Consider the following 72089-nt stretch of genomic DNA (forward strand, 5'->3'; position numbering starts at 1 on the left):
CGGTTTACAATTTATCCGGGTCTGACCCGGATTGGATCACGTGAGAAACGAAATTGTTCGTTTGACGACGTGGAACTTATAAACGCCATCGCGTAGCTCTTTCGTGAGCCACGCCCACTTATCGCATTACCAACATATGCTCAGCCACGCCTATTTGTTAGTAAGTGCAGTATGTAGCACGAAACTGAGGGTATCTATGGTGAGGGGTAGCTATTGTCAGTAGGTGAAGACCCTTTTTTTTTTTTTTTTTTTTGGTCTTCAACCTACAGCTAGGCTGAAGTTGCAATATTTACTGAACACGAATCAAACGCTCAAAATGTAGACTTGTTCGCTCGCCCGAGACTAGCCGAAACACGTCTCGGCTTTAATTAATCCGGGTCACATCCGGGTCAATCCGGGTCACATCCGGGTCAGCAGTAGTGACCCGGTTTCAACGTTGACACAAATAATTACCTTTGGTCAGTGTTAAGGGGTGGAGTGTGGTTAAGGAAGACAAACATCATAGTTTCATTACTGATTAAATTTTGTATATCTACTATGTCCTTAATGTACTTGTTCAGTAAGATTTCAAAAATAGTTAATATTATATAGCTATATCCTGTACTCTTTGTCTACTGCTTTCTCTCTGTTGATAAACATTACTTTAAAATGATGTTGCATGAATCACAGTAAATTTTCTTAGTCAGTAGCTACGATGTCAAACCTCTAATTTGTAGTGGTATAGTAAACAAGCTATTAATTATTGATCAATTGAAGATTACGTAGATTATTTCACTCTAGCATGTCATGTTTTATTTAAATAGCAGTACAACATACTTTTAGAACTAACTGTATCATTTGTTATTTATGGCCAGCTGGACTCCATCTATAATTATGTACATGAAGAATGCTAGATAATTCTCCATCAATTGTGCATGCTTCATGGATAAGGTATGTAAGACCAAAAACACAATTGTAAGTTATTGACACACCAGTGGTAGTTACATGTTATGACTGTCCTTAGAGTGCACATAGACTTACCTGTACAATGTATAATTCCAGGAAGGATGACAAGTTTAGTAACATAGGTAAATCATGTGTGGGATGAGTAATATATGTGTACTCGACCACACAGTGGTTACAGTGGTATGCTATACATGTTACACTCTATTATCACTGTATAATGCCTTATAAAATATAAACCTTCTTGTTCTGTCAGTGTGTGGTTTATTGTTGGCACTACACATACCTACATTTACTGATAATCAGTAAACTTTGTTTTTCTTACCAGAGATTTTCTCTACAACTGAACTGGTAATTCTGACAATTGAGACACCTCATATTCAGTGAAGTAAAGAATAAACCTGTCTGTGTACTTGTTGTTCATAAACCCTTAATTAGTCAATTTATCTTATTGTGACGTGACAGTGCATGTTAACTTAATTCAGACTGGAAACAAGATAGCTATCATTTGCAATGTAATTATCCATATAAGTCTTATAATGGTTGCTGTAATGTATAATCCATTAGAATATAGAACTGGCATGTGGGGTTTTATTATGCCATCTGTATAATTTTTATATTTCCTGTTTGACTGTAGTTCTGTTAGTAATAGGTTTGGAATTCTTGCCTTAGGTTCAAGTGATCTTTTGAGACACGTGCTACACTTCATGGTCATCCCAAACTCCTATAATATAAGGAAGGTTGTAATTATAGTGCATGAGTCTTCCAGTAGCTATACTAGGCCTAGTAGCCACAGTTAATTGCATGGATACTCCAATCTTCATAACATCTCCGCTCTGTCAGTGTTAGTCGGTATTCTAAATTTACCACAGCATAATTCATATACAAATACTACCTGCGTGTATAGTTATTGTTGGAACTTTACCTATGCTCAGACAAAATCAGACTACAGGCCCCACCTTAAATAAGCAAATAAATAGGATTCCCCTTAAAGTTAGCCCCCAACTCCCCCTGTGGACAGCTCTGGATATGGCTTGCTATGCACATTACATAGTAGTTTACTGTATAAATCAGCTACCTTTGGTTATGTTGTGTGAATTAGTCAGTGAATCAATTACTCAGCTGGTAAAGTTCCATGTCATGGTCCCAACACATTCAAGATGTTATCAAAAAGGCAAGCAAGGCATGCAAATGTCGTATGGGATCCACACCAGCAAAACTTAATTGACGACATTGAAATGGTACGACGTTAAGCAACCAGGTGGGTCATACAAGATTATAGGCAGTACTATCAAGTAGCTAGTGCATCTGATATGATGAATGATCTTCAATGGTCTACTCTATGTGAATGCAGAAAGTACAGCAGAGTAATTACTGTTTATAATTTTTTACATCAAGACCCACCAGATATGATAACTATGTCAACTTTTGCCACAATCCTACCAGATCCTCCACCAGTAACAAGCTTCAACACAATTTTACATCAACCAACAAACAAAGTAACTTCTACTTTAACAGATTGCCAAGAACCTACAACAGTCTACCAGTACTTGACTTAAATCAACCTTTTCCCACCATTAAATCACAGTTACTCAAGATCTTCTGGCAGCATTTTACAAACAATTTTAACTCTGACAATCCCCACAGTATGCACTTTGTCTGCCCTTGTAGTACCTGCTCCAAGTCTCCTCGCCCACCAAACTTCAGCAGTAATCAATCTTTTTTTTTTTCTTCTTGCTCTCTCTTAAAATAAGTACTTAGCTATATAAGTAAGTTTATTATTAAATACACATGTAAGTTTTAAATTATAGGATAGTTCAACTATATACCAAATGTAAATGTATGTAATAACCTTAGCCAGCTAACTTAATTTGATTGTAATTTTATACATTCAATTGTAAATGTAAGTTGTACATATACTTTTTCTGGCTGTGGGCACCAGTTGCCCACAGACCATTAATGCAGGCCTTGCCAGCATTAAAAAGCAGTTAAAATAAAAATAAAATAAAAAATATATTAGCTTATCCCACAACACTATATTCACCTCACACCATGTCTCATTCCACATGACTGTCTCACCATCTGTGACTAGCTAATACCACCACTAACATCATCCAGTCACTATCAGAAAAGCTTCTTCCCCCCTCGCTTTTACTAATTGGAATGACTTGTACTTCTACCACCTGAAATCTTTTGTGATCATTTATTTGTATGACTGATGGCTGGACTGAACATTTAGAGCACTTTAATTATGTTTGTAATTGCATGGAATTGTGCAGTTGCACCCCTCTGAGCTGTATCAGCCACCTATAGCTGTCTTGCTCAAGGTTGGAGGTATCCGGAATTATCAACTGGCCGTAATCCTTTGCGTTTTCATACAAGTTGCCACTCGTGGGACATCTCAAGTGAAATCATATGCTCGACCCGTGTGCAAACTGTTTGATCGCCTTCTTCTTGATACATCATTGTAAGTACTTTACTTGTGGTTGTATGCTACATAGCTGAGTAGAAGTGTACGATTAACTACACTAGAATGTCTTGAATGCCGGGTTAGCGGGATGTAATAATGACGCCCGGTTCCGTCCTTCCACACACTGAGATGAATGCCTTATGTCATCAGCACTGTATTACACAAATGCAGGTCGTTTGTTATAATAAAGTGCTGTTGATAGCATGTAGAAAAGTGCACATATATAGCTACACTGATTAAAAGTTACACCAAATACTTGAAATACTTTCTTTGCTTCCCCAAATAGGAAGACCCATCTTTAATAGTATATAGTATTTTTTCCAATGGAGATTCAAAGTTTGAAATAGCTACATAGCAGTATGAGGGGTCAGCAACCAACTAACAAATTGCCTATGAGATTTCGCATTATTACTGAGATTTCGTATTATTACCCAGATTTCTAATAAGGCTCACAAAGCTTTTTGGACAATAGATATGGAAGTACACTAAAAATCACACGCAAGGTCCAACAGATTCTGAGAAATCTGGAATGAAAGATATGAGATTTCAAGAATACGACCTACGAGATTTAAGCTTGTTGCTGACCCTGCGTAGCAGTATAAAAATTGATCATTTAGTTATTTGTAATTCACAGGCTTTATTTAAGCCTTGTCACAGGTCACTAGTGTGATTCATAGAGATTGGTATTTTACACTGAGTCAGTCAGTGAAGCCAACCATCTGCTTATTATTTTTCTATACTGTACCAAGAAGAATCTGTAACTTTAGTTAGTATATTAGTAGTCACTTCTGGTTTACAAGTCTACGTCAGATGCTTACATGTTAAAATATGTTTATGGATACTTAAGAACTGTGATATCATAAATTGTGTAAACATGTTTTCTAATTATGTGCTTGCCCTCAAACAGAAACCTACATTATCATTGGGACTTGCCCTCATACCCTAACTATGCACCATATAATGATGTTGTTTACATGTGGTAAGCAAGTATAATAAATTTCAGTGTATCCTTTTGAAGCTAATGCCATCAGCTTTCACTGTGAAAACTTTAAGAAACTTCTTTGTAATGCTAATTTAACAGTGAACCGCCTGGTACACATCGCGATGAATATTATGATATGTGCACAAGATGTTTGTTTGTGTGTGTGCATGTATGCGTGTGCGCGCATGTGTGTGTGTGTGTGTGTGTGTGTGTGTGAGTGAGTGAGTGAGTGAGTGAGTGAGTGAGTGTGTGTGTGTGTGTGTGTGTGTGTGTGTGAGTCCATGTTCTTTCACCCATGTGAGAAAACAGTTTTGTGTCAAAAGGCAGCCTGCATAATATGTGAAATGAAGGCTTTGTAAACATTGCGTTACACTTTCAAGACGGTAAGCTTTATGCCAAGGCCACTATTTTGAAATTCGAGTTAAACAGGTTAAAGAACACGCTCTTCCTAATGGGCTACTGAAAAACAGCGTAATAGGTTTCGTTGAATACTAGAAAAAAGAATTCCTTTGAAGAGAAGGGTGCATGTCCCATACTTATGCAAATGAAAATGAAGGGTAGCCTTGAGGTTTTCTCTAAACAGTTATCATGAGAAAACATGATAGACCCACTATAAAACAGTTGAGAAGATACTTCTGTGTGTAATTTGTGGCTTAAAGTGATTTGTTACCATTGCATTTCCTTAGCAGTGCATAGCTACATAATTATAAAATAATTCATGAATTACGGTAAATTACAGTATTTACAAATCTAATTATCTGGCTGAATATAAACTAAATTATTATATACATAGTTGATTAATTATTTAATGGGATAATACTGCATGAGCACCTGGTTTTTAGAAGTAGCATAACATCAACTTGTTACAATTGTGTTTTTGTAGCTACATAATAGTTAGACACCAAGACCAAGGGAACTAAGCGATTTAGTAACCCTGATGGCCCGAGGCTGTAGCGTCCCGAGTGCAGCAAGGGCGCTACTAAGGGCCAGAGGGGTTACTAAATCGCTTAGTTCCCGTTGGTCGCGGTGTCTAACTTATTTAGACTATGGTTTAAAAAGTATATACCTTTATAGCCAGAGCATTAGGGTGGCGTGAAAGAGCAATGCAGAACAGCAGAACGGTTTCTTCCTGAAGTCCTTACAGCGCCCACAAAAATAATTATTTGACCGGTAACCAGAGTAACGGCTAGAGCTATAGTAGATATGCCGCTTAGTCTACTATTTCTCCAGAATTATTCGCAGAACACGGAGAAGAATTATATTACAGTATTATCAAGTACTCCAGTATATCTTTCGTGTTATAATTATTTTTCACGTACAAAATTGCCTGAGGGCGGGTTACTAAATGAGCATGTCAGGTGACTAAATGATTTAGTAACCCTCTAAATTAGCTATATCATAGTCTAATATATTATATTGGTATTGTGTCCTTCTTCATAGCTAAAAATTCGTTGTTATAGTTTTAATTCCAGTGTACAATACTCACGTACACTCATCCAATGCATGGGATACAACTTCCCATTAGGAGCATTCTTTACCATGCTACATTTCACCAGAATGCAGCTAGAAATGTCAGACCCTTTTGAAGTCTACCCAACATGCTGTATCACTTGCCCTTACCTGTCTCAGTAAATGGTGCTACTAATTTCATACTCATTGAGAGACACAAGTTCTTTACATTTTGCTCCATTATCACATGTTCCAGTACATGTCACTTTTGCATCCCAATCTTTAAGCAAAAAATCAGTTATATGGTTTTAAATACAAATTGCAAACCATATGTGGTAAGGAAGTCAGCTAACTAGGAAGTGTTATAGAATAATAGTTGGTAACACAGATGTGTTCAGGATATACACTCTTGCCCTCAGGCACTTGGGCTGGGCACACGTATCAGGCAAACTCCTTGCCACCATGCTACAACTATAAGCTTGTAATGATTTACTTCTTTTTGTATGTGCATTGTATCTGGCATGTGATTGGTTGCATTTTGTGTCCAGTCAAAGTTGATTGAGACATGTATACCAGAGAAATACGTCTCATTCATGTCACTTGTTGTAGGCTGGGAGCATATAATTTGAAGGTTAGACTATGTTTGTAATGACGTTATAGCCCTCAGAGTAACACGTAATACGCAACTCTTTTTTTTTTTCTAAGAGTAATATGTAATTGTAGTACATTTCATTGCATATAAGTAATGAGTAATTGGTAACTAGTTACATTTTTACCCAACTCTGTTGACAAGTATTAAGGAATTACTTGACATTCTCTGTTAGTGTAGTGTTTGTATTTTATCACTTCTATGTAGAGGGGATATCTTGTTTAGTGAGATGTGTTATTAGTTAGGTTCTAATACTAATAGTGCATGTGCTAGAATCATTTTCTAGCACACAACAACAGGCAAGCAATTTACTTATCAACTCCTTTTTGTATTCTAAGTTAAGTTCCATGTCCATTGCCTAATTGTAAATATAGATGTTTTTGTTTAGGTAGTTGTCCTACAGTTGAATGGTATCCGTTGAATGAAGTCAGTTATAATTGTCTTATTTCTCTTTAATCAATCACCTAGCAGTATCCATAGTACTGTCTAGACTTGTTGTCAATTAGTAGTGTTGTACAAACTGTTTGTTATAACACTACATTTGTCATGGTACCTACTGCACTGTTTGAGATTCCTCACTGACTGTACTAGTTAGTATTTGACACCTCGCCCAGTATTAAGAAACATCTGTCAATATTACACAATTATACAGGGTATGTCACAACCTCACCAGAACAATCTAGTGATTGTCACGTCCTGAACTCATACAGCAGTAATTGCTTGATCCATGTATGGGTTGCATAATTATTATCTCATCAACCATTTTTGTCTGTGTACACTTAAACAAGTGCAAAACCATACAGATGAAGTGACATCATCTGTTGCTATGGTTGACTGAATTGTTACAAAAGCTAATCACTAATCAGTTGACTGCTAATCAGTTGACTAATCAGTCAATCAGCTAATCAGTTGACTGAACAGCTAATCAAAAGTGATGTCAAAATACATTGGAGCCTATGGAAAACAGGCTTTGGTGGTTAACTTTCAGTACTCCAGTAAAGCCATGCAAGAAGCTAAAAGGTGCATTGCATACTTTAGCCTTATTGAAAATGGGCTATTGTTACTCATGCCTAAGGGTAATTCAGGTGTTTCCATGTGGACAATCCATGATAATCACCTTGTCACGTTGCACTTCTTTAATGCTGAGACAATGGGGATGACAACATTACAACAACCATCTTTCCATGGTAGAATTGTCTCTAAATGTACAGTTGATTCTCATGAAATTTAATGGTCAGACATCAGAACAGCAAGATGGCTTTGTCAGGACCATCTGTGACTAGGGATATCAGAACTTCTTTTAAGCTTAATTCAGACTGGAATCATGTGAGATACAGTAGTACCATAACTGAAGGATAGGTTACTACTGTGTACTTCACCAATGGAACCACTGAACCCTTGGCAGGTGATTAGTATTGTTTCAGTTTCTGTTCCTACAGACTATTGGCAGATTAAAGCTCTCTCAGCATCTAGCCACATTACGCTTAAGCCTTCATTTCAAAGCCACCAACTAGAGATCACAACTGCAGAGACTGTTATCCCAGAAACAACAGCTTGTGGACATGCATAATCTACATTTCTAATGAAATGGTCCAGATCATGGTGACCTACTTTGGTACAGTAACTGTACAGCCTGTACTCATTTCTTAGCCTCTGTGCTTCCCTGCAAACCATAGTGACTGGCTCAAAAAGTAATAGCCCTTTGGAGCCTTCAATTGCAAGTGGCCCTTGGTAATATTATTTACTGCTGTTAAGGACCTCAGGCAGTAGGGACTGCTCTGTTGTCCCCGGGTGAAGATATGAGTACCCTAAACTGGTAACTTCAGCCTAACAGATTATTTAAGTCTTTACAGCATAGTTACTGTTGAACAGTACAATGTTGGCCAGGCTTTTAATTGGCTATACTGTATACGAGTCATACAAATGCATCCATTAGTACTTTCCTGTGATGACATATATACATTTGTGATTCGATACAATATTTAATGAGATGGATTTAAATGATCAGGTATTTTTTTGCAAACATTAAGCTTTAAGTCATCACCTGAATTCGTTGTCTATATCAAAACCAATCAGTGTTCATTAATGTTGACTGCCTTTAATTTAATGTTCTGTATGGTAGTATAAGCAACCGATTATCAACCAAGTTTCATCCTAACTTGCTGAAAAAAGGTCTTATGAACTTCCAGTACTGTGGTCCCATTTTCATCACTTTAGGGCTCAGGGTAAGTTCACTCAAAGTAGGAATTATTGTAATTTGGCATGCAATTATGTACATGCCTACTACTCTTAGTTTCAGATCAATTGTGGGATTGGAATTTGAGATCAACCAGTGTAATAACACAAAATTATCTTTATTAACAACTAAAACTATGCATCTTGAGACTGGTCATACTCGTACCAACCTGGCTTTCTTTGCCAGTTCATTATACATGAGTGAACAAGGATGCAGTGTAACATTGTGTAGCAATGGGGCCAGTCTATCAGTCAGACATGTTTCAGACTTCATCACAATTGTGGAGATGTATAAAGCTTGAAGAAATCCATTTCCACTGTATACAGCACTGGGGTACCATCGGTCTTGACCTTTTGAGCAATCAACTACTTCTCCACTTAAATGGAGTGACTTGCCTTTGCATTATAAATCACAAACCTACAGTAGGAAGCACTTGGCCAAGTATATTGTAAAATCCTTCTCTAACGGTTAAATGCATATAAAAGAGCATAAAACCATTAGTATATCCTAACAAACAATTACTCATTTATAGAACAACTTTATTACTGTATAGTAAAAAACTTTGGTGGTAAAAAAGTTTTGTGAAAACTCCACTATTGCAAAATTGACAAAAAAAACTTTGGCAAATAGGGCTTCACCTGAAATTGTTTACCTACCATGTACTGTACTGCTCGAATGCAACAATGCTACATGTGGATGCGAGTGATTATAAACAACTTGCCAATTAAGGGGTGTGGCAGCCACTTTGATCACGAATCTTTATCCCTCTCATTGAGAGATGACGACTCATGATGGAAACGACTGCCACACCCTTTATTAGCAAGCCTTATTAATTGCTTGCACTTGCATGTAGCGACATTGCATTTGAGTGGTAGCTACCGTACAAGTGTAACAAGCATCGTTTGCTGGTTCTTGTAATGTAAAGAGCAATGTTTGGATTTTCGTGAACTCTTGTGGGACAATGAATCTGACTGAAATCAAGGGGAACGCTTGGAAATATCCACAATACCCGTCATGATACTTCAATACCCATCCTTTCAGCATGGCTAATCTTTTCATGTGATTGCTAAAAATAATTGGTGGACAAAACTTTGACGATTTCGCCAAATTCGCCTAAGTTTTTGCTATATGATATTGAGAAATTGGTTGATAATACATAGCTAACAGTTATAATTTGTCACTTATGCTATGTCTAGGTAGTTGCTATTGCAGTAGCATACTTAGTGTTTATTTATGAAGCATGATTATTTCAGTCTCTTCATCATTAAGTTAAACCTCATAAGCAGCAACCCTAGTTATGAATATTCACATCTTACACTTAGATGCATGGTGTGTGAACAAAAGCATAAAAATGATTATTGGCTTCAGTTGTATGCATCACATATACATGATGTGCTAAAGTCTGTAGGTTGTGTAGCAAGCCAGAGTTGTCTGGTACATCAGTCCCCTATTTACGCAACACTGTTATAATTAAATATCACTAATTTATGCTTTGTATATCTATTATCTATGCTGTTGTGAATACTGCCAGCTTTCAGGCCAACATTGAGGTCTTATAAGGCCCAGTTCAACTTTTCTTGATTTGAGCTGGCAAAGAACTCGGCTATTATCATCTGGATATATTGAGTTGTATGCAACTCTCTGGAGAGATATCAATGTATTGTTGTATTCCGTGAAAGCATACGCCATCAGGACACCATTAAGCCAACCAATTTAATAAGATCAATGCAGCTAATGTATAATTAAAACTATCTCGTTAGAGGTCAAATGTTTGGTATCAAAATTTGTGACTGAGCCTGCAAAAATAGGGCATGTGGGTACGAACTATACCCTATCACACAATGGGTCATATCTCAGTATTGGAATGGAATATCTGCATTCTATAACTTGCAGTATATAGCCAATTAAATGAGTAATATGTGCTGAAAATTGTATGGCTTTGGCTTAATGGTATCGATTGTTATGAGCCATGAAAGTTTTTTAAAAGGAAAATTTTATGTTCCCACATGCCCTATTTTTGCAGGCCTGGTCACATTTTATGATGCTATGCCAGATTTTAAAAGAAAGTTTATCAATTATACTATTGGTTTGTGGTACATAAGAGGTCATGACAGAATTATTGCATACAATTCAGCAAATATTAGGTAATTATGTTGTGTATTTTCTCCAGTAGAAAAGGATGAAGGTATTGACACAGTTATGGTTACTACTAGCATTTCTTGTTGGAGTCAGTATTCAACAATGTATCATTGAGGAGTTTCAAATGATTACTATTAATGTGATAAATTCCAGCGAAGCCACCAATGCTAGCGGAACTATCAGAATAACTAATACATATTACAACTGCTTGTCTTTATTTAATACTAGTGATCATTACAGTTCCATGTCAGTGTCAATATTGTACATCAGGTCAGATGATCTTAATAACGTACATGAAGTTCGTTACAACCTACACTGTAATAATAGTGTTTGGGAAATTGTTGGTAACCAGTCAACTGCTTTGAGAAATAACAACACAAGATATTGTGAAGACTGTACTGATCAAACTGTGAATGAGTACCATTGTACAGTAGGTTAGTGATGCAGTTATTGCATGTATTTGATTACACCTGTATCTACATACATGTGCACAAAACAAAACAAAAATTATCGCTCCTATCATTTAAAGCCATGCAAGCAAATTTTACACTAAGTGTTCATCAGTATCCATGCATGGGTGCATCAGTTTTTAATACTTGGGAAAGTGCGTCCTGAATGTCTGTAGGGAGTTCCATAGACTTCAACTTGGCACACTGTCCTGCATGTGACCATGCAAAACAGCCAAGCTGTATAAAAGGGAGGCCATAAAATGGCTCCAAGTTTATGATTAGAACATTTTAAAATAATGAGTGCACAAAAATCATTGCTAAATTTTATTACCATTAATATTATTGCAGCCATTTCATGGATGCCACCTTTGATTTCACAACCTTTTGTCCAGGATTTTGAAGGCCGCACACTTGTTATACAGCTTGGTTATTTTTGCATGGATTTCACTTCTCTTTGTATTTTAACTTTGCAAAGTCATCCATAAACTGGCTTTGAAGCTTGCACATTTTTTCTTATCTACAGAAACATCTACAAATACCAGAATGATTTTTTGTATTTTTTTGTAATTTTGTTCATGGCTGTAGTGCTTGGATTTATATACAATAGTTATAATAACAAAGTAAATTCCTTTCAAGTTAGGTATGGATGATTTTACTATTTGGATTTTTATTTGCAGTGATTGTTCTATTAGAGTATCTCAATTTTTCATGCAAGCATGGTAAGTTGCAGTTGTTCAAGTTCTAACAAAGCAAATCTTTTATGCTAGAATACTATTTACAGCTTATTGTATCACAAGCTTTGCGTGTGTAACATTTATTATGATTATGATGATGATGAATGGCATGAGTGCGTCTTAATTGTACTACCAATACCAATCAATAATACCGATTGATACCAATATGGCTATATTTCCGATTCGATGAAATATTAAAGAAGTATTGTATTGCAGTTTATTTGATTACTTTTGTAATACTCTGTTAGAGTGCACAGAGGAATTCTAATAGAGATTTTCCATTGGTACTGTAAATCTATGAAATGATAAACTGTTGCTATTGAGTACTAGAATTATCAGTTATAAAGTAGAAATTACATGTAAGTAAGGTAAACAGCCATGATAGCAGCAGCTCAGTAATTAAGGATTTGGGTATTTGGTATGGATGCCCCTGGTTTGAATGCTGGTAAGCTTTTTAGACATTTTTCATCCATTTTACCCATGGTGACTGTTCTATTAGAGTAGCTTTACCCTGTAATTTACAGTTTTGCCTTGTAACTCTATAGCTGTCGATATGATTCCTTTTAAACCATGGAGGTACTGGATGATGGTTAACCTATGCGCATACCAATTTTTAAGATATTCCCATAAGTAGTTTACCTTGTGGGTATGACAAAGTGATGACATTTTAATGCAAATAATTGTTCGTAGATCTATGACTATTTATTAGAATTATACCACATGATTTTAACACAATATGTTCTTAAAGGCTCTAATGTTCAAGAAAATTGAGGTATGATTTGCATTTTATAATGGCTTTTGTAAAGTGTGCAAAAGTGTGCAGAAAGAATAATCTAAAACCCTTGTTCCCCTACATAAAGAAAAAAACTGAAATTTGATGGTTCGTATTTCATGATGGTGTTAGGCAATGTTGCTCAAATTTGCTATGTGGGGTGCTGAAGGTGGAGGGCATTTGCAGTAGAAAAATTATTTCAATTTATGCGGGAAGCAAAGAGATAGCAATGTGTATTACATGTAATAGACATGTGGGTGGTGGGTGAGCTTCTTGTAGGAGTAGAAAGCACAGTAAGAAATTGAGTAAAAGTCAGAAGTCAAATTTGGGATACCCATGTACCCTACGTTGCCTCAAGTCACTCCCATCTGAAGAAGAGTAAGCTCTCTAAGGTTTTACTAGCTCACTGAACATCACTCCAATAATACAGTCCAAATGTTGCATAAAACTAATGTGACTACTATTTTTGAAAGCTGATTATCTCAAATCTTAGGAACATTTGTGACTGGATCTGCGAAGAGTTGTAAATAAAGTATCACATCAGTTTAAAATTTGGTCAATTTCCACCTCTAACATACCAGGATGTAATTTTAAGGTGATAGGTTAAATACCTGTGGAGTTATGATTAGTCAAACCTGGAAATTTGAAATAGCTGTAAGACCACCTTTTTTGTAGATCTGGTCACATTTAGAAAATGGAATGATAGTCACTTCAGAGGAAGCCTTTCCTTGAATCTCTAAAGCATTCATAAACGTTTGGATATACTACTGTATAGTAAAAAAAGCTTGGTGGTAAAAAAGTTTGGTGAAAACCCACTATTGAAAAATTGGCAAGAAAACTTTGGTGAATGGGTCTTTGCCTTAAATTTTTTTATGATTTATGATAAAACATACTGTACCACTTGAATACAACTTCACTACACGTGAGTACAAGTAACCGATTATAAAGGGCATGGCAGCCATTTCGATCGTGAGTCTTTATCCCTCACATTGAGGGATGACAAGTTGCAATGGAAATGGCTGCCACACCCATTCTTTTAATTGCTTGCACATGTGCATAGCAATGTTGCATTGGAGTGGTAGCTACCAAACAAGTTTAAGCATCTTTCACTGGTTCCTGTAATGTTGAGAGCGATATTAGGGATTTTTGTGAACTTTTGTGGGACAATGAACCTTGCAACAATCAAAGGGAATGTTTGGAAATACTGACAATGTCTGTGACGATATTTCAATACCCATCGTTTCAACATAATCTGCTCATGTGATTGCTAAAAATAATTGGTGGATAAAACTTTAGTGATTGTAATGCTATTTGCCAAATTCGCCGAAGTTTTTTACCACCAAAGTATGTGATAGCCAACACGATTTACACAATATGGAATTTAAATGTAATTACTAAGGTTTCTAAGTGGATACATTCAATGATGATTTCCAACAAAACAAGCATGAGGAAAAATTAGGAATTTTATGTTTGATTAGGGGTTATAGAAAATAAAAGTAGGGAAACATGGGAGGTCGCCTACATCTGCAGCTATACTAGTGAACATTTAATCCCTACTCCCATGACTGAATTAGGGATAAATAATGTTCACTAGTATATCTGCAGGTGTAGGTGACCTCCCTTTCATTTTCTATGATCCCTAATGAACTTAAAATTCTTAATTTTTCCTTATACTTGTTTGTCTACTTTTTTGGTAACATTATTATGACTGGTGAACCCACGCATACCACATCAATGAAAAGTGTGGCACCAGAGTTAATGTTTTTGTTTGAACATGTGCCTTACCTATCAATTACTGACTTGAAAGTAAGGTGGTCATTACACTTCACTGTCGGCTATGTTCAGCCAGTTACACAATGTTACAAATGAAGAACAGTAGGAGATGTGCCTCTGCAATCAATCCAGTCACTATAAAAAATATGGACGATTCCCTTGCCCCAACTATCAATTACTGACTTGAAAGTGAAGTGTCCAATATGCTTCGCTTCTTCCTATTTTTAGAGCTTTATAAACAAAGAACAGTATCAGAAGCGCCTCTGCAATTAATCTGGTCACCACGGAAATATGTACAACAGCCAGTTACAAATGTAGGGAAGCCTTTTGTTGTGCTACTATGAATTGACACCATGGGTTGTCAGCATAATGAAATGGGAGGACAAAGGTAAGTCTATGATGCGTACATTTTATGTACTGTGGTATGCCAAAAGGTACATCTTGGGACAAAGCGATGTTGTAAAGTGAAAAAAATTAAGCCCGTAGTCTTAACTATTATTTAGTTATGCTTGCCTGAAGACCTTAGGCAGGTACCTGAAGACATTAGGCAGGTGGGCAGGGCAGGGACAGGGCAGGGCAGGCAAGGCAAGGCAAGGCAGGCAGGCAGGCAGGCAGTTAGTCAGTAGAAAATTGCATTGATTTTTTTTTTAAATTTGCAACAATCTATTGGAAGCATTTAGTGTCATACTTAAAATACTTTTGGGCTTGGTTATACCTAACCAATACTGCCAAGGCACCAGGATGGTATTGTAAAACTGGTTTTTGGGTGATTTTTTTAGCCAAAAATACCCAAACCTTTATGATCCCTAATATATAGTATGGTATTTCTAATCGTACAGTACAGTAGTACTGTACATTTGGGACCATGACAGTTTGGGATTTCTGGCCAAAATGTTACCCTAAACCAGTTTTCAAAATACTTTCATGGCAGCAGTGATGGCACCTTGGCAGGTATAAGCCAACCCTCAGTACGATGTGAAATGTTTCCAAAAAATCACTATAAAATTGAAAAAAATAATTTTGTGACTGATTGACTGACTGACTGACTTACTGACTGACTAATGCCTTCAGACAAGCGTAACTCAATAGCAACTCAATAGCAGCTAAGGCTACAGCTTGATTCTTTCAGTGTTTATGTTGCTTTGTCCAGAGACTGGCCTTTTGGCATACCACTGCACACATCATGGACTTACCTAAGTACCTTTATTCTCCTTTGTGTCCCATTTCTTTTTTTGCTGACAGCTCAAGGTATTGATTCACAGTAGCTAACATGATGGCTTCCCTATGGGAATCATCCGTATTTCCATGGTAATTGCAGAGTGCTTCTCCAACTGTCCTTCATTTGTAACACTGCAAAACAGGCTGAATATAGATAGCTTAAAGCAAAGTTCAATGGCCGCTTACAAGTCAGTTATTGATAATTGGGGCACATGGATTGTCTTTACTTTTCATGGTAACTGGATTGATTACAGAAGCACTTCTATTATTGTTCTTCATTTGTAGTGCTGTGTAATGGGCTAAAACATAGCTGAAAGTGAAGCCCAATGGTCATTCAATTTTGAGTCAGTAATTGATAGCTGGGGTGTGCATTCAGGCAAAAACATTAACCCCGGTGCTCTAATTTATTTTGATGCGATATGCGTGGGTTTTGTATTGCAAGCCACAAAACTGGCCACAAACTGGCTTTGGTGCTTCCTTTTAACTTCTTTACTGCAGGAATTGTTGAACAGAAGAAGCAAGTGTGTGTTTAGCGATTTGTGACTGGATTTTGGAACAATGATCGAAATCGCACATTAGAAGTTTGAGATAAATGGTTTTAAAGAATTCAAGTCAGCATAATTCTCCAAGGATAGCAAGCACACGTATGAAATTTACATAAAGATGCATCAATCTGTTACCTTTCAGGCCACTTCCAGTACTTGTAGCTGCTCATAGAATTTCCCACCAAATAAGTTAGAAAATTTGAGCAGTTTGACTAGCGAAGTAGTATCACGAGTGCTCACAAGGGGTGGAGGGTGGGGGTTGGCAGGGTGAGCAAGGATTAGACCTCAAAATGGAGGCAGACCACGATTGGAGTCCAGAGACGAGATTGCAGGGCTGTGCTGGTTCCTTAGTGGCTGATACAGGTATGTAGCAAAATCCACTGAAAAACGCCTGGCCAACATCGTCAGGCTGTTCACCAGTAAACCAGTGATTCTTGCCTAGCCAGGTGCTTCACAAGGCCCAAAACCACCATTCAAGCTCTACACATACACTGAGCATGACGAGCAGTACACAGAGACATTGATGGGGAGGTGGACCAGCTGCTGTCTAGGATGTATGATGTTCCACTCCAGGTGGGGAGAAAGGCCAGCCACCAATCGAGATCTAAGTGTGCATCTGCACATAAGCAGAGGCGGTGATGCATTCGTGATACTGTGCAGCTAAGGTCTATCAAGCAGCGGAGGAAGATTCTACCAGCTGGGATTACTTTGCATGCAAATGACAGCTTTCCTACTAGGGAAAGTAGTTGATATTTGGCGCATTTGTCCTTTCGCCTAAGTGACTGAATTGATAAAATGAGGTCTTCCTTTCTTTCTGGTGAGATACCAGCGGTCATCCCCTCAGTATCTATGACAATCCCCAGAAATGTGAGTCTGGTTGAGGGTCCATCAATTTAGAGGTCTTAACAGGAGCGTTGATGGTTGTGCAGAGTGAAAGCATTGCTTGCAGGTTGCGTGAGCATTCTGTTGAGCCAGGTGAGCCAGCAGTAAAGAAATCATCCAGATAATGTAGAACATGGCGCACACCATGGTTGTGTTGGAGGGACCAGTGAATAGCATCAGCTATTTGGTTAAAGAGAAAGGGGGCAGATCGGAGGCCAAATGGGAGACAGGTATCGATGTAAAATTGGTCATGCCATTTAATTCCAAGGAGATTCCAGTCCTGTGGTCTCACTGGTCTTGAGATCTATTTTGGTCGTTAAAGCACCCCTTCCTAACATGAATACTATTGCAAATGCATCGTCCACTGAGCAGTAAGATAGCGTGTAGTCCTGCGAATTGATGGAATCATTGATACTGGACCCGTAAGGAACAGATAAGTGGTAAATTGCACACCAGCCCCCATTGTGCTTGGGGACCAAGCCCAGTCCTGAACAATGGAAGTTGGGGAGTGGAGGGGTTCTGAAAGGACCCAAAATGCGACCTGCTTGACATTCTGCGGTGATGTTAGCATCTAGTATGTCTGGTTGCTGGGATGCGGAGGCGAGGTTGTTGCTAAAATGTGTAAAGTACGGTCCGGTGTAGCCAATGTCACGGCCGTGTTGGAGATTGTAAATAAGAGTTTGCACATATGTTTGATTGGGGTGAGATAGAAGTTTCCTAAGGTGATAATGTATGTTGATTGGGGTTCTGTGTACCTTATGTATTGTAATAAGATTCTGTAGTTGCAGTGGTAGGTGTTCTGCAGGGGTGGGCAAGGATTAGACCTCAAAATGGAGGCAGATCATGATTGGAGTCCAGAGACGAGATTGCAGGGATGTGCTGGTTCCTTAGTGGCTGATATGCAGCAGAATCCACTGAAAAATGCCTGGCCAACATCATCAGGCTGTCCACCAGTAAACCACTGATTCTTGCCAAGCCAGGTCCTTCACAAGGCCCAAAACCGTCATTCAAGCTCTACACACCACCCAGAAAAGATGTCTGTTGAAACCAGCCTCGAGTAATTTAAGTAGTAATGCATGCCAAAACTAGTAGTATGATAGTGTAACTATCCACTGGAGGTGTTAGTTTGATTTTGCCTGATGTGTGACTTGGATCGGTTTTGTAAAACCTGGTCACATTTGTCTGATTAAATATTGTATGTTTAACACTGAATGATTATCACATAGGCAATAAGGTGACTCTTACATAGCTGAACTGTAGCTGAAACTCTCATTTTGTTTGTACGTAGTTGAACTCTTTTCAGAGTGACTTGTTTCTAGCTGAACTCTCTACAGGGTGACTTGATCAAGCTGATCTTCCTACAGGGTAATTTGTTTCCAGCTGATCTCTCTACAGGGTGATTTGTTTCCAGCTAATCTCTCTATAGGGTGACTTCAAATGTAGTTGGGTTCTCTACAGGATAACTTAATCAAGTTGATCCCTCTACAGGGTGTCTTGTGACAAGCTAAACTATCTACAAGGTGACCTGATCTTTCCACAGGGTGATTTGTTTTTCAAGCTGAACTCTCTACTAGGTGACTTGTTTCCAGCTGATCTTTCTACGGGGTGATTTGTTTGTAGCTACACTGTTGGTTGTTTTGCTGTATCTTCACAGTCTTTAACTTGATTTCATTCAAACCACAAAAGGTTTGAGGGTCAATAGTTAACCTATCCATGTACTGATTCTCAGCTTCTTTCTGTAAACCGTTTACCCTGTATATGCATTATAACATATTGGTGTTATTTTCATGAATAATTGCTAATAACTCCTTGACTGCTTATCCAAGGCCGGAGGAGACAGTCCGATTGGTCAGGCCTGAGCCGGACCAATAATCTGGAGTTGAACCAACTAGCTGACCAGCTCGAACTACATTACTCTCATGCAATCTTTGGACGATCACATCTACATGTAGCTATGTACATTTTACAGATGTTATTGAAAATGCATGACACGAGTAGTTACCTAGTTTCTCAGCCTAACTTAAGCACAGAACTACACGTATAGTACCTCCAATTACCTTACAGTACCTCGTACAGTACAGCATAAAATTCGTATCGTTTTGTACAGAAATAATTGTGGGTTCTACATACAGTATCACATGTGCTGACAGTTGGCATTTATCACGTGTAAGGCAGGTGCCTTCTTTGATTCTAAACCAGCTAACATATATCACAATTCAATCTTCATAAAATAATCCTTAGCATTCCTTGGCTTGTCTTTCTTGGCTTCTTTTACTGGGCGAAGCGCCGGGAGTGACAAACCAGATGACTCATTCCGCGGCAAGAAGCTGTACACCCATACATTACATGGTGGCCATCTGGATGAGATGTTGAGTAGAAATCACTCCTCTTCAACTACCCACTCGTCCTGTGGAGATACTGAGCAAACTCTCAGTCTCACCCACATCGCACCATTTTCGAATACTGATTGGTCTCGTGACTGTCCACCAGTATATTTACGTGATGATCCGTTCACTTCATACAAACCAGTATAGTAGTATACTGTATTTTTGTAGCTGTGTAGCTATTGTAGCTGTGTGAATTCACTGTATAGTAATTATATCCTAGCTAAAGGGGGCCATGCTGCATGGGTTCCCTGTGAAATTTGGGGGGAAAGTTGCAAGTTGCTAGCTAATTTTACTTTAAATTTAGCATCAATTTTAAATTTTAAGGCATTTTCAAGCCTTTAAATTGCAAAAAATTCTGCAGCTCTTGGGGGTTGCACCCCCAGATCCCCCTTGAACTTCTAATTGCTAGCTATAACTAAATGAACCATACAGCAAGTTTCGTGCTGTGTCCCCTGTATGTCAGATCTACAATTACACATAAGTCTGAAGAACAACAGATAGGCTTGAGCATATTTATATAGCTAGCTAGCAGTGAAATATCACTAAAATTGCATATCTGAGTGTCTAATTTTCGAAAATTTCCTGTGGGGGCATGCCCCCAGACCCCCCCTAGAATGCTCATGCTTTGCACTTTGCAGAGTGTGCTTCACACACTGTGTAACAGCTCCTCTCTCATTGGCATGTATATAGTAGCAATTTCAACATTATAGTCAATGGCCTGACTAACTCAATTTTCCCTCCTCCGGCCCTGTTATCGTATTCCAGCCAAACTTGGTACCAAGACGTGCCTTTATAACCCCTTCTGTGTGCCAAATTTCAAGGCTTTTGGATATTGTGTTTGTGTTTTATGGCAATTTTATGTAAATTGTAAGTGTGCGAAAGACAAAAAAAGAAACAAAAACAAAAACAAAAAAAAACGGAGAAACTAAGCCAATTTTTGAAGTTGCATATCTCAAGAATGTTTGAAGTGATTTTGCTGAAATTTGGAATGTGGAGTACTGATGTTGGTGGGTGTGTCCACAGAAAAAATTATCTTGTTTTGTAAAAGCAGAATGGAGCTATGAATGTGCGAAAATTGCTTTTTGTTTCTTCATTTCAATATACTCACAGTGTTGCATGCTGGCTTCTTGGGCCACACGACACGCTACCATGTGTCTTGATTTACTGTAATTTGTGATATTCATTTTGGCATAATTTCATCTACATGCACAGGCAGATCTAAGGGGGTTGAGAAGGTTATTTTGTGCCCCTAACCCTTTTCTTGTCCAAATAAGAAAATTGACTACAGCTTGTAGTATCACTGTACGCATACAATAAAGCCATTTAATTAGGCAAAATAATTTGTGACCGAATTTGGGAAAAAGGGTTTCCACACACATCCAATTTACCTATTTTGACAACTCATAACTTCAGATTGAAAAAGACTATTGACTTGCCTCACAGATAATTTTAAAATACAGTTTTACGTTTACAAAATGGTTATTTTTCATACCTAGCATTGTTTTTACAGCAGCATTCGCTTCCAGACCCAACGTCAATCTTGTCAGTTGTAGTACCTTAACAGGGTAGTTGGAAAAGGCGGATATGGTCGGACGGATACGGAAATTTTCAAAAAGCACTTTTACACTTATATAACAGCTATTTTTCATACCTAACGCTGTTTTTACAGCAGTCTTTGCTTCCAGACCCAGGCGTCGGTCTTGTCATAGTGCTTATCCATTTATAAACGCACGTGTGAAGGACTAGACCAGCACTCCACAGCATGCCAAAGACCATATAGTGTTGTACACATGCTCTAAAATCTAATACAGAGTTATATAGTTGTAGAGATTAGCTTATATGCCCCATGCAACTTAGCTTAGCAGGCCAAATCCACAATCTTACACCTTTTAGTATAAGCTATTAAGGCGCAGGCGCTTATACCAAGTGTTGAGGGTTTCAAGGACCCGGCCTACGAGATTAGGTTGGGACATGCTATATTAATCTCTGTACCTCTGAATTAGACTTCTAGAGCACATATACAACACTATATGGTCTTTAGAGTACTAGTCTATCCTAAATAACTTAGACTTCAGACCACAGGGGTCTAAGTAATTTAGTAACCCTCAGGCCCTGTAGTAGCTCCTTCGCTTCACTCAGGTGCCGCGACACAGGGCCATCAGGTTACTAAATTACTTAGAACACTGTGGTCTGAAGTCTAACTATCACTTAGTACCTTTCAAAGAAGAAATCCAAAAGTAAATGCTCTTTTTTCTTGTCCTTTCAGATCTCTTGCCCTTGCCCCATAACAATATCTTCTAGGTCTGCATATGACTACATGTGTAACTGTTGTGTCTATGTAATGTACATAGGTGATGCCAGACATTACTACATTGCATTCTTCAGTAATAATGTTCCAATGAGTCATAGAGGACAACCATCCATTGTACTAATGACATCTGAAATACATCCAGTTTATTACATCGTTGAGGCTCCAGGAGTGGACTATTATGCCAGTAATTTTGTTACAAATAACACTGAGGTCATCCTCAACCTCACTAATAATAATCTGATAACGTCATCACATGATCAGGACAAAGGAATTCACCTGATGATTAATAGTGATAGGGTGACTGTGATTGGTCAGAATTTGAGACATCATAGTGATGAAACATTTCTTTGTTTACCCATTACAAGCTTGTGTGTTGATGAATATGTGTATTATGGGATATCTGTGCCTAGGGGAAATGACACATTCAGTAGTAACCAAAATAGTTCTATTTTAGTAGTTGGTACAGAGGATAACACATTGATGAAGTTGACAGTCACACAACCAGTCACCATTAGTGTTAGTAACTGTACAGATGATCTCACTACTAGTGTACAATACTCATATGTGATCAACAGGCTCCAAACTGTGTTAATTGGATCACTTGATGATTTGACTGGAACTAAAATTGTCACAGACAAACCAGCATCTGTGATAAGTGGTCATCAGTGTGCTGTAGTACCAGGAAATGTTGTTGGTTGTGATTACATAATAGAACAAGTTCCACCCACCACATTATGGGGTAGAGTATATTATACTGCACCATTAGCCACCAGAAGGTCATACACTATTAAAGGACTGGCAGCATATAACTCCACTGTTGTTGATATTTACTGTAACAATACAAGGGAGTGTCATAATATTAGTGAAGGAGAGTCTGTTAATATAACTCTCTCACTACAAGAGCACTGTGTTATTAATTCCAGTAAAGAAGTGTTAGTTGTTCAGTTCAGTCATGGATACCAGGATGATAATAATAATACTGATCAACATGGTGATCCAATGATGACACTAGTACCAGCCACAAATCAGTATAAAAGCAAATTTCAGTTTTCTACACTTCAAGACCAATCAGAAGATTACACACATTATATTAACATCATAGTGTTAGCACAGTATTATCAACCTGACATGATCTACCTGATATCAGGAGGACTAAATAGGTCACTAGACACATACCAATGGGCACCATTTATGGTCAATAATGTTACTGAAGCTTATAGTGTACAAGTTAACATATCAGAGGGTGTGGGTGAAGTTGTCCATAGTAAAACTACAGCTCTTATGTCTACAGTGGTATATGGATTTGGTAATCGCAGTGCTTATGGACATCCTGGAGGGAATGATATTACAGTAGTTTTTGCTGGTTAGCTGTGTGTTGTGTAATATATAATGATGAATGTTCCAAAATAACCAAGCTGTGAAAAAGGGTGCAGCTTTAAAAAAGGGGCTAGTATGAAAAAGATGTGATATCACGTGACGGCCAAGAAATCACTGCAATGATATTACTCTATAATGTCAATTTATTTGTCACAATGCAATTTAATCGATATAATTTCATTGGAGTCATTTCTTGGCCACCACCACTTTTGATATAACATTTTTTTCATATTATAGCCTATTTTTGAAAGGCCACACCTTTTTTCACAACCTTGCTGCATGTTTTGAATTAGATATCATTTCTTTTTATGTTTGTATATGAAAGCACCATTGCTGAACTGCGGCAGCAGGCTTTGAAGCTGGCTTTTGCCTTTTTCTGCAGGTAAATAAAAGAACTAGATTTTAAGCATTTAACTCATTTTTGAAATTACTTTTTTTGTATTATTTTGTAGTAACTTTATATTATTTGTTGAATTTATTTGTGTTTCTGTTCTATTGAGATGTGTATCTTGAAATGATCTTGTACATGTACATACTGTATGTACACTGAATATGGCTGGCTATTAGCTAATAGTAGTTATAATAGTTCATTGAGATTTGCATTAAATTACTGAAAGTTTGTACCTTGATAATTTACCAACATGTGCAAGAAAATTGTTTGCATAAGCAATTTAGCTGGAAGGCATGACAACAATTCCACTATCGCTGACTGCTCTATTAGAGTACTCAATCTTGATTGTGTGGTTGCTTGCATATTAGGGCTGGAACGAAGGTCAATTTTTACCATCTGAAGGTTTGGTTCTGTTATTGAATGAAAGTTCGAAGCTTTGAACATTTCAAAGGTATAGAATAAGACTTGGAACATCGACTTAATGTAAGTATTGTTGTGGCTTATTTTCTACAGGGACTCACTGTAAAGACAAAGGTTTATGAAACTTTACAGCTTATGGCACATCAATTTGTACTGAGTTGTAGTTTATATGTACTATATAGATATAAATGTAATTTAAATAAATGACAGTTATGACACATGGTACTTTTACTACGTTACAACAAATTACTCAAGTTCTTGATACTTTAAGATAATTGTTTAAAAACACTAATGCATCAACATGCTTTGACTTCAAGCAGCTTCTCAGTTTTGTAACAGTTAAACCTGTTTTGGAGAAAATTCTTTCTGAGGATATTGATGTAGCAGGCATACACAACAAATGCTGAGCAACAGAAGATAAACTTTTGTAACAACTGGAATTTTCTTTTCACCAAATAAGTGGGTTTTCCTTTTGTGATATTGGCAATTCAGCAAAGTATTTTTCAAGTTCACTATCAAACGTACAAGGTTCCATTGTAAGATTCTCAGGGACAAGTGGCTTGTCCAAAGCAGTCAATTTTTGTTTTTTTTTGGTGTGGCAGGAGAAAAAGAACCATCACTGTCCTCACTTGCATACATCTGCATCAATTCTTTGAGAGATTGCTTAAATTTCCTAGCTTCACTTTCCTCTTTGTATTATTACAAAGTAATGTGTTTAAACCGAGGATCAAGTAGTGATCCCATCAGCATAGGATGTGCTGAATGCAGCGATGTCAACTCAAATTTCTCTATTGATTGTGTTGCCACAGTTTCCTTGAATTCTCTGATCACTTTAGAGTCGGATGATGACTCCTCTCTTGGCAATTCGAGGTGATCAAGTAAGCCATATACAATGGCAAATACTGAAGAAATAGAAACATTTTCTTCATAACTAAAAAATGTAGTGGTGACACTGAATTGCTCAAGAACAGGCACAAGATCCTCAAAAAGCTTCCATTGTTCAGTCTTGAGATCCAAGTAATGGTCACTTCTTTTTGTTACTGATTCGTCAGATAGCACTGCAATAACAGGCCAACAGAGCTTTAGCAGACGTTTAAGCATTTCGTATGTGGAATTCCATCTAGTGGCACAGCTATTAACTAGCTTCTTAGCATCAATTTTCATTTGATCCTGTTTTTCCTTCAGGGCTACTGTTGCTACCGCACTGTGGCTGAAATGACTAACAATCTTCTTAGCAGCTGCTATTAGTTTGTCAATAGCACTGATGTTTAATCCAGCCAAAACACACAATTGTAGCCTATGGACTGCACATGGAACACTCTGCCAATTGTATTCATCTGTCAAGATACGTACAGCATCTTCCATATTAGCTGCCTGGTCATGACTGACTGTCAAAACATAACGAAGAATTCCCCACCTCTCAGTTATCTCTTTCAGTTTCTTGGCAATGTTCACTCCAGTGTGTCTCTCAGGAAACGAAACTGTTTCTAGCACAAAATTCTGCATTTTCCAGCTTGTATCAATGTAGTGAGCGTCACTGTCATGTATGCTTCAGTGGCCATACTAGTCCAAATGTCAGTGGTTGTAGACACACAAGGAGCTTCTGCTTCCAGGAAAGTTTTCATTTTATCTTTGCATGTCTCGAATTTGTGGTTTATGTCGCTCACGAAAACAGCTGGGTAAAGTATAACCTGGTTGCAAATAACTTAAAACACTTCTGAACCCTTCACATTCGACAATCCGAATTGGCCGTAAATCTTGCACTATCAACTGGCTCACTCTTGTCAGTAATGTTCTTCGCACGAATTTCGCTGCATTTCGTTCGCCTCACAAAATCGTCTATCATTGTACATGAAGTTGTTGGCTTGTTCATGGTGGAATACTTAACTGAATGCTTTGCCTCCAAATGGTCTTGTAGATTTGTTGTTCCTCCTGAGTATGAGAGTTCTTTCTCATAAATTGAACAAACTACTTTTGTTTTGTCTGCGGATTTACTAAAGTGTTTCCAGATGTCTGACACTTTTCTTCCAGTTGTTCTCTTATGCTTCCAGTACTCAAATCGCCAATGTCTTTGCAGTTACTACTCGAACTACTGCTGGCTTCTCGTAACGCCATTTTCTTAATTAATACCACATGTTTGAATGCGCATGCGTATGATTAAACATGCTAATCTTTGAGTGTGTTATAACTGCTTCAGAGTCAGTGCAAGCTTTGAAGCTTCGAAAACTTTGGAAGCTTCGTTCCAGCCCTATTGCATATATGTTTAGTTTTCTGAGCACCTCTACATATAATCTTCTAGAACATGGCTGCAGGTTCGAAGGTCCAGTCATGGATGTTTTCTCCTTTCTCCACCTTTTCAAACACACTTTATATAACAACTTTAAACAGGCTGTAGGACCAGGTGTCCTACAGACCTTCAGCACTTGTGCTGTAAAGCCTTAATAAATAAATAAAATAAATAAATAAATAAATAAACATAGAATGTTCTAGAACAATCTAGAATTTCCACTGATACTATTCTGGTGTAGCTAGTAAACTAGAGCTTTCATTTTATAAGATAGAAATCAAGTGAGGTAATCAACTGACAGCAGTGGTAGGGTGGAACATATAGGTGTGGAGGCAATAATTTTTCCAAATTTTTTTTGTGTGCACTGTTTTCTACATCTTGGTGACTGAGTATCTTTTCACATGTTTGCTTTCACTATGTAGTATATTTCTTAGCTAATATTGTCAGTACTTTCAAACCACAAAAGGTTTGCATTATGATAGTTACTTCATGTACAGACCGATTTTCAGGTTACAGTGGTCCCTCCATTATCCAGCCATTGATTATCCGAATATTCTGTTATCTGAACTGTGGAAGTGACTGTTCTATTAGAGTATTTTGACTGAGCTCTGTATATAAAAGTATGGACTTCAAACTTTTCCATTACTCGAACACACCTAGGGCCCAATGAGTTTGGATAATGGAGGTACCACTATATTGTGGATTACTGTAAGCATGACAGCAATTATCTTTTGTATTTTTTGAAAAAAAATCGTGCATAACTACTTGTTCTTAACCTGACCTTTATCAAAATTGGAGTATATACATGTATGTGCTGCATTATACTCTTACTGCCCTCCAAATACTACAGTATGCATGAGTTATTAAGTATGCAAAGAAAAAGTAGAATGCGTAAGTATATTATTATTAAAAATACGAAGAAAATAAAACAAAATTTGTAAGCGTGTTATGGTTGGGTGCATTTGACTCAAATGTGAAATAGGAGGTGCCCTATCCTGAGGGAGTTTCCATTGAGCTATAGATGTATGGAAATGTTGCAACATTACAGGAAGCACGTCAAAAATCAATTCCTCAAATCAACTGCATATAGGAAGGTATGGTGTACGAAATTAATTTCATTTCTTTCTTAGAAGTTGATTGTCAGCACACAAAGCTATTGATATACTACTTGCAATTTTACTGCACCGTTATGCATCACAATATCACGATATGAAAACAATTATATCATAATTATGATAAGGAAATTTATCATGTTACACAATATCAATATAAATTATTGCAAATCACTACTGACATGTGCCATGTACAAAAATGATCCCCATACCGCAAAAATGATTAGTCCTAGCTGCCAAACTATGAATGCTAAAGTACATTCAATATATAGAATGAAAGGGAACTGATACTTTGTATTTGTGGTCAAGGTATTATCATGATTATGTGACTGGATTTTGGAAAAATGATCCAAATCGCACATTACAAGTTTCAAGATAAATGGTTTTAAAGAATTCAAGTCATTATAACTTGCCAAGGGTAGCAAGCACACATATGAAATGTACACAAGAGATATATCAATGTATTACCTTTCAGACCACTTCCAGTGCTTGTAGCTGCATGTACAGTTTTTTGCCAAATAATATAGAAAATCTAAGCAATTGGACAAGTGAAGTTGTATCATGAGTGCTTAAAAAAGGGCAGAGGGTGAGGGGTGGCAGGATGGACAAGAGATAGAATTCAAAATGTAGCCACATCACGATTGAAGTCCAGACATGAGATTACAGGACAGTGCTGGTTTCTTGGTGGCTGGTATGCAGTGAAATAAACAGAATAAATGTTTGGCCAACTATATCAGGCCATCTAGCAGTGCACAACTGATTCTTGACAAGCCAGGTCCTTCACAAAGCCAGAAACTGCCATTAGGCCTGAGTCAAATATGCTTGAAATTTTGCCCGAAGTGTTTTCAGGAAATTCCCAAAATTTTCACCTATTATGCTCATTCAGTATTCCCATTATGCTTGCATTGTACTACATGATTAGCAACATTTCTTGCAATTATCTTGGAACATTTTAATCAGTGAATGCTCTGTTAGCGTATTTCACTAAAATGTGACTGTTCTATTAGAGAGTATCAATCTAAGTAGCTATGTATAATACATTTGAGTGTTCTATTGCAGTTTGCAGTTTCCAATGACTGCTCCATTAGAGAGTATCGATCTGTTTTCATGGAATTAAGCCCCATAGTTGGAAATATCCACCCAATATGCTAGCATTATGCTGGCATAGCATTCCAGCCTATTATGCTTTTTATTATGTTGGGATATTTGATGCAGGCCTAACCGCCATTTGAGCTCGCCACACCATCCAGAAACGATGTCTCTTAAAAAGTGGCCTTGAGTGGTTTGAGTAATGTTAAGGGTCAAAACTAGTAGTATGATAGTATAGCTATCCACTTGTGGTAATAGTTTGATGTGCAATTTGGATAGGTTTTGTAAAATCTGGTCACATATTGCTCTGTGGATAGGGCAATATGTTAAATATAATGTATGGTCTGAGGTGTCAAAGTGATATATATCAAGGTGATGTTATACAAAATTGCTGTATTATTTTCACAGCTCCTGCAATCAGCATAGTCAGTAGTCCAGCTGGTACACCAGTTAGTGGATCTACTAACACACATGACTATCCCATATTGAGTAATGTCACTCTAACATGTGTGGTGGAGCCCTCACCATCAACCACTATCACCTACCAGTGGAACACTACAGGATGCTACAATAATACATATTATGATGGTGGTCATCCTAGATGTTTCCCAGCCAATCATACAACGCAAAGTGTAACTGGTTATTATCTTACTGCAGAGGATGCTGGTACCATTACTTGTACTGTAACCATTGGTGGTGTGTGCTATACCAGTGAACCGTTAACCCTACGTATATCAGGTACAAATGTTGTAAGTAAACATTTTTGTGACAATTATTTTCTCATTTCGTATCTACAGGTATTGCAATGACTGGAAGATTGATTAATAATACTGACATCATTCCTTTCCTAACTAATTATTCATTTATTACAGTAAGATATTGTAGTGATGGTGGTATCATTGCTCGTTGTGTGACTGGACTGGGTCCTACTAGCAATGACAATGGTGAATTGGGTGGTTGGTACTTTAATAGAACTACAGTTTCACCTCGTAATACCTCTAATTGTGCTGATTCTTCCATACAACAACGTAGAGCAAACATTGATAAATATGTTGGAGTAATCAACTTGCGTCTATGTCCACCACTCACTACTACTGCAGAAGGTGTTTACACATGTATGATAATGAACAGTTCAATGATGAACCAGACAATGAGACTGGGAGTGTACTTTATTGGAAGAAGTGAGTTACTTGATATACTCACCTCATGCTACTGTATCTTTGTACACAGCTGCTCCACTGATCAGTGTTCCATCATCTATTGTGACAGTTTTAGTTGGATCCTATCTGACATTGTCTTGTACCTCACAAGGTTCTCCCCCAGACACTTTCACATGGAGGAAGGATAGTGGTCCAATAATAAACACCACTAGTATCACTACAGTGACTCATACTAATACTAGTACAGTGTTCCGTTCTGACTACTCCATTAATAGTGTTACTACAAGTGATAATGGAACATACATATGTACTGTGACTAATCCAATTGGAAGTAGTACTTCAACCATCATTGTTATTGTTAAAGGTATTTTAAATCTGTACCCTAACCTGTTACGTATGGTCTGGAATGACAATGTACCAGAATTAGAACCAAGTTATGTATTATGTCATTACTAGTACAGAACTACTGTATGTAAACTACTTGCCTTATTAAAGTTTCATTCACAGCTTTCTGCTTACATAGTTGGCTTTTACCAGAGCCTATGAGATCATGAAGAATTGGCCTATATGGCTAATGTAGATTAATTTTATTATGTTGTAGCCATGCAGAAATAGCAGTATTGTTTTGTCGTGCATACATACTTTTAAGGTGCATTGTACTGGTATGCATGTCTTCTGAATTTTATTCTCACTCTATGATGTATTCTTATCCAGTGAAGTTACTATATAGTGTGTGTTTCCTGTTACTATAGACTCCCACCCATCCTCTACTGTAGCAAGGCTCCTCACAAACTTACACCATACCATGCCCTCTTTAATAAATGTCACAACAAACTATCTCAGGGCAAAATTTACTTCTGTTAGTGTTTGGTGCAGGTTGTGTAGAAGCCATCAATATACACTAGGTTAAGAAAACTTTTATACTCACACACAGTGACATGGAAACACAGAATGAAGCACACAAAAGGTTCTGGAGTAATTTAAGAAAACCAGTATGCACCCACAGAAGTTCACATTCATTAATAACCCAATACTGTGGTAGCTGAACTAATGATTAAATGCATACAGTGTTTGAAAGATCTATATATAACAAATATATGGTTTTTATGCATGTACAAATGTAAATTATGTTGTTTATGCATTATTCTTCTTTTACATGTGTTAAAACCCATAGAAGTTACAATGCAGACTGAGGGTATGTTAAGGCACATGTAAATGTGTGAAGTTCTTATTGTTGTATAATAAACTTTTCTTCAGATTTTAATCTCACAAGATCATTTTCATCAGTCACTCTGCTGGAGGGAGACTCTGTTACCTTAACATGTACTCCATCTCTAATGGAAATTGTTGTGTTGTGGACTTACAATGGAACAAATGTAATGCAGAGAGAAGATATTACTTATTCTCCACCATTTCTCAACCATATATTAATTATTAGCAACACTGAACTAGGTGACAGTGGTGTCTACACCTGCCGTATTTCTGAAAGTGATATAGAAACCATCAGTGTGAATGTTGTACCAGGTATAAGATATGTAGTTTGTAAACCAAAATGTTCAGCTGGCTCATAATAATTCATAATGCACTGTAGGGCAGGTATCAGTGCTACATTATGTACAAATTCATTTCTTTTTGTTTTCAATAAAGCGGAATGTAAACATATGACCACACAAAAACAGCAAAGCTGTGAAAAAATGGTGCAGCCTTAAAAAGCCTGGGTGAAAAAAGTTGTAGAATCAAAGGTGGCAGCCAAGAAATGGCTGCAATGATGTTAATAAATTTAAGACCGCACCATTTTTTCACAGCTTGGCTGTTTTTGTGTGAATTTTATTTCTTTTTGTACTTAATATGGCTACAAAGCCAGCCTATGGCTAAATTTTAGGTTTGTTTTACTCGCATTTCTTGTCTGTATTACAGACACAATGATAATTATATTGAAGACAGACTTATAAATGTATTGTACACGATTTACTTTGTTATTGTAATACTCTAACAGAGCCATGTTTTTTTTAGAAATTCTAATAGAACATACATAGAATGTTCCAGAACATTCTATTGGTAGATCTATTACAAACGTTTGTTTATTATAAGCAGATTTAAACTAGAATTTACATTAAATTAAGTGTGGTGATCAGCCAAGATAGCAGCTGTTTATGGAGGTCCCTGGTTTAAACTCTGGTAAGGTTTTTTTCGACATTTTTTGTACACCTTTTTTACCTTGTGGTGACTGCTCTATTAGAGTATCTCGATCATATGATTTTACACTTGTTTGGTTGTGCTTTATAACCACATCGCTGTAATTCTATTTTTATTCAAACTATCAAAAAGCACTGCTACGATGATAAACCTATGTACACACCAATTTTATGCTAGAGATCGAGGCAATCAAATTATACGTTTGTTTTTTTAGCACTTTTTGCAAAATAAATTGAAGCCCCTGTAGCCCCCTACAGCAAAAGAAGAAGAAATGAAGAAGTTAAATTAAAACTTTGAACACCCATACCTGTATTTTGCAAATGGCTGTTGCAAATTTAATCTAATTTGCCGTGTGGCTTACCCTACCTGGCAGACAGCTATATTGTAAAAATGATGTCCTTTGGAGAAGAAACCATGGAGCTATACATGCTTGAAAAACTGTTTTCTTTCTTCCTATCAGTATACTCATGGTGTGGCACGCTGGCTTTCTTGGCCACAAGACACATCATATATGTCAGCATAATAGCAGGACAGTTATTACTGGCACCATTAGCACCTGTGACTGTTGTGTACAATTGCTTCACCTTGCACTTAACAATAGTTTTCCTTTCGCTTTACTTAAAAGGTGGTATAAGGTTAGACTACATTACCTAATTCATGTTTCTCTAATTAAATGTGACTTCTAGGTGCAACCCTATATTTAATAGTATAATAAGGTAATTAAGTAAAAAAAATCTGTAGAGTACTTTGTTTATGTGAAGACAGGCTCTAGTAGATAGCAAAAACCATCCTATTACTCAAAATGAGTTTGTTTCATTTACAGTAGTCACACCAGAGGAAGCTTGTGATATTGAAATTTGTTTATGTTGGAAATATAGTATGCCATCAATCTTTTTTTACCCATTTCAAGTTTGCCTGTGACAAAGAAAGGGTGTACAAACAAAACCTTACCCAGCAATGCATTTGCTTTTTGATTGTGAATTTGTGATTGGAATTGCTTGTCAATGTGTTTAGCTTGTGTAACATATACAGGTGTTCAGCATACAAATTATTTTGTGCTATAGTTGTAGATCCACATGTGCAATTTCTCAAACTTTTTATTTGATTAGCTTGTGATGAAGATTTTTCTGATGGATTATTTTGGAGAAAGAGTAGAATCAACTTGACAGTCACTCTACCTTGTTCAAGACTGCATCCTAGTTTTCGTTTTGGTGTTAACATCAAAAGACAGTGTTACAATAATGGAAGTTGGTCATCAGTTGATCTTAGTAGTTGTACCATGTACAGGAATTCCTACCCAGTTGTAATAGTGTACTTCACCCTGACTGCTAATAATGTGGATGCAGTGAACTCTGATGATATTATTACTGAAGTTAGCAGTGTGATTTGTATTGACATGCAAAGAATTATGTATTAGATATTGGATTCCAGCATAATAGTGCATGCAAGAAATGGTTCTGAGATTAATTTGATGATTTATGTAGCTACATCTATTTTCCCATATGCTTAACAGGGTCTACCTTAATGTTTGTACAAGACAGTTACAAGCTCTAGATAATCTGAACTGTGTAGTTATATGTGTCTCTGGTAATTATGATATAATTTAGCCTACGATGATAATGGTCCTTGTGATGTGTTTCCCTTCATGTTATTAATTCCATACTCCCCTACTTTATTGCCATTTTTGTTATACAGCAATACTACAAAAACTCTATGTTAGTTAAGTGAATATGCTGTACATACAGTATGTAGCAGAATATTAGATAACTTTTACTGTATCACATGAGCCTGTTTTAGTATGATGTCGGCCATTATTCTATCCAAGTGCATGAGTGGATCTAAGCTTGACAATTTGACATTAGCTTTATTATACAGTAAGATAGTATCATACAGTACAGTAGTACTGTATATTAGGGATCATGGAGATTTGGGTTTTTCTGACCAAAAAAATCACGCAAAAACCAACTTCATAAGACCATCCTGATGCCTTGGCAGTATTGGTTAGGTATAACCATTCTCCAACTCTCCCACCACTTGGGCACCATACTAAAACTAACATTTTTTTACTTCTTTATACTCTTCAAAATAATTGTAATTTGCTCACTTCTCTGGTTACATAATTGGCAGTTGGCTTTTATACATTTGTTTCAATTATCTAGATATGTTAGATAATTGAGATATGTTCAAAAGGAAATATCAAGATATGTCTAAATTTGTTATCGCACACCTCTACCAGTTACGATACCCTCTCCTTTTATCTGCAATCATGCTGGTTGTCTTCTTCATGGTAGGAAACCATATCAAGGCATTAATTTCCGCATCAACATTTTCCATATTTAGATGCCACATATTTAGTTAAAATGCTCATGCTGCTTTAAGAGGTATTAGTGGTAGACAGTTGGTAGACACTGTACCTGCACACTTTTACAAACTAGCTCAATCAATAACAATCAAATAGCACTCCCTAGCTGGATCAATAATAATTTAGTAATGAGCTAGCTGTACTTGTAATGGAATACAAGCCTCTTATTGGTGCATAGCATTGTGAAATACAAAGCAAAAAAGACCATGCCATACAGTCCAGTTGGCTAGCTGAGATCAATTTGAGATTCACTAATAAAGCAGTCACTATAATACAGCAACCATGTTTGATATTTGGAGAACAATCATAGCTGTATGCTATAACAAAAAAACTAATACTATAGTGTATTTAAAAATTATTAACTTAAAAATGAAGTATGATAAAAAATAGTAAGACAAGAGATATAATAAATGATGGTATTAATATAACATAGCTCTGTGGGAAAATTTCTACATTGGCATTGCCAATGCAGAGATTTTCGTACAGAACTATGTATCATTTATATCTATATCTCTTGTTTAACTAGTTGTTATCGCTTGGATCCTGCTTCATTTAAATTTTAGCACCATACTAAGGTATTATTTTTCATGTCAACACTTTCCTTACTGGTAGATATATTCGGTAGATGCCACAGAATTATTTGAATCACTTATTCTATCATACAGACAGTATGGTAGCTCATGAAGAACTGGGAATTTCCAGCCAAAAATATCACCCTAAAACCAGTCTTAATTTCCTTTCACTGCACAAAAAGATGTGTTTCCATGATGTTTCTGTAATGAAAATTAAATGAAATTTTCAGGAAATATATAAGTTTATCACAAAATTGTCATAATTCATGCACATTTCCTGAAAGGAATTAGGCACATTCGTGTATCAAGACACACGGTAGTGTGTCGTGCGGCCCAAGAAGCCGGCGCGTAACAACCGTGAGTATATTGACAGGAAGAAAGAAAACGCAATTTTCGCACCTCCATAGCTCTGTGCTGCCTTGTTGAAATAAGACGATTTTTGTTATGGACACGCCCTCCAACTTCAGCACTCCACATTCCAAATTTGAGCAAAATCGCTTCAAGCGTTCCCGAGATATGCGACTTCAAAAATTGGCTTAGTTTCTTCGTTTTTTCTTCTTATTTTTTTTCCTCTTTTTGCACACTTACAAAAATTGCTATAAAACGCGAACGCAATATTCGATTTCCTTGAAATTAGGCACACTGAAGGGGGTATAAATGCGCATCTCAGTACCAACTTTGGCTAGAATATGATACACAAGAAAGGAGTTATGGTCGATTATTCATGAAAATTAACACCAATATGTTGTCACACCTACAGGGTAAACCGCGTATGGGAAGAAGCTGAAAATTGGTGGGTGAATAGGTTAACTATTGCACCTCAAACCTTTTGTGGTTTGAAAGAAATCGAGCTAAAAACCAGGAAGATACAACGAAAAAGCCAACAGTGTGTAACAATTATGCAATCGAGATTAGCTAATAAAAAACGATTACTTGCCACGCTTACCAGATAAACCGCTAGGGGGAATGCTTTGAAAATTGCTGTATAGAAGGAGTAATCATCTTAGAAAGGCTCGTCAATGGTGTAGAAGAATCAGACTTAAAGCCACGGAATTATAGCACGAAATCCAACTTGGTGCAGCAAGTGCGAGATCGAAATACTCTAATAGAGCAGTCATCCTAATAGAGCAGTCACCCTGAAGAGAATTCAAGAGATCAGCTAGAAACAAGTAACCTGTATAGAGATCAGCTACAAACAAGTCACCCTGTAGAGAGTTCAGCTAGAAAAATTTACCTTATAGGGAGTTCATGCAACTATGGAAAGAGATAGTTCAGCTAGAAGAAATCACCTTGTAGAGTTCAGCTACAAAGAAACCACCATGTAGAGAGTTCAACTACAAACAAATCGCCCTGTAGAGAGATCAATAGAAAAAGAAGTTACCTTGTAGAGAGTTCAGCTACAAAGAAACCATCATGTAGAGAGTTTAGCTGCAAACAAATCACCTGTAGAGAGTTCAGCTACAAACAAATCTCCCTGTAGAGAGATCAGCCAGAAGAAATATCCTTGTAGAGAGTTCAGCTACAAACAAATCACCCTGTAGAGAGATCAGCTAGAAGAAGTCACCTTGTAGAGAGTTCAGTTACAAAGAAACCATCATGTAGAAAGTTCAGCTACAAACTAGTGACCTTGTAGAGACATCAGCTAAAAGAAGTTACCTTATAGAGAGTTCAGCTATAGAGAAACTATCATGTAGAACCTTCAGCTGCAAACAAATCATATGTAGAGAGTTCAGCTACAAGCAAATCTCCCTGTAGAGAGATCAGCTAGATGAAGTTTCCTTGTAAAGAGTTCAGCTACAAACAAATCTCCCTGTAGAAAGATCAGGTAGAAGAAATTACCTTGTAGAGAGTTCAGTTACAAAGAAACCATCATGTAGAGAGTTCAGCTGCAAACAAAACACCTGTAGAAAGTTCAGCTACAAACAAATCTCCCTGTAGAGAGATCAGCTAGAAGAAGTTTCCTTGTAGAGAGTTCAGCTACAAACAAATCACCCTGTAGAAAGATCAGCTAGAAGAAGTCACCTTGTAGAGAGCTCAGTTACAAAGAAACATCATGTAGAGAATTCAGCTACAAACTAGTGACCTTGTAGAGACATCAGCTAAAAGAAATTACCTTGTAGAGAGTTCGGCTACAAAGAAACCACCATGTAGAGAGTTCAGCTGCAAACAAATCACCTGTAGAGAGTTCAGCTACAAACAAATCTACCTGTAGAGAGATCAGCTAGAAGAGGTTTCCTTGTAGAGAGTTCAGCTACAACAAATCACCCTGTAGAAAGATCAGCTAGAAGAAGTTACCTTGTGGAGAGTTCAGCTACAAAGAAACCATATTGTAGAGAGTTCAGCTGCAAACAAATCACCTATAGAGAGTTCAGCTACATACAAATCTCCCTGTAGAAAGATCAGCTAGAAGAAATTACCTTGTAGAGAGTTCAGCTACAAAGAAACTATCATGTAGAGAGTTCAGCTGCAAACAAATCACTTGTAGAGAGTTCAGCTACAAACAAACCTCCCTATAGAGAGATCAGCTAGAAGAAGTTTCCTTGTAGAGAGTTCAGCTACAAACAAATCACCCTGTAGAAAGATCAGCTAGAAGGAGTCACCTTGTAGAGAGTTCAGTTACAAAGAAACCATCATGTAGAGAATTCAGCTACAAACTAGTGACCTTGTAGAGACATCAGCTAAAAGAAATTACCTTGTAGAGAGTTCGGCTACAAAGAAACCACCATGTAGAGAGTTCAGCTGCAAACAAATCACCTGTAGAGAGTTCAGCTACAAACAAATCACCCTGTAGAGAGATCAGCTAGAAGAAGTTTCCTTGTAGAGAGTTCAGCTACAAACAAATCACCCTGTAGAAAGATCAGCTAGAAGAAGTTACCTTGTGGAGAATTCAGCTACAAAGAAACCATATTGTAGAGAGTTCAGCTGCAAACAAATCACCTATAGAGAGTTCAGCTACAAACAAATCTCCCTGTAGAGAGATCAGCTAGAAGAAGTTACCTTGTAGAGAGTTCAGCTACAAAGAAATCATCATGTAGAGAGTTCAGCTGCAAACAAATCACTTGTAGAGAGTTCAGCTACAAGCAAATCTCCCTGTAGAGAGATCAGTTAGAAGAAGTTACCTTTTAGAGAGTTCAGCTACAAAAAAACCATCATGTAGAGAGTTCAGCTGCAAACAAATCACCTGTAGAGAGTTCAGCTACAAACAAATCTCCCTATAGAGAGATCAGCTAGAAGAAGTCACCTTGTAGAGAGTTCAGTTACAAAGAAATCATCATGTAGAGAGTTCAGCTACAAACTAGTGACCTTGTAGAGACATCAGCTAAAAGAAATTACCTTGTAGAGAGTTTAGCTACAAAAAAACCATCATGTAGAGAGTTCAGCTGCAAACAAATCACCTGTAGAGAGTTCAGCTACAAACAAATCTCCCTGTAGAGAGATCAGCTAGAAGAAGTTTCCTTGTAGAGAATTCAGCTACAAACAAATCACCCTGTAGAAAGATCAGCTAGAAGAAGTCACCTTGTAGAGAGTTCAGTTACAAAAACCATCATGTAGAGAGTTCAGCTGCAAACAAATCTCCCTGTAGAAAGATCAGCTAGAAGAAGTCACCTTGTAGAGAGTTCATCTACAAAGAACCATCATGTAGAGAGTTCAGCTACAAACAAATCACCCTGTAGAGAGATCAGCTAGAAGAAATTACCTTGTAGAGAGTTCAGTTACAAAGAAACCACCATGTAGAGAGTTCAGCTTCAAAGAAATCACCCTGTAGAAAGATCAGTTAGAAGAAGTTACCTTGTAGAGAGTTCAGCTACAAAGAAACCATTCTGTAAAGAGCTCAGCTGCAAACAAATCACCTGCACAGAATTCAGCTACAAACAAATCACCCTGTAGAAAGATCATCTAGAAGAAGTTACCTTGTAGATAGTTTAGCTGCAAACAAATCACCCTGTAGAGAGATCAGCTAGAAGTTACCTTGTAGATTGTTCAGCTACTAACAATTCACCCTGTAGAGAGGGCAGCAAGAAGAAGTCACCTTGTAGAGTGTTCAGTTACAAAGAAACCACCATGGAGAGTTCTGTAATAAATATATGTATTATATATATAATTTGTACATTTACTGATAAAATCAGAAATATTTAAAGTACATCTGCTTCATCTATTCTTCTTCCTGTGGTAAAGAAAAAAAAGACAGGTTAAAAAAGTCCCAAAGCCGGCCATCGGCCAGCTTTGTGGTATACAAATACAAAAAGAAATGAAATCTAATCCAAAACAGCCAAGCTGTAAAAAAAACGGTGCGGCCCTCAAAAAGGCTATGGTGAAAAAAGATGTGAAATCCAAGGTGGCGGCCAAGAAATGGCTGTGATGGTAGGTTAATGGTAAAAATTTTAATAACGGCAATTTAGGTGAATTTATTTCCAAGACCAAGCGGCACAAAATTCACCTGAATTGTTGTTATTAAAATTTTTACCATTAACCTACCATCACAGCCATTTCTTGGCCGCCACCTTGGATTTCACATCTTTTTTCACCATAGCCTTTTTGAAGGCCACACTATTTTTTTACAGCTTGGCTGTTTTGGATTAGATATAATTACTGAAAGATAAATTAATTGTGACAATTCCTTATACAATTTCATATACATTTCCTTCAATTCAGGAATTACGCACATTCAGGTATTTCTGACTCAAGGAATTGTCATAATTTGTTATGCATGAAACATCAGGAAATATATTTTTTTGTGCAGTGTTTTAGGCACAGCCAAGCCCAAAAATGCCTTCAGATCAACCCCAAACCCTTCAAAAATTTTCTATGGAACTTTTAAAATTTTTCTATTTAACAGAATTTTTACGCTGACTGACTGATACCTCCAGCCAACAACAATGGATAAGGCTATGGGCTTGATTTCTTCACTGTACGACATCGCTTTGTCCCAGATGTGCCTTTTTTCCGACTGCAGTACATACAATACACGCATCATTTACCTCTATCCTCCTTTGTGTTCCAGTTCTTTTTACAGTCAATGCAAGGTGTTGATTTATGATAGCACAATGTGGCTTCTCTCTGGCTGTGTTGGCTAACCGCCTGATTTTCCAAAGCAACTGAATTAATTGCAGAGACACTTATCATACTGTTCTTCATTTGTAATGGTGTGTAATGGGCAAAGCATAACTGAAAACAAAGCATAATGACCACCTCCCTTTCCATTATGTAATTGATTGTTGGGGTGCACATTCTGACGCAAAATTACTTTTAAGCATTCCTGGCACCATTCTTTTTTTAATGCAGTATGTGCTGTTACATTTGTCATATTATTATGTATGTTATTAAAAATAAACAAATAAGGAGAAGGAAAAATAGGAATTGTTAGCTGATCAAAGAAAAAAGTAGTGAAACAAGGGAATAGCTAAATAAGTAGTGAAACAAGGAAGGTTGCCAATACCTGCAGATATACTAGTGTACATTTAATTCTTAATTCAGTCTGACCATGGATGAATTAGTAATTAAATGTCCACTAGTATATTTGCAGGTATAGGCAACCTCTCTCGTTTCACCATGCACTTTTTAGCTATTCTCTTGTTTCACAAATTTTTTTCATTCTTTGATCCCCAATCCAACTTAAAATTCCTAATTTTTCATTCTACTTGCTTCTTCTTATAAATAATTGATTTTAGTACTGAATGTGTTGAGTATTGTGGCCACATCTCTTTGTTACTTATCACTTGGAATACCCCAAAAACTTGATGCAGGTGCTACAAACAGCAAGACCAAGGTACCCTAATATATTCAGCAGTCAACCCTAATGAAAAGTCCTGTAGATATAGAGAGTCGTAGTATGTATAGCTAAACATGATTAGTAAACAAACAATTATAAAATGGAGTAGGAATCCGTGAAGTAAAAATTAGTGAAACGAGATATGGTATACCATAGCTACAGTATGTATGGATGTATTATATGTAGTGCATACTTTTTATAACTCACAGGTATTACATTCTATTGAAGATCAAGTTACTACTAACATTAATATTATGAATCGAACACAGAACTCTGCTAAATCCGGAGAAATCTTGTTTGTATTATCATTTAGTCTTGAAATAAGAAATGTTCCTTTTAATATAAGTGAATTTAAAAACAATTTAAACAATAACACACAAAATATCTTCCCCAATGACACCACATTATCACCAGAAAGTAGTATTGAAGTGTTAGTATTCCAGCCAAACTGTAAGTGGACATTTCTATTATTAAAACATCATCATTAATATAAGATATTTTTCACAGCAAGTTGTTCATGTAATGTTAATGAAGATAATAGTAGTATAAGAACTGTATGTACTGGACCTAGTACTCCGCCATGTTTGTGTAGATCTCCTGGAAGTTGTAAAGTAAGTTATTACTTCATCAGTTCTATTCATGTTATATTTTATATAGTGTAATAGTCCCACTTATGTTGGTGATGGTAATGTGTGTGGGTTAGACTCAGACAGTGATGGATTTCCTGATGTAGGCTTGGACTGTAATCAATCTCAGTGTGTACAGGTATGGGAATTATAACTGCTAGAACGAATGTCTACTATTTTACTCCTCTAGGATCTATGCCCTGAAATATATAGCTATAGCAATACTTCATCTGGTAACCAAAGTGAAGCATTTTGTGCAAATGGTACAGGTAATCATACTTCATGTGCTTGAAATGTATATAACACCATCATGTTGTGTCACCGATTGTGCTTACCAATTATTCTATACAGCAATCCTATTATTCACACTTATTACGTGTTTTATTCCTGGGAATGATGCTTAATTAGGCAGTTCAATTTTTATTTTGATTGCAATAACTGGTGAGCACAAGAGCAAGCAACTACGTATCATTGAGACACTCCAATAGATTTATTTTATTCTAGCAAGGGTGTTTTTAAGAACATTATTAATAAACCAGCATGGCTAAAGTAGGTATTACCATCAAATCATCCATTATGATTAGATGTATGTAGCTAGACCATTAACTTTTTCAGCATGGGCTTGTATTATAAACACCCACAACTTTTGTACCATTAATACAAGTGCAAGAAATTTTTCATTTTAGTAGGAATCATAGAAACAGAAAGCAATAAAACAAGGAGATCACTGCTATAGCTTCAGGTGAAAGTGACCCCCTTTGTTTCATAGCTTTTTATTTCTACAATAAAGTAAAATGGATAAATAGGAATTTTAAGTTCGACTAAGGATCATAGAAATGAAAAGTACCCTACACCTGCAAATATACTAGTGGACATTTAATCTCGAATTCAGTCTAACACTAAGCAGATATCTCTGAACTCATCTGTTCATCATAACAAATGTAGTGACAATATTAGACTATTAGACTCTATTTTCCATAATCAAATTCCTTTACCCATGCTTTTAAATGATTGGACTGATATAACTCATGTTGGCGTAAGTGACCAGTTACCTGCTGCAGGCTATAAGCCTCCAGCATGCTTCAGGGAGCGTAGCAAGTGAGATTTGAAATCATTCTGCTAGCAGGTCTCTAACCATTTTAAAGATCACTGGCAAGTTTCATAGTGGATTTAAAGACCTCATTATATTTCAAAGTCCAAAACATATCATACATACCATTATGTAAGATCTGTTGGTGCTTCCTTTATCCCAATTTGACACCAAGTGTTTATCTCAAAGACGCATCTTACCCATAGTGTAACTCAGCTAGTAAAGATCCCACATCTCTAAAATTGTAGCTATGAGTACATTACTTATTTAATTGCAATCTGACTTTTGTGTGTAACCTGTAGGGTCTGTGTGCTAGAACTGCATTTTGAAGGGTAGTATATGTTTTGGAATTTCACCTATAAAATTGTTGATTATCTAGGATACCATACAAAGGTGGTGTGTGATTTATGATTTTTGTTTTGTTTGCTGATTGATTATAATTTTCTGCATTACAAGTTGAATCAGGATGTCAACTGCTCCAAGAAGATTATCCATGGAACATTACTTGGCCAGCAACTGATGTTGGTAAAACAGCCAAGCAGAAATGTCCAGGAGGCAGTGAATCAATAGGTATGTATAGGGTATAGGTAGGAATTACTATAAAGTACGTAATAGATTGTCTGCAAGTTATAGTTAAAGCACCGCTGCAGGTGTGTATGGAAAATACAGTACGATGGGAACATTTCAAGAGGCTAATACAGCACGAGGCGAAGCCGAGTGCTGTATTTACCTTGAGACACCCCCAAGTGCTGTATTTTTTGTACACACAAGCATAGGCGGTGCTTTAAGTGTATTGTACTTCCTGGTCATCTGGCTTGGAGCAATTTTCTCTATAGTACTCAAACCACTGCAATTTTCGGTGATCAGGATATCAGTATGTGTTTATATAATTTATTTCTAGTCATAGAATGAACTAATAGGATTAGTTAGTCTAGTTTTAACGATTTACAATGTCACACACATGATCAATCGTGCTGTCTTAGTGGGGTCATGTTGAAATAGCTTCATGATCAGATGATCAGTAAGTGTTTATGCAATCTATTTCTAGCCGTAGAACGAACTGATAGGATTAGTTTGGCTGGTTTTAGCAATTTACAATGTGTTGTTTTCATAACATTCCGTAAATAAATTCTCCGCATAACTGTACTGTATTTGCCCAAGTGTGCTGTATTTGCCCAATTAAGCGTCTGATCAATTAAACATCTTTGTCTGATCACGAAGCTATTTCAACACGACTCCACTAAGACAGCACAATTGATCACGTGCGTGACATTGTAAATCGCTAAACTAGACTAATTAATCCTATTAGTTCATTCTATGACTAGAAATAGATTATATAAACACTTACTGATATCCTGATCACCGAAAATCGCAGTAGTTTGAGTACTGTAGAGAAAATTGCTCCAAGCCAGATGACCAGGAAGTACAATACACTTAAAGCACCGCCTATGCTTGTGTGTACGAAAAATACAGTACTCGACTTCACCTTGTGCTGTCTTAGTCTCTCGACATGCCCCCATGTGCTGTATTTTCCATACACATGTATGGCGGTACTTTAACTATAACATATAGTACTGGTACAAATAACAATGCTGCTTGTACTTTGGTATACAATAGTGTATATATTCAATAGGCAATAGTTTTTAAAAAGTTTCTTGCAATTGACATTAGTGATTTCCACAGTAATTTTAAAACCAGCTCTTGAATGTCTTATGAAGGGAGATCACAAAATCACTGTGTGTTTGCTGTTACTGTAGGCTTTGCATATAGAGAATGTATTGAAAATGATCAATGGGGATTTTGGAATGTCTCAGAATGTCAAATAGTGGAGATAAAAAGGCTTCAAACAAAAACTGAAGTGTTGCATGCTATTTCTCAACGCCTTGTTGGTACTGAAATTGACCGGACTCACATAATAAGAATTCAAGATTTACAAGATATTCCTAGTCAGTTATTGGATATGATTAATGTCTCTCAACCAGTATTTCCAAGTGATTTATATCTCATTGTTGACATAGTGGATGATCTAACATCGTAAGTTATGACCTGTGTGTTTGTAAGTTATAATAATTAGACTCCAAATATGAGCATCTTTAAGGCATATGTAAATGATTAGGCTATGCAAATGCTGGGTAAATGATGCAACATAGAAACCAAGGTGGTTCTATTGCATCACTAACAGCTCCTACTCAGCATTTATGCCTTGAAGATGCTGGCATTGTTCTTTAGAAAATGGATAGCAATGAAAAGGACATTGTAAACCTGCCATTGCCTTGCCAATTACATGTACATTGGGAGCAGCCTTTATGGCTTATTATTTTATGAAGACAAAACATTGTATCACAGAATACTTTATTTTATAACCTTTAGTGACAAACAATTCATTTTATTTGCTCTGTTGAAAAATTTCCCAGAACTGTTAACCCCCAGCATCTTCACACACATGCCTCTAAAATAACAAGTGTAAGGAAAAAGAAATTATAGAAATAAGCCATCTAGACCTACATCTATACTAGTGCACATTTATTTCACTTACTTCAATCATATATACTGTAGCCTAATACTGTAACCATGACTGAATTAGGGATTAAATGTTCACTAGTATATCTGCAGGTGTAGGCAACCTCCCTTGCTTCCCTACTTTCTTCCTGTGATCCCTAATCCAAGTTAAAATTCCTAATTTTTCCTTATACTTGTTTTTGGGAGTGTATAAACAGTGGAATGGAATACTGGAATGGTGGAATGGAATTTTTAAAAAGTTCAGTATCATTTTTTACATCCAAATAAGTACAACTCCTCCCCTTATGTAAGCAAACAAATAGGATTCCCTTGAAGTCAACTTATTTAGCATAATTCACCTCACCATAGACAAAGTTTACCAATATAATGTAGTGTAAAGTCAATTATGAACATGCACAATAGCGGAATACCAAGAAGACTCCTCACTTAACCATTGATAAAAAGTTAGCTAACTAGCTGATTACATGTATATGCATTGTAAAAGTACATTCACTGTATAATGAAGTATTCACTTATTTATTATCAACTTTATCAGTTAGGCACTGGAAGGCAAACACAGAAGGCAGAGCTTGTACGAGGTGTTTACCATTAGCCTAGGAACCTAAGCAAAAGTCTTTTGGAAAAGTGAAATGCGACTATCTTGTAATTAAGCAGTTACAATGAACCTTTTCCACAATTATGTCAGAAAACAAAATTTAAGCCAAAGTTCATTGTGGCAGTGCCATGTTGCACACTGAACTGAACTACAGTTAGTTTCACACAAGTAATAAAGTATTGAGTTATGTCAAACAAGTGTTGTGGTGAGGAAAAGTATGATAAATAAGTTGACTTCAAGGGGAACCCTACTTAAGGGGAGTATTTGGATGTAAAAAAATGATATTGAACTTAAAAAAAATTCCATTCCACCATTCCAGTATTCCACCATTCCAGTATTCCACCATTCCAGTAGTCCATTCCATTGTTTATGCACTCCCCTTGTTTATTTACTTTTTTGTAACATTATTATGACTGGTAAACGTGTGCATACCGCATCAAAGAAAAGGATGGCTCCAGAGTTAAAATTTTTGTCTAAATGTGCACCCCGGCTATCAATTACTGACTCAAAAGTGAAGTGGTCATTACGCTTCACTTTCAGCTATGTTCAGCCCATTACACACTACAAACGAAGAACAGTAGGAGAAACGCCTCTGCAATCAATCCAGACACCACAAAAAATGTGATCCAGTCTGACAAAACCGGGCTTATCGCCTATTTAAAAGTATCGAGAAATGCCGGTTTTAAGTATTTAGTGTATTGTAGCTCGCCAATGGTTGAAGCTATGTGTACCAAACTTTCACATGTTTTATACCAATTCCTTACCTTCCAGAGCATCCACTGTGCAAGTAGCCAGCAACTAAGTTTCCCGCCATTTTAGATAGTTTTTAAACCAAGGTTGACTGTATCAGGCAAGCTGCAAATTGGGTGGGAGGCGGGGGCCCTGGAAGGCGGGAAAAATGGTGTTCAAAAATTGGAAAGGAAGGCCAAGGGATGAATTAGGCAAAGTTTTGAGCCAATGAGGTCTCAAAACCAGCTAAAATGAAAGGAAACTCACATCAGAGGTACTTATTCAACACCACAGAGCTGTACAGCCACACACAGCCATTCCCAGGCTGACCAGAGCTCCATTAAGGCCCCACACCACACGTACGGATCGCCACTGGGCTTGGGAAAAGCAGCCAGCAAAACCAGACCACTCAAGTCTAGCTGATTTTAAATGTGGAATTAGATAGTTTATTCATGTAGCTGTGTGTCCTGGGTGAAAAATCGAATCTGCTGACATGGGCGATAAGACCGGTTTTCTCAGACTGGGTCACAAATACGTATGATTTGTGTACCCCAACTATCATTTACTAACTCAAAAATGGATTGGCATTACACTCTGCTTTTACCTATTTTCCCGTTACACTGCGTTACAATAAAGTATCAGAGGCACCTCTGCATTCGATCCAGTCACAATGGAAAATACGGATGATTTCCGTTTACAAACATACTGTAGGGAAGCCATGCATCACACTACTGCAAATCGACACTTTGGTCTGTCAGCAAAAAGAAATGGGACACAAAGCAGGACAAAGGTAAGTCCATGATTCATGCATTGCGGTATGCCAAAAGGCACGTCTTGGGACAAAGCGATGTTAAACAGTGAAAAAATCAAGCCTGTATCCTTAACCGTTATTGAGTTGCACTTGTCTGAAGGCAGGCAGGCAGGCAGGCAGGCAGGCAGGCAGGCAGGCAGGCAGGCAGGCAGGCAGGCAGGCAGGCAGGCAGGCAGGCAGGCAGGCAGGCAGGCAGGCAGGCAGGCAGGCAGGCAGGCAGGCAGGCAGGCAGGCAGGCAGGCAGGCAGGCAGGCAGGCAGGCAGGCAGGCAGGCAGGCAGGCAGGCAGGCAGGCAGGCAGGCAGGCAGGCAGGCAGGCAGGCAGGCAGGCAGGCAGGCAGGCAGGCAGGCAGGCAGGCAGGCAGGCAGGCAGGCAGGCAGGCAGGCAGGCAGGCAGGCAGGCAGGCAGGCAGGCAGGCAGGCAGGCAGGCAGGCAGGCAGGCAGGCAGGCAGGCAGGCAGGCAGGCAGGCAGGCAGGCAGGCAGGCAGATAGAAAATTTCGTTTTTTAAAATTTCGTAACAACCTATTGGAAGCATTTATGGTCATCCTACAGGCACTTTTGAGCTTGATTATACCTAACTAATACTGCCAAGGTGCAAGTATAATATCGTGAAGCTTGTTTTTGGGTGATTTTTTGGCCAGAAAGACCCAAACCTCTATGATCCCTAATATACAGTACTGTCGTACTGTATGATGAATGATCCCTACTCAAATAAAAACTTCTAATTTTTCCTTACATTTATTTGTTTACATTTTTGTAACATGATTTGTGACTGGTAACCAATGCAATCAACATCAAAGGGAAGAATGGTGCTGGCCAGACACAATTTAGTGACTGAACTATTGGGTCCCAACTCTCAAACACTGAAAAGCAATGTGGCTATTCCACTTTGTTTTCAGCTACAGTTGTACATTCCACCCATACAAGAAGCACCTCTGCATTCAATCCACTCACTTCAGAAATTACAGATGATACTGGTGATTTAGTACTGCAGAATTCATAAAACACTAACTGTGAATCAACACCTATATGGTAGTGGAGAAAGGGAGTAGTAGTTACTGCAGTTATTGTTGTAGTCACTGTAATTGCTGCAGTAGTTGGCGAAAGGCACATCTCAGGCCAAAGCGATGTCAAACAGTGAATAAATCAAACCCGTAGCATTACCTGTAGTTGAGTTATGTTTGGCTGAAGGCATCAGGCACTCAGTAGAAAATTCAGTTAATAATTTCACAAAAACATGTTGGAAGGGTTTGGGATTACTTTGAAGACATTTACGGTTTGGTTATCCCTAATCAATCCTGCCATGCTATTATGAAGGGAAAATGAGGCTGGTGATATTTTTGGGAGAAAAACCAAGCTTTCATTATCCATACTAGACCGTACTGTACAGTATGACTACTGTACTATACTGTATGATTATCATGTTTTGATGTTTAATGTTTGTAATTACTATTTTTGCAAAAGGGTTAAAAATTGTAAGAGTCAGCAGAGAAAGAATGCTGATAAGTAGTTTATTGCTGCATCTATAATATATGTTAATTACATACTGTGCCTCGTACTGTACATCAGGTAGCCACTTTGCCAACCATTAGTAGAGTGGCTAAGCAACAAATTTTGATGAAATCATTCAATTTGTGATAAAAACACCAAATTTTCTGTGGAAGTTGAGTAAAATATACTAAATCATTTGAGATATGGTGCCACGTCATACTCATTGCCTTAGGGCATGTTTTGAAACTTTTAAACTATGCAGGTTGTAAGCCAACTTCTACCTGGTCAGGAAACCATACAAGTACATTCAAGATCTTCATTTTTGTTTAAATCGCATGAAAGTATTTCATATTTACAGGTGAAATCAGAAATCTTTCATAATTTGGTAAAATAAACTGTTTTTAACCCTTAAAGCCACATAAAACTAAATAAAATGCATGCACCACATCTGCATAAGCCACTATAGTGGAAATTGATATTGAGCAATTGATAACTCATATACGGAAGGTCACATGGACTTGGAATTAAGAGTTTCAGAATGCTGACATCACAAAGAATAAATTGGTGTCCAAGTTTTACTGATTCTGATGTTCCTCCGCCAAGTTATGATGGTTTAAACACAATAGTGTAAATCCGCGCAATGTTTTAGAGAAGACGGGTTAGTAAACGCTGTGGACTCTAGTCGTGTGGAAGGTGTTTCTGTCGATCTAAAAGTTGATATGGTCCATTGTGGCACTGTTCAAGCAGCGTCACTTTCAGCAAGTCCCTCAAGATTAGTTGTCTTGTTGTCAACTTCACGAGCGAAGCGTTCGAGTGTACTGATGGCGATTATTGCCGATTGAGGACAGATTTTCAACTGAAATCAGACGAAGAAGACCATGAAACACAAGGAGAAACAGTACTAACTGTTTTATTATTGATATCTGTAAATATATAACATTTTCTGTTATGAAAACAGTTGTTGGTTAAATGTCATGTGTTTTGCGTGCTTTTTTATATTGCCACTATAGTGGCTTATGTTGCCTTTAAGGGTTAAACATAAAAGGAGCTAATATTTCAGTGATAAAAGTACAGGCACAATCCAATAGAAATAATATATTGCACATCCATAGCATCATATACCATGACCCTCTGTGCTTCTTAACATGGCAAGCTGATGACCTGGATGGACATCTCCCTTGATCAGCTTTTGGTTATGACAATGTCTTGCCTGTCTATGTACATGCAAAGTTTCCTATTTAGTATTTTTATGGCTTCCCACAACACATTTTCTATTGGTTTTACTGGTCAGGTTCTTTGAGTGTGATATGATTAGTAATTTTAGTATCTAATATGAAATTGTATGAATTAAGAATTGTTGTACCAAGTTTGGTGCTGTTGTCAAAATGTGAATGATTTTTTTGCTTTGCCACTCTACTATCTCCTTCTGGGTGGAAAAATGTTCTATATGGAATGATCTCAGAGATGGTGACATACACTGTATATCATGATATATGTAGGGTAGCTGTTGAGCCTGGTAATCATACCCAAGAATGTAGAAACAATTTTTTGGTTGTAACCCTTAAACTTTAAAAATGCACTGTATCCACATAAGTCACTAAAAATGGCTATTGAATTAGATGTTCATCGATCATTAACTCAGTCATATACGTATGGAAGGTCACATGGACCTACAGTTTAGGTTTTTGAAATGTTAACATCATAAAAAATACCAATTTATAATTTATGTAATAAAAAGTTTATTCATTGATCTACAAGTCGGTATGGTTCACTGTGACACTGATCAAGCAGCGTCGCTTTCAGCTAAAAGTTCTCAAGATCAGTTGCTTTGTTGTCGTCTTCAAGAGCAAAGCCTTCAAGTAAGTTAGTGGCAATTATTGCCAGTCCAGGACAGATTTTCAATTGAAATCAGGTGAAGAAGACCATGAAACAAGTAGGGAAACAGTAGTAACCTCTTTACTGATAATGTCTGTGAGTGTATGACAGTTTTGTTGCCAAACTAGTTGTTATTTAATCATTATGCATTTTCCATTCGTTTTTTTTTATAATTGCTGGTTTGTGCATCTTTAAGGGTTAATTAACAAATTTATAAGCAGTACTAGTATGATTTATATATAATGCACTGGATGCATTATCATATTTCATAACTTTTACAGGGTGTTAGAAGTGACAATTAGAACTAATAATGACAGTCAGTCACAAAGAGTAAAAGTCATTGAGGTAAGTGCAATTGTAAATGAGAAGTGTTTGTTTGTGTGTGTGTGTATGTGTGCGTGTATGTCAGATATTCAGCTCTAATATCAGTGCTATATGACATATACAGTTTTGTTTCCCTTAGAAATAGTGTGTGAAGTGATACATTATGATACTGTACTGTATTGTATATCGATTGTTCAGTGTCTATTAAAACATGTGAGATAACGTGGCTCACACACACACACACACGCACACGCACACATGCACGCACGCACGCACCCACGCACGCACACACATACGCACACTCACGCACGCACGCATGCACGCACACAAAATCAAACTCATGGTTTTAGATTGCTGGGCTAATACACTATCATAGCATTCTGTCTTTCTTCAGAACTGGTAAGTCTGGTTTCTGTGGCAGCTTTAATCAGCTCCTGTGAAAGTCAGGAGTGGTGATTTGGTGCCATTCAGTTGCTATGGTTTAGTTGGATGGTGTGCAGCGAGTAGAGAAGCCTCAGAGAACTTGACAATTGTGTTCTGCTTCATTTGGAAGTGATTTGAGTGCAAAAAGAGTCCACAGAGAACTCAAATTGAACATCTAGATTCCACTTGTCTTCTTACTCCATTTTATACTCCCATGTCCCCCACCCCTATTGTGATAGCATTACCTGCACAAAAGGGCATATTTTGAGCGTCAGAAATTTTTACATTCACACAATGATAACTAAATATAGATGAAAAACTGGTGCAGAGTTGTTTTGCACAGCTTTAGATACCATGAAGTTGCTACACAATTATTACTACTCTGTAATTCCTACTAACAAAGCTTTGTGTGTTGAAGCCAGGTTTTGTCAAATTAAGTCACATATAACGTGTTTTATTGGTACTTTATATGAGTTCATGTTACACATGAAACTAACCATTACAAATACACAAAATTTTTTTTGGAATTTTCAACTATAGTAGGGACCATAGCACATTGATAAAAAATACTGAAACAAGCTGGAGTAGTGCACAATAGTAAAAAAATAAGAAGTGCTATATCTCTACACTGCTCAAGATACCATGATAAAAATGCACAGTAGGGATATGACATTTCTCATTGTTTTACTGTGATTTAATATTGCACACTATTCCAGCTTGTTTCTGTACTTTTTTATCGATGTGTGGTCCCAACTCTAGTTGAAAATTCCAATTTTTTTGTGTACATTTTGTTAATTTTTTTGCAAATAATTATTATGTCTGGTGAACCCACGCATACCTCATCTAAAATGGTGCCTAGCTATATCAATTATCATCTGAAAATTGAAGTATCCATTACCTTTCATTATCAGCTACAGTAGGTTGCAAAAAAAAAGTTTACGTTTCGTAATTGTAATTATGGTGTGATTACTAAGTAATTATGCATGTTTGTACTGTAATTACATTTTGACTGTAATCCATAATTATGCAAAAAAGTAGTTTTTCACCAGCCATATTTACAGTATATTCATAATTACCAAAGAGCATAATTCGTAATTATGCTTTTGTAATTACGCTACTACAGTGTAATTACAACTACGAAATGTAAACTTTTTTTTGCAGCCTACTGTACGTATGTTCAACCCATTACACAGCATTACAAATCAAGAACTGTTCGAAAAGTACAGTACGTACCTCTGCAATCCACGCTTACCAAAAGAAATAAATGGTGCCATGCATCCCAGTTATATCAATTATTGTCTGAAAAGTAAAATATCCACTATACTTTGTTGTCGGCTATGTTCAACTTGTTACTCAGCAGTACAATTCAAGGACTGTTCAAAAAGCACCTCTGCAATCAAAATAGCCACTATGAACAATAGGGATGATTTCCGTTTCGAAGGGAACCATCACGTGCTACCACCAAATTGACATTTTTCACTGTCAGCAAAGAAGAATGGGACACAAAGGAGGACACTGGTAAGTCTATGAAGAATGCATTGTACATACTGTGGTATGCCAAAAGGCACCTCTCAGGCTGAAGTGACATCGAATAGTGAAAAAATCAAGCCCATATCCTTAGCCTGTATCAAATTACATTTGTCTGAAGACATCACTCAGTCAGGCAGTCAGTCAGTCAGTAGAACATTCCATTAAATTTTTTATTTTTAATTCTGTAACAACTTGTTGAAAGCATTTCAGATCAATCTGAAGTTTGTTCGGGCTTAGTTTTACCTAACCAATACTGCCTCATCATCGTCTGAGAAAATTGAAGCTGGTTTTTGTATGATGTTATTTCATGGACCATGCCTACTCCTTTGTGGTCCCTACTATACAGTACGATATAGTACAATGTTGATCATTGTGTTTTAATTTTGTTATTCTTTATAGACTATTGTTGATATATTGAACATCCTGTATCATGAAAGACATGACATGATTTTTCAACAAGCATCTAATATTGTTAGTGTTTGTTGTTAGCTATAACTGTAGAACAAATGCATTCCTTCTTGCTGGTCTAGTATAGTGCTTATGATTTTGGCATGGGTATATGGGTAAAATAACTGGGCCTATATCAATACCACCTTTCACACACAATAATTTTGAGGCCAGTCATGCATGGATTTTTTCTCCTTTCTGCAACTTTCTAAATATAACATTTTAAACAGGCTATAGGACCAGGTGTCCTACAGACCTTCAACACTTGTGCTGTAAAGCCTTAATAAATAAAATGTCATCATTTCTGGTGGTATCTTTTACCAAGGGTAGGGCCCATTATATACTCTTACTTTTACTTATATGGGTTTTTCTCAATATAAAAATTACAACCAATACTTTAAAAAGTTATAACTTACATTCATTATTATGAAATAGAAAATTATTATGGCTGTATAAAATGTTCCACTCTGACGAAATATCAAATTTTAATGCTGGTAGATAATTTGTAGCAGTATATAATATTTATAGCAGTGTATAATTAATTGCAGTTATTTAAAATAACCAAACTTGTGCCCTTTTTATTACCCTATATACTGTACTGTTGTACAGACTCTACTACAGAGAGGACGAACACTTGGTGAACTATTTCTAAGTCATACTGAGCGAATTGGTTTGGTGTTAAGTACTACTGCCGATGAAACCAATGAAAGATTTATAATGAGAAATAACATTGGTAAGTTGTACTTGATATCACAGTATCCACACTGTATAGCTACAGTGAAACCTGTCTATTTCACTCTTTGGGTGACCTTATTAAGCAGGTGGCTGTTTATATAAAATGGGACTATCAATTTTTGCTGGTATACGCAGACAGATGACATCATTATACAGTGACATAATTAGACAGGTTTTACTATAATGCTGCATAATAATTATATCTTTCGTAATTGAATTGTTTGTCATAAACTTACTGTATGTAGTTGTAGTTTTTATTGGGTGGAGGAGTGTGTATTATTCAGGAACAGATATGCAGTTTTCACACACTCATAACTTTATGGTGCATTGACGTAAATAGACTGGTCTTGTAGTATGTTTCCTTTAGATGGTATACCTAGAAGTAAATCTGCCTGGCCATTTCTGAGATCATGCTTTCAAAAAGTTCATTTTATTTTTTTCTTCAAAGTGGTCTGAGTTATTATGCTTAGAGACATTTTCATAGCTCGATCATTGTGGCCTTTTCGGTTTGAAGTAATGGTCATAGTATTATTGAGTAAATGTTATCTAATCCAAAACAGCCAAGCTGTAAAAAAAGAGTGCAGCCCTCAGAAAGGCTATAGTGAAAAAGCTGTGAAATCTAAGGTGGTGGCCAAGAAATGGCTGTGATGGTAGGTTAATGGTAAAAATTTTAATAACAATAATTCAGGTGAATTTGGTGCTGCATGGTCTTGGCACAAAATTCACCTGAATTGTCATTATTAAATTTTTTATCATTAACCTACCATCACAACCATTTCTTGGCCGCCACCTTGGATTTCACATCTTTTCCACCATAGCCTTTCTGAGGGCCGCACTCTTTTTTACAGCTTGGCTGCTTTGGATTAGATTTCATTTCGTTTTGTATTTGCATACCCCAAAGCCGGTCTATGGCCGGCTTTAGGGCTTTTTAACCTATCATTTTTTTCTTTACCACAGGAAGAAGAAAAGATGAAGCAGGGTGATTTCTTTGTAGCTGAACTGTCTACAAGGTGATCCTTCTAGCTGATCTCTCTACAGGGTGGTTTGTTTGTAGCTGAATTCTCTACAGGGCAATTTATTTGCAGCTGAACTCTCTACATGGTAGTTTCTTTGTAACTGAACTCTTTACAATGTAACTTCTTCTAGCTGATCTCTCTACAGTGTGACTTGTTTCTAGCTGAACTCTCCACAGGTGATTTATTTGCAGCTGAACTCTCTTACATGGTGGTTTCTTTGTAGCTGAACTCTCTACAAGGTGACTTCTTCTAGCTGATCTCTCTACAGGATGACTTGTTTCTAACTGAACTCTCTACAGGGTGATCTGTTCATAGTGGAACTTTCTACTGGACAATTTGTTTGCAGCTGAACTCTCTACATGATGGTTTGTTTGTAGCTGAACTCTCTATTAGGTACCTTCTTCTAGTTGATCTGACTACAGGGTGACTTGTTTGTAGCTGAATTCCCTACAGAATAACTTGCAATGTAATTGAGTAAATTATAAACGCAGCTGAATGCTTTATTAGGGTGACTGTTCTATTAGAGTATCTCGATCTCGCATTTGCTACACGTAGTTGCCTTTCGAATCATAACTCAGTGATTTGTAATCCGATTCCTCTGTACTACTGCAAGGACTTTCTATGATGATTATTCCAGCTACATACTGATTTTCAGCTCGTTGCTCTAAGCGGTTTGCCTGGTAGACACGAAAACTAAAAGTTTTTTTATTCATAAAAATCGATCGCGTAATTTGACACAGGTTGGGTTTTGTGTCATATCTCCATGGTCTTTATCCTGATTCCTTTCAAACCACAAAAAGGCACTCCTACGATGGTTGCTCCATCTACATATCAATTGTCAACTAATTCCTCCAAGGGATTTACCCTGTAGGTGTGACAGACCTTCGACCTTATTTTACGCAATTAATCGGTCATAACTCCGTGAATGTTCATTGGATTCCTACCAAAGTTGGTACAGAGATCTGCCTTAATGAGCCCTTTAAGTATGCCATATTTCAGCCCAATCCGAGCATGCATTCGTGTTTTATGGCAAATTTTGCAAAGTGTGCGAAATGAAGAAGAAAAAAACGAAGAAATTAAAACAAAATTTTGTTCACTCGTATCTCAGAAATGGCTGGAGCGATTTTCTTCAAATTTGGCATGTAGACTCCCCTAACTGGGCGGCACGTCTCTAGCAAATTTGGTTCCAATCGGATTAGGGATCACAGAGCTATATAGGTGTGAAAATTGCGTTTTCTTTCTTCCTGTTAATATACTGATGGTGTGGCGCGCCGACTTCTTGGGCCGCACAACACACTACCATGTGTCTTGATCTGCACAAAAACAGCCAAACTGTGAAAAATGGTTTAATATTATAGCATTAAGATCCATGTCTTGGCTGCCACCTTTAATTTCACAGCTTTAGGCTTTTTTAAGGCCGCACCATTTTTCACAGCTTGGCTGTTTTTGATGTGGATTTCACTTCTTTTTTTTTTTTTTTTTTTTTTTTTTTTTTTTTACTTTATAAGGCCCACAAAACCATCCCATGACTGACTTTCATTACTCACATTTCTTCTTATCTATACAGACAATGATGATCATTGAAGACAAAACGTATTGTATTGCATGCTTTACTTCATTATATTATTCTACTACTCTAATAGAATGCACATTTTTTGACTAATAGAACATACATAGAATGTTCTAGGATAATCTAGTACCTCTATTGGTGAAATTATAAACTTTATTTATAAGCAGATTTAAACTAAAATTTTCATTTATAAAGCAGAAATTAAGTGAGATGATCAGCCAAGACAGCAGTAGTTGTGAAAAATTGAAGTCCCTGTAGCCCAACTATGGCTTGAAAGGAAAAATTGGAGAAATTACATTGAAAATTTGAATGCCCATATCTTGCAAATGGCTGATGCGAATTAATCAAATTTGCTGTGTGCCCTACCTTACCTGGTGGACAACTATTGCAAAATTGGTGTGCTTTGGAGAAGGGGCCATGGAGCTATGCACACATGAAAATGCTGTTTACTTTAAGTTTCTGTCAATATACTCACGGTGTTTGTGCCGGTTTTCTTGGCTGCACAATACGCTACTGAGTGTCTTGATATTTGTAACAGTTGTGCTATCAAATACTCTAATAGAACAGTCACTCAAAATCATGTATAGAAAGTTTTAATTGAACCTAATTATAATACTGCTGCTGGCAGTTATTCACTTACCTAAATTTTCTACCATGTGAAAGAAAGTTCTAGTTTGTATCTATGACCTCAAAGAATAGTTTATGCTTTAGCAGTTTATAGAAACATTCTACTATCAAAAGTAACAAATACTGTAGCAATAATAATAGCTGCTCTATTGGAGAGGTGCAAACAGTGATACAAATTACACACATATTACTTCCTCTAATTACCATTATACCCGTGGAAATAAAAGTCTATGCCAAAACAGCCAAACTGTTAAAAAGATTCAGCCCCTCCATAAGGCCAGGGTGAAAAAAGTTGTGAAATCAAAGGTGGTGGCCTGTGATGGTACATGTAGGTTAATGGAAAAATTTTTTGTTCAGATGAATTTTTGTTGTCTCCAAATTCACCTGGATTATCATCATTGAAAATTTTGCCATTAACCTACGTACCATCACAGCCATTTCTTGGCCATGCCACCTTTGATTTCACAACCTTTTCACCCTGGCCTTTGGGGGCCACATACTTTTTTTGCTGTTTTTGTCTGCAATGATGTAAAACCGTTTTAAAAATGACACTCCACACCCTGTTTTCAAAGATTGACAGGATAGTTAGTCCCAAACAAATGGAGTGTATAGTTGTACATATTTCATATAGTTTTTCAGTTGCTTATTCCACGTTATCTGCTAGCTAAATCATTGCATATATTTGCCAGTTATGATCTCTGATGTATGTGACTATACCGTGTTGTTAGGGCAAGTCATGTTCCATTGGTGGTGATGTTGGTGCTAACACTATTACCAATTGGTTGAGGAATTATGACAAGGATTTGGCAGAGATGAGTGTTATATTCCATCTCATTACTGCCTACCCTACATTCTTTGTAATATAATTCACAGTTTTATCAATAGTACAGTATTCATAACTTTTTGAGAATCAGAGCACCAAGTGCTTGAAAATTTGTATGTGCATGGTAAATAGGAGTATATTTATTTTTGTGTGGGACAATGTCAATCTCAGGGAGAACTATACATATATTTTAGCAACACAAATCCTCCTGTTCATAACTGAGTATTAACTTTTGGTGTCCACATAGTGTTATATATATATATGTTAGTGATACACTGATGCCACATTTTCACTACTGATCTGACACTGATACTTGAGGCATCACTCACAAACACAGCCAGAAATTGCAATAGTAGTTGATAGACTAGCTTACTAAACACATTTGCAGCAGTTTGCTGGTTTTGTGGCCATCAAACATGAGGATAACAATCTTTTATGATTTCAATGAAATTTCATGGCTTATTGCTGTTTTTACTATATATACTAACAACGCTAATGGCTGACTTATCAACTTTGCTCAACATTTGACACACTACCTATGCAACCATCTTGAATAACAATCAGATGAGATCATAAAATGTAGTGGTTGGTATCAGACATATATAGCTTTACCAATACAAGTTCGATACTGCCAAAATAGGGTTGATACTGATACTAGTATCAGTGTTGGTGTATATATATTAGTAGTGTGCGATATAGGATATTTTCCTATCACAATTATTGCACACAATATATCACGATACTATATATATATATCACGATATACAAACTCATCACTCAGCTAGTGTACTTACACTGATGACACTTGTAGCATTGATGTACTAGAAGTATAATATAGCATGACTAGCATACAACATTGTAAGCTCTTTTATCAAAAAAAGTATGGTGTACAAGGACATCTTGGGTACATTTTTCTCTAATTATAGCTAAAATCTACACCTAGGTATATATCATGATATAAAGATTCTATATCGTATCATGATATAGAAAATTTTATCACGATATATCGATATATATATATATATATGTATATATGTAGTAGTTGTAACATGGGCACGAGTGATTTGCCTGAAATATACACACGAGCACGAGGGCGCAGTCCGAGTGCGAGTGTGTATATTTCAGGCAAATCATAAGTGCCCATATTACAACTAATATATTCCACTTGGGTGAATCACCTGCAAGTGTACATGGAAACTGCTGGAACGCTTTGCGAGTGTATTTATATGGCACCATGTGACTTTCAATTGTGGATAACGTCGTAAGAGCAACGACAAGGCACTGCTGAGAGGCCGAACGTAAGTGTATCGTCACGAGCATGCAGATCGCTTCGATTGTGGGTACGCAATTAAACACAGGAAGCCCAAATACGAGCTGAACAGCTCATAATGAAGCTTAAGTGCACTATAAAGTACTTACTATACTAGCCATGAATAAACTAAAGTAGTGAATATGTTTACAGCGCTATAATGGCCTAGCCAATTAAGCGCCACGCCCAGTCACTACGCGTGTGTGACATCGCGCCAGGTGTCGAAACGGCAATGTAAAGACGATTCAACTACACTAAAGTACTTACTGTACTAGCCATGAATAAACTAAAGTAGTGAATACTATTAACACTAATGGCCATATCAATTAAGCGCTATGCCCAGTGTCTGGGGGACATCCCCACGTGACTATTGAATGTAACATGTTTAATATAAACTAACCTGTGACCTTCTTCGTTCAGTAAAACAATGAACTATCTTCTTCCCCAAGTCCATGATCTATGCCTTGGCTCACTTTACAAAAACTAAAACCCACTATCGATCCTGTGAAGTGTCGCTATATTAAAGGAGAGGAGATCACACAGTTTCATCAAAGAAATCAAATGATTTCTGAGAATGCTTGGAATGCATTAATGAGAATAGGAGGTAGTATATACAAGTTATATCACTCCTAGGAGGGATATAACTTGTATATACTACCTCCTATTCTCGTTACTGCATTCCTGAGCACTGCTAGCGGTGCTATTATACCACTTATACACCTTCTCTTCCCTTTGAAGTGAGGTGTGAAAGTGGTATATATATATATATATATATATATATATATATATATGTATGTACTAGATAAAGCACTACCGCCAGTGCTATACGGGAAATGTAGTACGAAAAGAGTGGGCGAGAGACAAATATAGCATGAGGTGAAGCCGAGTGTTATATTTCACTCTTTGAGTGCTATATTTCCCGTATAGCACGAGCGAAAGGCAGTGCCTTATCTGGTATAGAGAACTGTCAACTTGAGGTACACACAAGACACACGAAACAATTAGAAACTCACGAAGGAGTATTATCATCGGTAGAATAGGCATTGTACCTGTGTTTAGCCTGCATTGCAATGTGCTGCGCCTTCATTAGTCATTTTGTGAGTCTAGTCCGTCTTCTCAATACGTAAAGTTTTTGATTGTGGTAAAATAATAAGCATATTTCCGTGATATTCCTAGGACTCGTTCGTTTATGTGAGCAAAACGTACTAAGAACGTTCACTGCTGCTGACCACAAGAAACCATCATCGAAATCTTCAAGTGTGTCTATAAATAAAATCCGGTGGTTTGGCTCTTACTGGTTGGGTTGACTGGTCAGCCAGCACAGTCAGGCTATCAGCCTACACTGGCTTGGTTGATTGGTTGTACTGACCAGAATGAGTGATTACTCACTCTAAGTAGGCTATCAGCCCACAAAAATAGACCTGGCAGTTCTATAACTACCTGATATAGAACTGTGGTCTATTAAAGTGTTCTATAACTGCCCAATATAGAACACTTGTGCCTTTATGGCGAATATAGAACACTTTTTTGCTTTGATGCTCCCACGCAAAGTTCTTTATATATGTGACTGGATTTGCGAAAAGGTACCTTTTTCACACACACAATTTGACCCATATTTTGAACTTTGCAGCTTCATAACTTTTTTGTCATTGCATATAATTGCCTGAAATTTTCCAACAGTGCAGCTAAAGTATCGGGCTTCATTTTGAAACTAAGAGCAGGTTAATCAGTATAAGGTGTTAAGTGTTACACAATTTTGTTTGCTGGGATATAAAATGTGTGGAAAAGGTACCTTTTCACAAATCCAGTCACACATATATATATATATATCACATAATCGCAAATCACTAATATATGTGTGTGTTGTGTTATATGTACATGTGGTACTTGTTAAAGTACGTACATAACATCTTTTATGGGTCGTGATTTTGTTTTAGTGGTTGCTGCACGAGTCCATACTAAAAAAGTGGTGGAGCAAATGAACAACAGCAAAATAGAGTTTCCTCCTCCAAATATATCTCAAGTGTTGTGTGGTGGAAGGATACCTTCAATGATTATACAAACTGAATCTGTGGTAAAGCAGATTAACATGGCAGGTGTGTGTTTAGACTATTGTAGCAACTAGCTGTATGTATGCTGCTATACATAGCACTGTAAATGTCAAATATTTTCATTGGTTTACAAACTCAAGCCAAAATCAGCTTATTTAGGACTGCGAATCGTGAAAATAGTGGATGTTTTAAGGTTTAAGAAGAAACAGTACACATAATTATATGTGGATGAACTGACCATCATGCAATCTAGGGTAATATATGTGAACTTTACAACGGTTTGAGTATGCAATGTGCTGGAAGCTATACCCAAGAAATACTCTATTAAAACAGTCATTCTGAACATACAGTAATTGATCTTCCTTTCAAAAGTGTCAAAGGGTAATCCACAAAGCAATATCATTTTTATCACAGAATGTCAGTTGCGATTTGCACTTTCTCACACAAAAATTATTGACCAAAAACCAGCCTCACAATACCTTCATAGTGCTTTGGCAGTATTGGTTAGATGCAGCCCAAAAGTGCCTTCATTGGAAGTCTAAAACACTTCCAATAGTGTTGTGTGTAGTTTTAGCCCACATACTTAGAACCTTAATAACCTGTTTTTCATGTACTAATGCTAAGTGGTCTCTTGAGAATTTTAAACATGTTTTATTTTTTGAATAGAAATGGGGAGTGCTCCTGTTGTTCACATTATAAGCAGGAATGCACACCTACCAACTATGGAGGGGTGAGTGGTTGTAACTTATGTATTCAAGTGGTAATGTAATAATGTGAATGCCTGTCATGATTTAGGACACGAGTTGAGAGTTGTATTATAACTGGACAGATATCACAAGATATGGAACCTAAGACAGATCTTGGTGATAATGAAGCAATAATCAGGTTTAACATTACAATGGTAAGCATTGATATATATGTGGTATATTATACTTTTTGTGCAGTACTTTACATAGTAGAATCAAAAGGTCAAACTGCACTTTACTATTCTAACAATAACAAGTGTGCAACGTGGAAAATTATTCATACACATTAAATAGGCTTATGTGTTGAAAATGGTTTTGAGCAAACTCCAGATTATACTTTCAAAATCAAGATGATATTTGACAGTTGACTGCTTAGTAGAGTATACATATCTGTACTTCCTATATGCTGCATTAGTATAAATGACTGCTCTATGTTTGTAAATAATCAACCAAGAAACAGTAAACATAATAATATTACATGTTCATTTGATAATGAAATGTTGTTATAATGTATAACATGTTCATATTGCACCGCCTTATTGGTGTGCACATAGCAAAAATAGCTTAAACATTATGCTAACATAATTCTTGCATGATGTCTGCTAGTGTATTATAGTCAAAATTATGTCAGCAGGCCTAATTGATGTTCTGGCAGGAGTGTAATGATACTTTCAGGGTTGAAACCATGTCATGTCAATTACATAGATCATACCCAGATTACTTACTACCTGAGTCCATGAGTCATTTGGGTTATTGCTCGGTTTCAACTAGAGGTGTACCGATATACCGATACATATCGCATCGGTGGCCGATATAGACATTTCTACTATATCGGTGGGAGCCGATATTGCTGCTAAAAACCGATACGATACACCGATATACAACTGAACTATCTTAAGGACATTGTCCAATGATCAAGCCATATTATAAACCCTATTATTTAGCTAAAAAGGGCGGGAAACAGTAGTTATCTTCCTTGTCTAAAAGCAGTACACTAAGTGAAGCCATCTAAGTGCATGGATAATTACTGTTTTGTTGTCACTAAGCTTACCCAGGGCCGCCCACAGGGGGGGGGGAAACTGGGGCATTTTGCCCCGGGCCCCAGCCTGAAAGGGGCCCCAGGAGGCCCCATGAAGGGCACCCTGAATACCTGTTTAAAAGATTGATATACTCTAATAGAGCAGTCAGCTCTAAATATTCTAATAGAGCAGTCACAGTATTCTTCAGAGGAGCAGTGTAGCAAGCTTACAGATAAGGAGATGTGGTTGGTGATGGGTAGTTATTGTCATTGTCAGCAGGTTGTGACCTTTTTTTTTTTTTTTGGTCTTCACCTTACAACTTGGGTGAAGGGCCCCACTTTAACTCTTTGCCCTGGGCCCCTTAATTTCTCTGGGCGGCCCTGAGCTTACCAATCATACAACAAACACTCATAGTGGTGGGCCTGGGGAAACAGCAAAAAGATGAACCAAGAGCACAGCATAAAACAACCAGCCATCTCTACAAGCCATTAAAATGCGGAGTAATCCGGTCTAATCTTGGCAGGGCATCTATTAAAATATTTGTGGGTGTCTTATAGTCTGAGCTGTCAATAGAGGCCACACCACCATGGGTAATCAAGCATAGCCAATAATCTTAGCTAAAATAAAGTTAAACATGGCATATGTGGTTCTTCAAATATAAAATTAATAGCTGCACTTAGTTATATCGGTATATCGTATCGGTATCGTATCGGTTTGAAAATGATTAATCCATATCGTATCGGTATCGGATCGGTATAGTTTTCTTATATCGGTACACCTCTAGTTTCAACCCTTGACATCCCCATTGCTTTACATTAAAACATGTAAAACGTGTTGTACCCTAGGTTATTACCAGCTCACTAACTAGAGTACTGTATATATGGTATTGTTTTATGAGTTACTTATACTCATTTCTATGCACTATATACCGTAGGGTGACTTATTTTTGAGGATATAAAATTTTGCGGATTCTCAAATTTTTGCTTTAAACAAAAAAATTTTTGGAAAAAATTTGGAGGTTACAGACAAACAGCAAAATATACAATGATCAATGCATGTAGTGCATGCCGACTACTTTCTCGAGATGTGTGATTGATTTTAGTAGCTACTCGTCGGTGATCCAAAGGCACCGCATTTACTAAGCTGCTAACTGAAATTATTATGATTATTATTATGATATAGTAATTTCAGTTAGCTACGCCTACGTTTGGACCCCTATAAGCAGTGTACCATCATAACGGAGTCCATAATGCACTGATCAGCAAGTGATTTTTAAAACTCGCTAATTAAAGGACATTAAACCATCCCGTTTTGGTTGGGATGAATACTCGAGAAAGAAATGGATGCCCTTCCCATTAGCTTATTAACAAAAAATCACATGAGATGATCGACGTTGCATTTGAGCAGTAGCTACCGTAGGTGATGGAAAAGGAATCTTGACCTTTCACATGAAAAGCATAGATTATCTACTAGGTAGGTAGATAATCTCTTCTCGAAGCATTTCCACAGTCATTTCACCACCACCTAACAAAAATTTCACCACATCATTTTCAACTGAGGTTTCAACAGAACAGAATTTCGTGGATATTTACAAATTATCTGTGAAATCCTCGAATTTTTTATCCTCAAAAATAATTCACCCTATGGTATCCAATAATTAATGAAATATGTATTTAACTTTCAATGTTTAGGAAGGAAACAGTTCTTCCTTTAATCCTCGCTGTGTTTTCTTCGACTTCTCCAGGTACTCAATTGTACATTAATTGTCTAACCATATATTATACACATAATTTCTAGTGGCAAGTTGTCAACTGATGGTATTAGACTAAGTGAAAACACTAATGATACATTTATTGAGTGTTACACTAATCACTTGACAAGTTTTGCTGTCCTTGTAGACACAACAGGAGTAAGTGATGTACAGTGTGTGTGAGAAGTTATAATGTTCAAGTATAGCTTGAGTGCGGAGAAGGATTCTATGTAAATCCTGAATTGTGTAGATCTTTAAGCACTTGCTTATAGTTTACAATTTAATTGGGACCATGTATGGGTCTGGGATTTTTAATACCAATTTCCTGCGTGCTTACAGGCATCAACCATTTTGCAGACTTCTAGTAATTAATAAAACAATAATAATTGTACAAATAGTGCACATGTAGAAAATGAAAGTGTGTGAATGCTTGTATCACCCAGAAGGTGAATCTGCAGACAATACCTGTTAAATGCCATAGCGCTAATTACTAAAAATTTATGTGGCAACTATTCAAACTTGACCATTACTCAATGCTCAAAAATATTGTTTATGGCACTACTCAATGCGGCTACTATTGAAGGAGCAGTGTTTAATCCAGTTAGCTACACAAGACAGGAAATTGCCTACATATTATGGTGAAGAATAGCATGCAATCACTGTACCTTGCATAAAGCTAACTTTAGACCAATTGGCAATGTGTAGTAACTATTAAGATGCATGAAAAGTGCTTACAATAATAATAGTTACTGAAGTGAAGGATGAAATTTGCCTTGAGAACATTTTTACAGTACACAGTAGTTATTTAGAATGACATGCAACATTCTCAGGTTCAAATGGTTATTATCAAACGGTACGGTCGTACCGTTTAAGTAGGAATCCATGTGAAATGTTCGCGTGCCGCCCAAAATTGCGCCTTTAAAAATCATCCTAGAGATATCTTACAAGACGAAAATCACCTTTACGGAATAGTACTAGTCCATATAATACATAAAACAGCATTAAATACAACAAAACGCTTACAGGTGGCCGGATACAGAATTTTAAAAATTGCCAAAACTTTGAATTTTAGACTGACTGCCTGACTGCTTGACTGCCTGACTGATCACAGTCGCAAGCCTAGAGGCCAAATGAAACAGTGCACGGCAACCATTTTACGCAACACTAGCAAACTCACCAGTGGGATGTGCCTTTTGGGGTTCCGACGAGTGTGTGCCCTCTGCGCCTTGTCTTTTCTTTTATCTTCAATCAGGCTGCTTGTCTTCTTCATCCAACGAAACCGTATTGAGGCGTTAATTTTCCGTATCAACACTTTCTTTAAGCAGCATAATAGACGCCACAAGATTATTTAAGGCGCTTAGACTACGCTACTATACAGAGGAATAGATTATATTCCTTACTGATATAATCTATGGCGGAGGGTACTCTATGGAGGTACTGGTACTAGCTAGATAGCTTCACGATGGGTCACAAGACCACGCCCATTCTTCATTCTACGCATTATCGATCTACTGATTGAAACCACAATGACACACCCCTTTTGCGCTAGCTGTATTTCAGTGACTACACACCTTCAATTTGGAAGGCTGACTCGACATACTCTATAATCGATTGAAACCATGCCACTTTTTGGGCAAGCACACATCTTGCAGGCTGCCTCGAGATACTGTAACATAGCGGTCACCCTAATAGAACAGTCACATGTTTATAGCTAGCTGTATGCTTTAACAAAAAAAACTAAACAAACTAGTATATTAAAATTATAAATTTAAAAATAAAGTAGGAATCCAAGCAATAAAAAGTAGCGAAACAAGAGAAGAACGATGGTAGCCATTACAGCATAGCTCGGTGGGAAATTCCTACTTCGGCATTGAACACAAAATAATGGCTATATCATGCCAAAGTAGGGATTTCCCACCGAGCTATGCTGTAATGGCTACCATCGTTCTTCTCTTGTTTCGCTACTTTTTATTGCTTGGATTCCTACTTTATTTTTAAATTTATAATTTTAATATACTAGTTTTCTTCAAACATTGCTTCAGTATATGTGACCGAATTTTGGAAAACCATTGATATACGCACAATAGTACTTTTGTAATAAAACGCATTATAACTATTAATAGAGGCCAGCATGAATTGTCCATGTCTACATTTTACAAGTGAAATACATGTAGGATTATAGATGCCTGCATACATAATTGCTAAACTTAAAGTTGGCATGGTCTAGCATATAACCCAATAGTCCTGTGCTGTGGTACCTGAGTACCTGGGGGTTAATAAGTTACATAGACCCCAGTATTTCAAAGCCTATTAGGGGTGTATAATTCCTAGAGTAGGGACCATAGCGCAACAATAAAAAGTACTGAAATAAACTGGAGTAGGGAATGATATTAAATCACAGTAAAACAATAAGAAGTGTTATATCCCTACTGTGCTCAAGATACCATAATGGAAATACACAGTATCCATTGTGCTTCATTGTCAGCTATGTTCAACCCGTTACACAGCATTTTGAATCAACGACTGTTCAAAAAGCACCTCTTCAATCTACACATATTGAAAGAAATGGTGCCGCGCTCCCCAGCTATATCAATCATTGTCTACAAAGTGAAGCATCCATTACACTTCGTTGTTGGCTGTGTCAACCCATTACACAGCAGTATGAATCAAGAACTGTTCGAAAAGCACCTCTGCAATCAAAACAGCTATTATTAAAATTACAGACAATTTCCATTATGAAGGGAAGCCATCACATGCTACCACCAAATTGACACTTTTGCTATCAACAAAGATGAATGGGACACAAAGGAGGACACTGGTAAGTCCATGAAGAATGCATTGTATGTAAAGGCACTTCTCAGGCTGAAGCGACATCAAACAGTGAAAAAATCAAGCCCGTAGCCTTAGCCATTATCAAGTTACACTTGTCTGAAGGCATCAGTCAGTCAGGCAGTCAGTCTGTCAGTAGAAAATTCCATTAAATAAATTATTAAAATTCTGTATCAACTTGTTGAAAGCATTTTGAATCGATCTGAAAACTTGTTTGGGCTTAGTTTTACCAAACCAATACTGTCGTTAGGGGAATTAAGGCTGGTTTTTGAGTGATGTTATTTTGTGGGCCATGCCTACTCCTTTGTGGTCCCTACTATACAGTACTATTGTACCGTATGATGCAATGGCTTTCAGGGATAAGAAGGTGAGAATAAAACACATGCAATGGCTTTCAGGGATAAGAAAGCACAAGTTTACTCTCCCTTTAATTATGACTATATTTAATGCATGGCCAGTATTGTTGTCACATCATCGACTTGTTTAGTATTTCATCAGAGGTAGGGATCCATAGGTGGATCAACCAGATCCTCCAGGGCAGTAGTTCTAGGAGGACCCAACTTATACAATTTACTGTATAGTACTTGTATGTTGTATATTCACATTCTTTAGGATAGCCCTAAATCTCAAGCACTGCAAATAGTTAGCTACATTGGATGTGGAATATCTATTGTGTGTCTACTGATTGCAGTCTTTTTGTTGATTGTTTTAAGGTAACCATTTTTTTTCAGTCATGTGTCAGATTCACTGCTCATACCACATACTGTACATGAAGACGTAAAGTGTTTCGTCTAATACAACACTTCGTCCACCTCAACCTCTGTATTGCTCTACTGTTGGGACTGATAACATTTGTTAGTGGTATTGAAACTGCTAGTGAATACAGGGTAAGACTATGCATATGCGACCAATATATTTATGTTTTGTTTTTATAGACTAGTTGTCTCATTGTGGCTATCTTACTTCACTACTTCTTCATGGCTGCATTCAGCTGGATGCTTTGTGAAGGAATCCTACTGTTTATCATGCTTAAATTTGTATTCTATCGGGGATTTTTTAAAAGGAAAATATTTTTTCTTTTAGTAGGTTGGGGTGAGTTGTTTGCATGTTTACATATTACAATAGCTGATTGTTTGCTTATGATATAGGACTACCCATTCCCATTGTAACTGTGTCAGCTGCTGTTTCTCATGAGCAATATGGTGACGATGATATGTCAGTAAATTTTAATTTGCATAAAAAACTTTATCTAACTTATCTTTATGTACATAGATGTTGGATATCTGAAGAGAATAGTGCCATCTGGGCCTTTGTTGGTCCCATGTTATTGATCATAGTGGTAACCTTAGAGTATGTTTAATCTAAATTACACACTTAATTCCAGATTAATTGCTTCTTCTTGATTGTAACTATACATGAAGTTTTTAAAAGCAATCATGGAAATGCAACAACTGAAAAGGTCACTGCTTTAGGTACCGCAAAGTAAGAACTGTTCTTCATTAACTGTATGTTGTTGATTGACTGAACTGGAGCAATGACACATACCAGAGTATGGAATAGATGGCCGAGATCCTGTGTAGCAGGGATTCAGAAATATGTTACTAAAACTTTGTTGAATGCAGAAAAAATCCCAGACCAGGTGGTGATTTGATCCACAGAAAGGCAAATGCCTGCAAAGCCACATAGCCTGAGATCCAGGATTTCCTCTGTATTCAACCTATACAGTGGCTTGTTTTACCAACTAAGAGTTCTGAACCTTCCTTTCATTGGAGCATGAGGGGTTTTCCTGGTGCAGCTATATTATAGTATGTACAGGTATATACACAAAATCCTTATCAGGCAAATCTCAAGTACCCTTGTAATGTATCTGTACACATATTTTGTGGGTGACAATCCTCAAGCACATACAAGTACACCTGCTACGTAGATTCATTTTAAATAATTTGTTTATGGATTGGCAGCAGATAATGTTCAAGCTATGTTATTTATATAAATGGACAAGTCCTGGGGATACTCTTATACCATACAGTAAAGACAATTCACAAGTGTTTTAAGGCTGTTGCACCCTTTAAGGACTATAATACAGAGTTTACTAAATGACTTAGAGGGATCCTTATTTAAAAACATGATTGAATACTCTGTAGCAATACTTCTCACCTTATACCACTGCTTCCCAACTCACAGAATAGCAAGGATAGTTAGGGATTACTGTATGTGTGCATTAATAAATTCTTTTAATCTATGTTTGACTGAACTTTTATTAAAAGAAACAGGTGGTACCATTGCTATATCAGAGCAGCTTGCTTTAATGAAAGTGACTTGCTCTTTTGAAATTCTACCACTTTCCCATGATACAGTACATTGTACCACACAAAAACAATCAAACTGTGAAAAAATGGTGTGGCCTTAAAAAGCCTGGGTGGAAAAAGTTGTAAAATCAAAGGTGGCGGCCAAGAAATGGCTGCAATGATGTTAATACTAATATATTTTAACAATGCACACAACCAGTATTAAAAATTTTTAGCGTTAACATCATTGCAGTCATTTCTTGGTCACCCAGGCTTTTAAGGCCGCACCATTTTTTCACAGCTTGGCTACTCTTATTGGTGCACCACACATTGCCACATTTTAAATTAGAAAATTAGAGAGGTGCTGGATTAGAGTGGTTCTCTGATATGTGAACAATCCAAATTGCACATGAGAAGTTTTGAGATAAAACGGTTTTAAAGAATTCAAGCTAATATAAATTACCAAAAATATTGAGCATATGTATGAATCTTACACAAGAGACATCAATAATATTTATTACGTTTCAGACCACCTCCAGTATTTGTAGCTGCTTGTAGAGTTTCCTACCAAATAAGATAGAAAATCTGAGTAGTTGAATGAGTGAAGTAGTATTACAAGTGCTCACAAAGTGGTGGGATGGAAGGGTGGGCAAGAGATAGACTTCAAAATGAAGTTTGACATGACATCACAGGGCTTGGCTATGCTGGCTTCTTATTAGCCTATGTACAGCAAAATCAACACAGAAAATATTTGGCCAACTATACCAGGCCATGTCCACCAGTGCACCACCGATTCTTGTCCAGCCAGGTCCTTATTTGAGCTCACCACTCCACCCAGAAAAGACATCGCTTAAAATTAGCCTCACGTTTGAGTATTGCTGAGGTAAAAACCAATAGTATGGTAGAGTAGCTATCCACTGGTGGTGTTAGTTTGATTTTGCCTGATGTGCCATTTGGATCGGTTTTGCAAAATCTGATCATGTATGTTTATTACTGATCCATTGTGTATATTAAATTTTTACAGGTCATTACTGAGAGCAGCTATAATTGTCATACCCCTACTTGGTGTCACATGGGTAATTGGAATTTTTTCCATAAACAGAAATACAATAGTACTTGCTTGGATATTTACAGTACTTAATTCACTACAGGTACTTTAGTAGCTTGCTCGATCAGTTGCTTGGTATTCACTTGGTGTATTACTGTAGGGTGCGTTCATCTTGATTCTCTATGTAATCAAAAATGAGAAGGTATGATATGTCAGTCAGTATGGTAATAGGATCAATAAGTTTCTATTGAGACAAATACAGTAGTGACTGACTGTCAATAAGTGCCCATCAAGACACATGTTGCCCATGAAGCTGGTACACCACACCAGTGTGTTGTTAACAGAATTAAAATAAGATTTTCACACATACATAGCTCTGTGTTCCTCAAACCTCCTTTATCCAAACGTAACAATATTTACAATGAAGTGCCTGCCAGATAGGTTTTACCATACTTTACAAAAAGAATCATAAAATACGATCTGGTCATACTGAAATTTGGAAATTAGATCTAAAGGCAAAGTTTAGTACCAATTTTCATGAGAATCAGGTAAGTTATGACCCACTGTTTACATAAATGCAGGAAAGTTTTCTGTCATACCTACAGGGTAAATCACTGAAAGGAAAGAGTTGAAAATCAGTCTGCAGATGAAATAAACATTGGAATGAAACCTTTTTGTGGTTTGAATGTGTTGGGATAATAGCCAGAGAGTTACGATGTAAAAACCAAACGTGTAACAGGCGTGTGATCAAGTTTTGTAAAGTAAAACAGAAAACAAAAAAACAATGTGTTGTTATGCCTAGTACTACTAGGCAAGCTTAAAGGAATAAGCTGACAATCAGTGTGTAGCTATTAGCTGTAAAAGAGCCTTACAGTGGTTCAAAAGAAATTAATGTAGAAAATGTGCGATTCAGATACTCTATTAGTACAGTCACACTATTAGAGAGAGATTGGTTTATAGAACATAAAACATTATAGTTAGTTATGCAATCACTGTTAAAAGCACACAGATTCTCTTCTTGTTGCTCCTGTATAGAAAAGAAGAAAGATGCAAGCCCCAAATCTAATTGCAGGCTGGCTTTGGAGCTTGCAAATACAAAACAAAGGATGTATATTGTATATCTGGTTTTTGCCTTCTATGGG

General features: G+C 37.1%; 2 protein-coding genes across 2 annotated transcripts in view; both read left to right on the top strand.

Annotated features, from left to right (window-relative positions):
- The first annotated feature begins 3348 nt into the window (after positions 1 to 3348).
- LOC136254556 (uncharacterized) lies at positions 3349 to 33575 on the top strand. The gene is made up of 10 exons (XM_066047293.1): positions 3349 to 3409; positions 6453 to 6474; positions 10902 to 11301; positions 21979 to 23301; positions 29023 to 29352; positions 29412 to 29795; positions 29845 to 30138; positions 30949 to 30969; positions 31032 to 31298; positions 33080 to 33575. Exons 3-10 carry the CDS (start codon positions 10908 to 10910, stop codon positions 33385 to 33387), a joined length of 3321 nt encoding a protein of 1106 aa, XP_065903365.1. The 5' UTR covers positions 3349 to 3409; positions 6453 to 6474; positions 10902 to 10907; the 3' UTR covers positions 33388 to 33575.
- Positions 33576 to 40889: 7314 nt separating this feature from the next.
- The window catches only part of LOC136254563 (adhesion G protein-coupled receptor L3-like), a 32367-nt gene continuing 1167 nt past the window's right edge, over positions 40890 to 72089 (top strand). Inside the window, exons 1-22 of the mRNA XM_066047303.1 lie at positions 40890 to 41124; positions 41182 to 41285; positions 41332 to 41439; positions 41491 to 41569; positions 42847 to 42960; positions 44148 to 44424; positions 50694 to 50757; positions 53089 to 53160; positions 53746 to 53869; positions 61154 to 61312; positions 61934 to 61997; positions 62063 to 62168; positions 64724 to 64776; positions 64830 to 64941; positions 68224 to 68324; positions 68387 to 68498; positions 68547 to 68703; positions 68760 to 68826; positions 68884 to 68950; positions 68996 to 69093; positions 70924 to 71050; positions 71108 to 71149. Of these exons, the coding sequence (XP_065903375.1) occupies positions 40929 to 41124; positions 41182 to 41285; positions 41332 to 41439; positions 41491 to 41569; positions 42847 to 42960; positions 44148 to 44424; positions 50694 to 50757; positions 53089 to 53160; positions 53746 to 53869; positions 61154 to 61312; positions 61934 to 61997; positions 62063 to 62168; positions 64724 to 64776; positions 64830 to 64941; positions 68224 to 68324; positions 68387 to 68498; positions 68547 to 68703; positions 68760 to 68826; positions 68884 to 68950; positions 68996 to 69093; positions 70924 to 71050; positions 71108 to 71149 (2403 nt within the window). The 5' untranslated portion in view covers positions 40890 to 40928. The remainder of the gene's footprint in view (positions 41125 to 41181; positions 41286 to 41331; positions 41440 to 41490; positions 41570 to 42846; positions 42961 to 44147; positions 44425 to 50693; positions 50758 to 53088; positions 53161 to 53745; positions 53870 to 61153; positions 61313 to 61933; positions 61998 to 62062; positions 62169 to 64723; positions 64777 to 64829; positions 64942 to 68223; positions 68325 to 68386; positions 68499 to 68546; positions 68704 to 68759; positions 68827 to 68883; positions 68951 to 68995; positions 69094 to 70923; positions 71051 to 71107; positions 71150 to 72089) is intronic.

Source organism: Dysidea avara, chromosome 4 (genome assembly GCF_963678975.1).
Source record: "Dysidea avara chromosome 4, odDysAvar1.4, whole genome shotgun sequence".
NCBI lineage: Eukaryota > Metazoa > Porifera > Demospongiae > Dictyoceratida > Dysideidae > Dysidea > Dysidea avara.

What these genes read in the sequence shown, in the direction of transcription:
- LOC136254556 (XM_066047293.1), top strand. Translation starts at nt 10,908, where the DNA reads ATGAAGGTATTGACACAGTTATGGTTACTACTAGCATTTCTTGTTGGA. An exon ending in GTTAACCCTACGTATATCAG is followed by an intron (nt 29,353 to 29,411) that starts GTACAAATGTTG and finishes TCGTATCTACAG; the next exon opens with GTATTGCAATGACTGGAAGA. An exon ending in AGTTACAATGCAGACTGAGG is followed by an intron (nt 30,970 to 31,031) that starts GTATGTTAAGGC and finishes ACTTTTCTTCAG; the next exon opens with ATTTTAATCTCACAAGATCA.